This window comes from Bos indicus x Bos taurus, chromosome 10 (genome assembly GCF_003369695.1).
Source record: "Bos indicus x Bos taurus breed Angus x Brahman F1 hybrid chromosome 10, Bos_hybrid_MaternalHap_v2.0, whole genome shotgun sequence".
Classification (NCBI taxonomy): domain Eukaryota; kingdom Metazoa; phylum Chordata; class Mammalia; order Artiodactyla; family Bovidae; genus Bos; species Bos indicus x Bos taurus.
Window position 1 is genome coordinate 98692623 of NC_040085.1, and position 72089 is coordinate 98764711.

The window sequence follows — 72089 nt, forward strand, 5'->3', positions numbered from 1 at the left end:
TTATAAGCAATCACTTTAGGGTATTAAATTAGCTAATATCCTATTAGCTAATCTAAGTTAAATTAAATATAAATTAAATATTAAATTTAAATTAAATTAAATATAATTTAAATATCCTATTAGCTAATTTAAATTAACTAAATTAGCTAATATCCTATTAGCTAATATCCTAAAGCCTCCCAAATATTTCATTTGTTATACTTGACAGATCAGTTGTTTTATTTAGTCTTTTATGAGCTTAAGCTCCCCTATGATAGCGTGCCTTCTGCATTCATTTACTTTTACAAGCGCCAAATAAAAATTTATTGAAAAGCAACATTTTAACTTCCCCCTCCCTGCAGTGCATAAATCATGGTAGTGCTTAAAAGACATGCCAATTTGGGAAACAAAGGTGCTTTTGTGCTGAGGTTTACATTCCCGGCACGATCTAATGCTAATACCTGCTTGCATTTATATTCAGTTCCTGATGTTTGTGGGGGAGATTTTTATAGAACAAAACGGAAGATTTTGTTTCACCTTGGCTTCGGGAGAGAAAACATGGGGGAAAAAAACCCAAACCTGATCCCTGTGTTGGAAGATCCTCCCAAGAGAAGGGAATGGCTACCCACTCCAATATTCTTGACTGGAGAATTCCGAGGACAGAGGAGACGGGCGGGCTACAGTCCATGGGGTCACAAAGAGTCAGACACGACCGAGCAACTAACATGCTCACTTTCTAGCCAAACTGTAAGTTCCTCTGAAATTCACACTCTCTGCAAAGTGGAAAAAACCCTGAGATTTAAGTTACACTTTCCTTTCTCCTGCTCCATTAGCAATGATGTTCAAAAATCAATAACCTACGTTTGCCAGAAAGAGACCTCAGGAGTCCATCTTGGAATTGTAAGAAATTGTCCAACTCTTTCGTTTTTTGGGTGACAGGAAACAAAATTATCCCGTTAGGTATTCACAGAGTCTTCCCTCCTCTAGCTGCATTCCTGAGTCTTTTCGGGGCAGGGGGTATATGTTATGGGTAAGGAGAAAATTGGAGGTCCAGACAGTAAAAATGGCAGAAGTTTTCTCTTAGAAGATATACTTCTCAAGCTGTACAATATGTAGATTTGATAACCTAGACTTTTCAGGTGAATGTGTTGAGAGAAAAAGACACAGGTCAGTGTGGGATAGCTTGGAAAGAATTTAGGGAATTTTTCAAGCAAAGAAAAGAAAGCTTTGTGTGTGTGTGTGGTTGTTGTTGAGCAGCTGCTGAGCTTGAGAGAAAGAGGATATGAAGTGTGATGTGAAAGTCATTTCCCTCCAACGGAGGTTTTGGTTCATATTTAAATTTCAGTTCAAATACTTTTCAGCTGTTGAACTGTTGTTTCATTGAATGTGACGCCACTGGATATCAGACTGGTTGCCACTGGGCTCTGATCTAAAGAGCAGTGGGAAGTGCCAGGGTTATTGACTCTGGGAGGTTTGGACGCTGGGTGTATTTCTCAGGGGAATCACTAGAAATTTACACCTCACACTGGCCTTGTCCTGACCTCCAGGCCCTGTTACTTTTATCTTGTAGCGTGTTCTCATGGAGTTTCTTCTCAGATGAAAAATCCCGGGTCAACTCCTTCCTCCAGTTCAATCCTGTTCATGAGTGCTCAGTCACTACAATCTGCCTTTTATTCTCCAGAAAAGGATTCCCCGCTTCCTGCCTTTAAGGTTATTGCTGAATTTTCCCTACCTGTGTGTTTCTGGGTAATCGCAGTGGAAACACTCCAGGGTGGGTGGGCAGAATGTGGGGAGTTCATGGGTAGAATGTTCAGGCTGACATGGCTATCTTCAACCAGAAGCATATCCTTTTACTTGTTAGGAAAAGGAAGAGAAAGATGCAATACAGCCAGGAAGTTTGGGAAATGACTACTTTAAGGAAAATGGTCTGAAAGTATTATGCTAAGCATGGCTTTAAGACTCTGCAAGCATGTGGTTCTTTGGGCAGGTTTGTGGCAAAGCTTGCATCTGTGACCATGACTCATGCCCCATGTCCCACTGTGTGGGACAGTAAAGGTGAGGATGGGAGAACAGCTGGGTATGGGAGCGAAGGAGGGTCTGCCGTCTGTAATGCGGTTCTTTCATTGAAAACCAAGGTGCAGCTTGTACTGGCTAATTGAATGGAATTATTATTTAGAGTCAGGGTTTTTACCAAGAAAATTGTGGCTTTCAATGTGGGGTGAGGTTCTCAGCGAAATAAGACTATAGATTTTCTAATGAGCCCCCAGGGTTTCCTACCAGGAAAGGGAACTGACTGGGTCCTAGGCTCCGTGCCAAGCCCTCAACAAACATCATCTCCTTGAATATTTAGAACAAACCTTTTATGCCGTCACTATTTTATAGAGGAAGAAAGCAAGCTCGGAGAGGGGAGAGGGCATATATGACCGGCGGTGGCAGGGTAGGGACAGGAAGCCCGGCAGTCTGACATGGAAACTACTCGCTTATCTTCCCTACTCTTAGGAAGGCACAGCAAGGCACTGCAATGTCACCATTTACATAAAGGTAATTTCTGCCTTTTAGTTGTGAAGTCTGTTCCCTGAGATTTTGTCCAGGACAGCAGGGGAGGGGCTCAGAGGCAGTCATCTCCAGGCTCCCTTGCTTCCATCCTGTCCTTTCCTTAAATAAGCTTTGTGGGTAATTATGTAGTTCGTGGAATCCCAGACTAGACTCAGAGTTCCCAGAAGGCAGTGATGTGTAGGTGAAAATAACACGAAGGTGGGAGTCAGGCAGCTGGCACACCCTCAGCAACCCTGTAACTTTGGGTACATTTTTGAACCTGATTTTCCACTTGGGCAGAATGGAGATGAGGAAGTTTAAGAGGAGGGATATTTTTTTTTAAGGGGTGGGCGACATATGGCGTGTGTCTGGGACCCAGAGTCTGTTCAGTAAATGCCAGATCTCTCTGGTTTACTCTTTGGGAGAAGAGCTTGCATCTTGCTTATCCTGTTGCTCTTGGTACATGCAGTAAGCGCTCTGGAAAATATTGTACATTGGCTCAAGGAATGAAGTGCCAGCAAAAGAAAATTTTCACCCTTGTCAGTTTTTAGGGATTTAAAGCAGAGAACTCCACCCCCTTTCCCAGGTTCTGGCAGTCATGGTCGAGGAAGTGTGGGTCCAGGCGCGGCGAGGCTGGGGTCTGAGAGGGCGCAGTCGGGGCGCTGGAAGCCAAAACGGCCGGCAGAGGGCGCCCCGGGCCCGCTGAAAGCGTGGCGCTGGGCTTGCAGCGCTCGCCGAGCGCCGGGCAAAGGCTGCAGTCCGGCGTTGACCACAGCCGTGGACGCGCGCGCTACCCAAGCTGGGCGCCAGGTGAGCGCCCTCGGGGCGCAATGGAGCGCACCCGCCCAGGCGCGCTCCTGCGCGGAGCCCTCCCGGCGACCGGTGAGTACAGGCGCTCGCGGGGCACGTTTCATCCCAGTTGAGGGGCCCTTGGAGGCAGCGCCTGTCGGAGCCGGGCTGTTCTGGAGGTTGATGTGCGTGGAAGAGTGAGCCGGCTCCCAGCTTGCGTTTGGTCATGAGAAGGGCATGGGGTTGACCCCCGCAGGCGCTGGATGGCGCGCGGAGCTTTGCTTCTTGGAGACTCGGGCTTGCTTGAGGCTTTCACTTAGGGGTCTTTTCTCACGGGCCCCTGTCCCGGTGCCGTCCCGGGTTCCGGGGGCCCGGGGTTTGGCGGGGTAACCCGGGACGGGCAAGCACTCAGCTGGGCTCCCCCCACCCCTTTCGCCCGCGGCACCAGCCGGGCGAACCACGTGCGGCTGTCGCCCGCAACTCTTGCCTGTCAAGCGAGGCCCGCCTCCGGGGCAGGGGAGGGGACGCGGGGGCGGGGTGGGCTGTGCCCCGAGGGAATCCGGCCGGCCCGGGCGCCCTCCGGTACAAGCTCGGCTCTCTCTGCCTCGTGTGCCCACGGGCTCCCGGGAGGAAGCGGGCAGTTTCGCGGGAAGGCGCAGGGCTCATCCCCGAGGGGCCAGAGGCAGCTCGAGGGGTGCCCGGGCGCTCGGCCCCGGGAGAAAGGTAGCTGCCCAGGTGAGTAGTACTGGGGGTGCCCTCTCTCCGAGAGCCTGGAAGCCCTTTCCCGGGGTCTCGTCCGCTTTGAACCGCCTCCAGCCATTCGAGGCAGTGGGGGGCAACGCCAGCTCTCTGTAGACCTGGCCCGGGATCCTTGTCCCAAACCTGCTCCTGCGATTTTTGCGCATCGGTCACGGAACCCAAGCTGCGCGCGCAGGGCAGGACTCAGGCGCGCCTCCTGGGTGCCCTGGCGCGGCATCGCCTCCTAAGACTGCTCTCCGAGCTCCAGGAGCTCCCGGGGGCTTGGAGAGAGACAACCCCAAGGCAAGGTAGGTGGCTCAGAGGGAGCTGGGTTGGGCTTGACAGTGAAGATGCGATCTGCTCCTTTCGGCAAACGACCTTTGCTTTCTCTTTGCTTTCTAGGGCTTTAGGGGAGCTGCTGCAGAGCCCGGGGCTTGGAGGAGCGGGGCATGTATTTTAAGCTGCGCCTCAGAGGGGAGAATTATCTGTCACCACCAGAGAGGCCACAGACCCGGAATGTGACGACAGTTGACTAGCTCGGTAGAGGCCTGAGAGTCTCTGGCTTGACAGCTTAGAATATGCTAAATAACCAGGGCTTTCCAGGAGGCATTGAAGGGTCATCTTGTCCCCACGACAGTGACCTGGAGCAAGGAAGTCAGAAGACAGTTGTAGAGAGCAAGAGGGACCTTCCAAGGGGCTGACTCGGACTGCCATGGGCAGGCTCCTGCCACTCGGTTGTTGCAGCCGTCTGGTGGAATGCTGGTGAGGACCTCCACACAGGAGAGCAAGTGGGGCTGGGCAAGGGGCTGCGTGGCCCGTGAGGACTCCTGCAGGTCTGACCGATCCCCAATCCCTGCTTAGGAACTTGGGGGTGTCCGAGCCCCCTCTGTGCTCACCCTCAGGAAGATGAGGACTCTCAACACGTCTACCATGGAAGGCACCGGGCTGGTGGCGGAGAGGGACTTCTCCTTCCGCATTCTCACAGCCTGTTTCCTGTCGCTGCTTATCCTGTCCACCCTCCTGGGGAACACGCTGGTCTGTGCCGCCGTGATCAGGTTCCGCCACCTGCGATCCAAGGTGACCAACTTCTTCGTCATCTCCTTGGCTGTATCGGATCTCTTGGTGGCCGTCTTGGTCATGCCCTGGAAAGCAGTGGCCGAGATCGCTGGCTTCTGGCCCTTCGGGTCCTTCTGTAACATCTGGGTGGCCTTTGACATCATGTGCTCCACCGCATCCATCCTCAATCTCTGTGTGATCAGTGTGGACAGGTATTGGGCCATCTCTAGCCCCTTCCGGTATGAGAGGAAGATGACCCCCAAGGCAGCCTTCATTCTGATCAGTGTGGCATGGACTTTGTCGGTTCTTATCTCCTTCATCCCCGTGCAGCTCAGCTGGCACAAGGCGAAACCCACAGGTCCCTCTGAGGGGAATGCCACTTCCCTGGGCAAGACCATCAACAACTGTGACTCCAGCTTGAGCAGGACATATGCCATTTCATCCTCTCTAATAAGCTTTTACATCCCTGTGGCCATCATGATTGTCACCTACACCAGGATCTACAGGATCGCCCAGAAACAAATACGGCGTATCTCAGCCTTGGAGAGGGCAGCAGTCCATGCCAAGAACTGCCAGACCACTACAGGTAATGGAAACCCCATGGAGTGTTCTCAACCAGAAAGCTCCTTTAAGATGTCCTTCAAAAGAGAGACTAAAGTTCTGAAGACTCTGTCGGTGATCATGGGGGTGTTCGTGTGCTGCTGGCTCCCTTTCTTCATCTTGAACTGCATGGTGCCCTTCTGTGGGTCTGGAGAGACCAAGCCCTTCTGCATCGATTCCATCACCTTTGACGTGTTTGTGTGGTTTGGGTGGGCTAATTCCTCCTTGAACCCCATCATTTATGCCTTTAATGCTGATTTTCGGAAGGCATTTTCCACCCTCTTAGGATGCTACAGGCTTTGCCCGACGACGAATAATGCCATAGAGACGGTTAGCATCAATAACAATGGGGCTGTGGTGTTTTCCAGCCATCACGAGCCTCGGGGTTCCATCTCCAAGGACTGCAATGTGGTGTATCTGATCCCACACGCTGTGGGCTCCTCTGAGGGCCTGAAGAAGGAGGAGGCGGTGGGAATAGCCAAGCCCTTGGAGAAGCTGTCCCCAGCCCTGTCTGTCATTTTGGACTATGACACTGACGTCTCTCTTGAGAAGATCCAGCCCATCACACAAAACGGGCAGCACCCGACCTGAGCCCTGGGGCGAATCCTGCCAGTCACGCTCGTCCCAAAAGCTGCAAGAGTTTTCTCTGAGGCTCGTGGTGAGAAAACTAAGGCGTGCTGAGACTCGAGATGTCGGGCGAGCTCTCCCCTGCTGCTTCCCCTCAACACACAGCTATCTACACTTTAATCTGCGTTCCAGTGTGTTTTCTGTGGTGTTCATAGTGAATCAGGAGGGACACAGGTGAAGCGAATGTTCACAAGGGACCTGTCTTTGGCTCCAAAGTTATTTTTAGAAACTGATTCTTAGGACTTTAAAATAGGGCAAAGAATCAACAATGAACAGCTTCGCTTTAAAATTGAAGCTTTCCAGGAAGGAAATGAGAAGGGTTGAGTTTGCTGTGTACAAACAGGTGCTAACACTGGTCCAAGCAAAGTTTTCAGATTGTAAAGGTAGGTGCATGCCTTTATAAATTATTCCTAAAAAAAAAAAAAAAAAATTGAGCCTTACAGTAGGAATGGGACTTTTTTTCTCCCAGAATTGATGCTTAGTTGATATTGGTCTTATTTATTTATTGTATTATATGGATATTTTAAATTTATTATATTAAATCTATATTTATCATATTTAATAGAATGAGTTATCTGAGATCTTAAAATAGCATTTTGTTCATTTGACTAGCACTTTATAAGCCAATGAAACAAACACAGACTCTCTGAGAGCCTAAATGCTCATTTGTAACTTCCAGAAACGCAGCAAAGACAAATGGAAAATGAAGCTGTGACTGTTCCTTAAAATTTATTGGCACAGCTAAATAGGAGATGAGAATTTGACAAATGCTGTGATAGCTTTATTCTCCTAAAAAGATTTTGAAAGATTTTAAAAAAGCATAGCCACTCTTGTGTTCAAAATTTTTTATGTGACAAAGACTTTCCCAGCAGAATGATTTGCAGTTCTGTAAATATCTGAAATAAAAGTCAGCTGAAGAAGAATCCAACTCGAAATTTATATTAGGTGGCAATAAAAAGTATATGCCATTGTGTATTTATGTAAAATAATTGGCCCTCTTTGTCTTTGCTCATATCCTGTGTCAGATAGCTTTTCTGAACCAGATAAATGACTGCCCTGGTTAGAGATGTGCAGTGAAGACAGTGAGTGTCCTTAACTCGTGTGTCACAAGAGTCTCACCCAGGGGCAAAGGTCAAGTCCTTCCTCTCCGTCTTACCAGCCAAGCTGCTCAGTGGGGCTATTTTGGTAATGCTTTAATCTGAACTTAGAATTGATTTCTTTTAAAAACTCTAACTGTTAATGGTATAAAACTAGCAGATAGTGCCTCGTTATCATCCTTGAGTAAGACACTTCTGTTGGCGGAAAAAACAGGAGCCCCTTTCTCCTTTCGTGTTAAGCACCCTAAAGCCATCAGCATCTCTTTTGACAAATGCTAGCCCTTTCTCTGTGCTTTGGCATCAAGTTCCTGTGTCATCACCTGGATTGTAAAAAGTATTCTGAGTCTCTGTTGCCAGATACTAATTCGTGTGGGGCATTTCAAGAGAATTTTTTGGAAATGTTTACAAAGTATTCTTGTGGATAAGTAATTGACTCAACATTCAGATGTAGTGGGTAACAAGGAAGATATCTACTGAAAACTATCTCCTGCATCAGGTCTGTGTTATTTATGCATTGTGAATGTTTTCTTAATTTTACTGCCTGTATGCTTTCTTACATATAATAAAATTATTTTGTGAACTCAAAACCACCCTGAATGTTGCATTTGTGCTACAGTAGTTAAGTGAGTTTTAAACACTAGAATATTTCAGATCTACACGTAAGAAAACTTGGGCATTTTCAAGGATATGTTGCTTTTCTTTTTCTTTTTAGTGGTAGTCTCCTCTTATGTGTGGCATATGTTGCCTTTGGATACTTAAACAGAAAGTTGCTTTGGGCTATAAACTTTTCCTTCTGTCTCAAAAACATTCTCCCCCCTCCCCCCACCAAAAATTAAAAAAAAAAATACACTTCCTTCTTTGCTCAAGGAATTACTCTCCTTTTCATTTTACAGATTTAAAAGACTTTTAAAATCTCTATTTTTACTTTCTAAGAGTCTAGAGATTTTAAATAACATAAAAATTACAGAAAAGACTGGCTTGTTCTGTGTGGTCATGGACCTGTGACTTAATGGCAACCACTGTATGACTAGTATTTGTTTTAAGAGTACAATATAAGAATTTCTTTCTGGAGAAAATATACAGACTGTGATACTGGGCTTATTTAAAAGTCTTACACAAAACTTCCATTGATCCTGCTAAACCTGCTTAGATCATGTACTAACCTGGCTTTTTTTTTTTTTTTTTTCCTCTTAATCCCAAAGGAAAATGATTGAACAGCAGGTGATGTAAAAATTAAGGGTTAAGTTTATAATTTGAACATCACACAACAGATGGTGTCTTTTTAAATTCCATATTTGCCTTTCCTAGGCTTTGGCAGATAATGAACACATCTAGAATGAACTCACTCAAAGCATGATGCCTTTTCGTTCTGCTTCCTAACTTTCTGCACATCTTGATTCTTTGCAGCTTAATTTTGCTGTTTTGTAATTAGTAGTCCAGCAACATGAGCTGTGATGCCCGGGGTTGTTGTTGTCCAACCAATGAAACACGGCACAAAAGCTTTCACTGTGTATTTCATTGGCAGAATGAAAAATAAAGACTATTAAATACTCGTAAAATTTAGGACACTGTGGATGAGGCTGTACTTTGGGTTTCTGGCGTGTGGGATGAATGGAGGGTATCTTATGAAATGTTCATTTGACAGACAAAATATTTCAGAGAATTTAATTTACAACCATAAAAGCAAATTTAAAATACGTCATTTTATTTCATTTAACTATCCTGATGAGCCTTCATAATACTAGATACATGTAAGACACTTTAGCAAGACAGAGACAGTTTAAAGAGGTGTTCTTTTTCCTTTCCATCTAAGAAGATGCCTTTCCTGTTCAGATAAATACAGAGCTTTTCCTGGCAATAGAATAACAAGAAGTCTTAAGGAAGGGACACTGAGCCCTGGGCTCCAATTTGCAGATTTGGAGTTTATGCAGGAAAGTTGTTGATTTTCTTGGGATCTAAGCAAGTCATGGTCTCTGAGTCTCAGTTGTCTTGATCCATTAAATGGGAAGAACAAAACCTCTGCATTAACTTCTTCAGTGGAGGAGGTCATCTAAATAGCAAACCTGATAAATAGTCCAGTCTCAAGGACTTCCTGAACGCTGCACTCTCTGGCGGCTCCATCATGATTTCCCCCAGGCCTACACAGACAATCTCAGCTTGATTCTTCTACAGGCCAGGAGCCAGTCCACATGTGGGGGCCTGGAACGCAAAAAGCCCGGGCTTTGTTTTGGATAGACGTGGGTTCACATTGCAGCTGCCACTTTCAAACTGTGAGAGAGTAAGCAAAGGACTGTACCTCTCTGAGCCTGTTTGACTATTTGAGAAATGGAATTAAACACACAGATTCTTGTGAGGGTTGAAATGATGCTCGTGTTTTATAAGGGTCCTGAGGTCTGAAATCTTAGGCTCACCGCATCTTTGTAGGATCTCTGCTTGGAAGGGATTGATGACAATATTTATTGTATTCCTAATAATGGAGCTGCTATGCATTTGAATTTTTGCATGTTTGCTAAAGCAAATGGAAATACCTTTCAGAGTGCATGTGGTTTGGGATTCTCCCATTCTCTTTTGCTGTGGTTATCTGGTATTGCTGAAGCAAGTAGCTTTTTATATCAGCATGGTTAAGACAATTGCCTTAATTTTTTCCCACTAGATAGCTACTAAATAAACCTGTCCCTGGTGTTTTAGTTTATGAAATCTACTTAACCCTGCACAGTTTGCTTCAGGAATGATGACTTGATGGCTGGCCAGCTCTGGGCTGTTAAAACTGGGACGTATCGCACTGCTTGATCTGGTTACTGTGGTCATTTGAAGGAACTAACCCCGTGGATCATAAAACTGTAGCATTACGTGGATTAGGTGCACCTCTGTGGGTTTCTTTGCGATTTCCTGGATATAAACATGACATACTCAACCTGTCTCTTGTTTTGGAGGATTGAGGGGATGGCAAGCATTACCGCACCGAGAACCCCTCTAAGACCTTGTTACCAGGCCAATCTGGTCCTGTTGCCTTCTGTCATGTTAAGTAACCACCATGTAATGCACAGAATTAAAAAAAGCAGCATTTGGACTTGAGTCTGTTACATCATTCAAGATTTGGGAGTTGTAATTTAAATAGTATTAGAAGCTCAAAGAGTAATCTCTGGTTGAAAAGGGTTTAACTTTTTAATCACTAGGAGAAAATGGACAGAACCAGTTAAAATTTTTCTCATGCTCATAGAATATATATTCTACCAGCTCTCAGACCAGGTAAATGCTTTCAGTCGTTGAAGAGGCTCTTCCCTGAGCTATGTTCATAGAAAGGAGCCTATCTAGGAGCTATGCCAGCAAAGTGAGAACTAGAGGGACTGAATTGTAGGGCAGAGTTTTCAATTTCACTAAGTAATTTTTAAAAGATAAGTAGTTTTGATAAACTACCTTATAACCCTTGAAAGTAAGTTTTTTCATCTCTACAATATGTGGGTTAGAAGAGGTGATTTCTAAGATTTTTTTCTGGCTTGACAATATTAGATCTGTTACCGGTAAAATAGGAATATGATAGATTTTCCAAGTCTGTTCTCTTTGCTGCTGCTGCTAAGTCACTTCAGTCGTGTCCGACTCTGTGCGACCCCATAGACCGCAGCCCACCAGGCTCCCCCATCCTTGGGATTCTCCAGGCAAGAACACTGGAGTGGGGTGCCATTGCTTTCTCCAATGCATGAAAGTGAAAAGTCAAAGTAAAGTCGATCAGTGGTGTCTGACCCTCAGCGACCCCATGGACTGCAGCCCACCAGCCTCTTCCATCCATGGGATTTTCCAGGCAAGAGTACTGGAGTGGGGGTGCCATTGCCTTCTCTGGTTCTCTTTGCTGCTAGAAAGCTAACAAAGTGATAATTCCAAAATGCCAATATTAGCTCATGCCCTTCTTAACATTCTTCAGTGACTCCCAGTTACTTTCAGGAAAAACAGACAAACCCTGGTGGTCTCTGCCACTCCCACTAGTACTATCTCTACAGACATTCGGAACTTCTTACAGCTTGTGGAGTGTACAAAGTCCTTTCTTGTCTTTACGCTTTGCACACGCCGTGCCCTCTTGCCTGGAACACCCTTCCCTGTTTCCTTTGTTTGCCTGCTCCTACTTATCTTTTAAGATTCAGTAGGGCATAATTAGGGCTTCCTTGGTCTCTCAGTGGTAAAGAATCTGCCTGCTAATGCAGGAGATGTGGGCTCTATTCTTGGGTTGAGAAGATCCCCTGGAGAAGGAAACGGCAACCCCACTCCAGGGTTCTTGCCTGGGAAATTCCATGGACAGAGGAGCCTGGCAGGCTACAGTCCATGGAGTCGAAAAGGAGACACGACTTAGCACTAAACAACAACAGGACTTAATTGCAGAAGGCCTTCTTTCTTCCTTCTTCTATTCTCCTTCTTATTTCTTTTGAAGGGTTTGCCATACTGTAATGAAATAATCTCCTTACTTCTCTCTTTCCCTAGGTTATGTGTCTCTTGAGAGCAAAACCCGCCTTCGTTTCCCTTTCTCCATATATTCCTATGAAGAAGCAAATGGCAACCCACTCTAGTTTCTTGCCTGGAGAATCCCATGGACAGAGAAGCCTGGTGGGCTATAGTTCACAGGGTCACAAAGAATTGGACATGACTGAAGTGACTTTAGCACGCATATATTCCTGAGCATCCAGCACACTGCTTGTCTTACAGGAATTGCTCATTAACCTTTGTTGAATGAATGAAAGCATGAGCAAGTCAAAACAGGGGATGCTGGAACCATAGTTTCAGTGAAGTTTATTTCTGCAGTGCTTGGTGTATGTGTGCAGGTCTGCAAGGCTCGTTCTAGCATGTTTGGGTAGAACCCCGTGAGATCTCAGGGGCCTACAGTTCCCTGAGGTCTGACTCGTTGTATAGAGGTCATTGCATACACTGTCCACTGTCCCTCCATTTCTTTCTTTTTTTTTTTTTTAATTTGGCTGTGATGGGTCTTAGTTGCAGCATAAGGGATCAAATTCCCTGACCAGGGATCGAACCTGGGCTCCCTGCATTGGAAGCCTGGAGTCTTAACCACTGGACCATCAGGGAAGACCCCTCATTCTTATGTGTGCTGATGTATATAATCAGTGACGTTTGCAATCAATAAAGTTTGTGAGCACTTTCTGTGATTCAAGTCATGTGTCTGCTGCTGCGGCTGCTGCTAAGTCGCTTCAGTCGTGTCTGACTCTTAGCGGCCCCATGGACTGCAGCCCACCAGGCTCCTCCGTCCATGGGATTTTCCAGGCAAGAGTACTGCAGTGGGGTGCCATTGCCTTCTCCGGTGTTTGATGCTGGAAATAATCAGATAGCATCCCAGTGTTTGAGGAGCTTGAAGTAGAGATAGGTATGTAAATAAACCATCACCAAAGAATGTTTTAAAAATAAGATATAAGAAGAAGGAAAATGATGATGCTAACAGCAGGCGATGCCAGGTGATGTCAGTAGGACCATTCTTCTGAGCCCCTGGGCATTGTACCATGTGTATCCTTTTATTATCTGATTCCACCTTCACACTCACCCTGTGAGGGGGTGCCATCATCAACACCCCCATTTTACAGATGAAAATAATGAAGATTCAGAAAGGACCTGTGCTGTGTCCTGAGTCATACAGCTGGTAAATGATGCAGCAGGTTTAAATCTAGAGCTGTCGGACTTTAAAGCTTATTCTTTTGATCAGGAACCCATTCTGTTTACCAGGAACCAGGCCTAACCAAACAATTTCTTGTTAAGTGGGCTCCCACATCACCTCACATACTGGTGGATTAAAAAATACTTTTTATTATCATTCACATTTTAAATCATGTACAAAAAATAGAGAGGATTGTATATAAACCCTGGGTACCCATCTTCTTACCCACATTAGAACATGAGCAAGACTAAGGTTGGTGGTCTGAATAAAGCACAAGGTTGAAGTCAAGAGGCCCTTTCAATTTTAACACTGTCATCCTGTGGAGTTCAAAGATAACAGAATGAGGAGATGGCCTATTCAAAGGTCAAAGTGCTCCTCGTTTGGCCATCAGTTTGATCAGGGCACCCTTATGCAGTTTGGTTCAGCAAACATTCATCTATGCCTGGCTGGTCCTCCGTGCTGCTTTGGGAGAGGAGTGGCGGTGAGGGATGAGACAACAGGGCGGGGCGGGGAAAATGCTCGGCGAGGGAAGTGCTGCTGGGAGGGCATTGGGATGGGCAGAGTTGGAAAGGACATGGTGTTGGAGCTGGGCTAGAGGGATGGACAGAGCTTGGGCAGCCACAGGCAGGGAGTGAGAATGCCCGAGGCTGGAACTCCAGTACCTGCAAAACGTAGGTCTGAGGAGTGGGCACTGTGTGGTCTTCTAGATACAGGACTTGGAATAGAGATGAATTGAAACTCACTAGAAAATTTGATCCAAATGAGGCCCCTTAGGCTGTCAAAGTAATTGCTTTGGGACGCTCTCCATGTTCTGAGGGCACGTTCAGCACATGAGTGACTAGCCAGACCGTCAGATGAAAGTGGCTCGTCCCTCCCCTCCTCATACCCTCCCTGCAGCCTTGCTCACTTCTTGTGTGTTAGTCACGCAGTTGTGTCCAAATGTTTGCGACCCCGTGGACTGTAGTTCACCAGGCTCCTCTGTGCATGGGATTCTGCAGGCAAGAGTACTGCAGTGGGTTGCCATTACCTTCTCCAGGGGATCTTCCCGAATCCCAGTCTCCCGCACTGCAGGCAGATTCTTTACTGTCTGAGCCATCTGCTCTCAAATAGGCTCTGCTGACACCCCTTTTCTCTCTTTCCACCTGGGACTCCCTCCCTCCTGTCTTCATCTGTTTGGGCCTTATCTCAGGTGTCAGCCTCTGCGGAGCCTTTCTGTGGCCCTTCCTCCCCCAGGCTGGCAGCCCACTGCAGGGCATGCATCCTGTGGGTGCTGTCTGTGTCCCTGTTTCTCACGGGAGCTCCTGGAGGCACAGAATGGATCCTTTTCTACACTCTCCTTCCAGTGCCCAGCGTAGCCTGGCACACAGACGTACCCAAGTGGATATATTTTTAAATGAGTGGTTCAGTTCAGTTCAGTCACCCAGTCGTGTTCGACTGTTTGTGACCCCACGGACTGCAGCACTCCAGGCTTCCCTGTCCATCACCAACTCCCGGAGCTTACTCAAACTCATGTCCATCAAGTCAGTGATACCATCCAACCATCTCATCCTCTGTCGTCCCCTTCTCCTCCTGCCTTCAATCTTTCAGGGTCTTTTCCAATGAGTCAGCTGTTCGCATCCGGTGGCCAAAGTATCAGAGTTTCAGCTTCAGCATCAGTCCTTCCAATGAGTATTCAGGACTGATTTCCTTTAGGATGGACTGGTTGGATCTCCTTGCTGTCCAAGGGTGAATTAATCATTTTATGAAAATGAATACTGCTTACACACATACCTTAATTTTCACCGTGGGGTTGACTCTGCTGAAGTTGCAAAGGCTGATCTCTGCTAAGTTCAGTTTCTCCAGTACTGATACAATCGCAGGAAAGTAATTGGAAGGGGATTTAAATGGCAAGCTAGGGCTGTCTCTCTTATCGCTGGTGAGTGATCAACCCTTTCACACGAGAGAGAGAGGAAATGTCAACCAAATGTCACCAGCCCATTCTGAGATTATCTAGCCGCATGCATGCTGTTTTGAGGCTGAGTTTTTAGGTCAGATGTATTTAGCATTATAAACATGTTGACTGTAATTAAGATAATGTCCAACCCCATTTGTAGGATGCTGGTTTAACACACTCTGCTGTTGGTTGCTAAACTAGGGGGAAGGAGGGAGCTCCATTCTAATTCTGCCCAAAGAGCTGCTGGTTTTTTCCTTGTTTGATGGTGTGGTTGCCATAAAACAGCGTGTTCCTGACTGTTTTAAGGGAGGATTAAAGGCGGTCCACTCTGAGAGGGGATCCAGGGCAAGAAGGCAACAGTCTGTTTAAATAGCCTCGTTGTAATACTTTCAAGGCAAAAGTAAATTGTCATGCCATTTTTAGACAGCATCCATTGCACCCGTGTTGAAATTAAAGCTCATTTGCTTCTCATGGGATCATGCAACTTAGAATGTCATGCTTGGATGTGGCCGTGTCAAAGAATAGCAGCAGAACCTCTAGGTTAGGGGAGGGAAATAGCCAGTCTCCTGCCCTGCTCACAGGAATGTAACTGACATGACATTGAAGAGAAATTTGATAGAAACAGCCAGCTTTAAATGGTACATACAGTTTGACCCAGCAGTTCCACTTCTAGGAATCTGGCTTATGTATATCCTCACCTGTGTTCTCAGAGATGCCTGTGTAAAGGCTGCAGCCTTGCTTTAAAAGCCAGCTAAGTGAAACGAGTAACTCAAGTGTAGGAGGTCCATGGGAGGTGGTAGTGAAAAAGAAAGGTGAGCCCGTGTGCACTATTATGAAAAGATATTCATGAAGTCAAAAGGCAAGTTAAAAAAATCATATGGACCACATGATCTCTTTTGTTTAAAACAGTTTAAGGAGTATATATTTACATTTAAAAAAAGATGTAGAAAAATGCCTACCTACCTGGAAACAGCAGTGTCTCTGGGGAGAGCAAGGGGGAGGAGGGTTTCACTCTTTCCTTTTTTATGTTTCTTGGTTTTTACAAGAAGCTTGTGCTTATGTATATCACATATATAAGTAAAATATATTTTTTTTAAAAAGCATGCTGAACCAGGGGTGAGGAAAGTAGAATTTTAGTTGCAGCCGCTGGGTGTGTCCTTGGGAGAAGGAGCCGTCATTGAATACTGTGCTCACGTTCCACTGATGGTCAGTCGAAGCCTGGTCTGGTTGGCGCTGACAGGTCAGTGGGTGTGCCTCCCACAGAGCCCCTCTCCTTCCCTCAGGGCAGGCCCTTCCTCCACCCTATAGGGGTCTTAGTTTCGCACAACAAGGGTCCTTTCAGAGTCCATGCTTGAAATAATTTTGTTGGCCAAAATCATGCCATTTAGAGAATCATAGCCTGTGTGGTCTTTTGATGTCTCAAGCACTTTCTCTGTTCTGCTTTTGAGAAATGATGGAAAGTACTCATGGTGGGGTCCTTGGGGACCTCAGGATTGGGGGGGTCACTGGTGAGTGCCCCTCTGAAGTCCTCTTTTCAAGAAACAACTCCCTATCCCTAACCCTATCTGGGAGTTGTCTCTTGAGAAGAGGACTTCAGAGGGGCACTCACCAGTGACCCCCCAACCCTGAGGTCCCCAAGGACCCCACCATGAGTACTTTCCATCATCTGGCAGAGAAGGCAATGACACCCGACTTCAGTATTCTTGCCTGGAAAATCCCATGGATGGAGGAGCCTGGTGGGCTGTAGTCCATGGGTCGCTAAGAGTAGGACACGACTGAGCGGCTTCACTTTCCCTTTTCACTTTCATGCATTGGAGAAGGAAATGGCAACCCACTCCAGTGTTCTTGCCTGGAGAATCCCAGGGATGGGGGAGCCTGGTGGGCTGCTGTCTATGGGGTCGCACAGAGTCGGACACGACTGAAGCAACTTAGCAGCCACAGCAGCAGCAGGGATCTGGACTATTTTAAAATCTTTACGAATCCTACATACTCTTACTTGCTACCAAGGGAGCTCTTTCAGATATGTATGTCCCAATGCACATCATATCAAGCATATTAGAATGCTCTCACATCCTCCTTAAATATAATTTTATTGCTATAAAAATAGATTTTTAAAAGCCTTGAGATTGCCTGTAGTTTCAATTTTGCAGTTACTTGGTCATAATTTGGAACTGATGCACCATCCCCCTCTGGCCTCAAACATTTGGGGGTGTTTTTGAAAATCTCAGAGCCCTAGGGACCTCTAGTCCTCCACTCTGAACAAGCTACAGTCAGAATTTTCAAGTTTTGAGAGCAGAAATGCCATGTCTATTCGGCACAACAAGAGAGGAGGCTGCTGCCATTTGCTCTGTTGAAATCTCTCTTGTTCTCTAGCTAGGTGGTTACTGCTTAAATGTTTAAGGGCCTCTGCTACGACAGTGATACAAAGCACTTTGGATTATTTCGAAACTGAAAAACACCCTAGCATTTATTCTTAGGTTTAACCTTTTGGGAAGTTTTAAAATTCTATTTTTTCTCATCATTGACATAGATATTAAATGTTTTAGTGATAGATATCTTTATGTTAAATGCTCCCACAGGCTCATTTTAGATGTTCCCAGAGAATAGATCTGAAGGTTTCAGGTGGTAAATGCATAGTGTGAGGATAAAAGCATTGACAGCTGGACTGAAGGAAAAGACAGGCCTTCATATTTGATCTTTCATTCTATAAGGAAGAAGAAATTTGAGTGAAAAGGCTTGGATCCTACAACCTATAGGAAATTAGAACATAGAGTCAAGGCAGAAGGGAAGCTGATACCCTATACTGGTCAGGGAGAGTGGCTGAAGGTCCCATGAGGATTGAGGTTGTTAAATTAGGCCAGTAAGTTAATTCAGACACAACTTGTATAGGAAAGAGTCTTTGGGGATCTGATCAGACGATCAGTTTGTGTGAAAGGGTGATTGCTCTGGGAGAGACCAAAGTCATATCACATGACTTCCACTCAGCTTCCCTCTGGCTTCACAGTAAAGAGTAGTGAGGAGAAGGTAGTTAGCATTATTTCTCTGGTTTATCACCTTGACAGTTATTAAACTACAATGTGTATTTGACAGGGATTCCACATTCAATAGAGGAGAGAGGGGTGAAGGAGGGAGGGGAGATGGAGGAGGAGGGGCGAGCTGGAAGTTTATCTAGAAATTAAGTGCTGGCATCTCACTGTTTTAAAACAAAAGTTTTACTTTAGAAGAGTTTTAGATTTACAGAGAAATTCTAAAGATAGAACAGAGTTCTTATATCCCTGCACCCAGTTCCCTCTACCTATTACATTAGTATGATCACAATGAACCATGGTTAATGAACGCATGTTGGCATATTTGTACTTACTAGGAAAGTGATGAGAAACCAAGACAGTGCGTTGAAAGCAGAGACATTACTCTGCCGACAAAGGTCTGTATTGTCAAGGCTATGGTCTTCCCAGTGGTGACATATGGTTGTGAGAGCTGGACTGTAAAGAAGGCAGAACACAAAAGAATTGATGCTTTTGAACTATGGTGTTGGAGAAGACTCTGGAGAGTCCCTTGGACTGCAAGGAGATCCAACCAGTCCATTCTGAAGGAGATCAGCCCTGGGATTTCTTTGGAAGGACTGATGTTGAAGCTGAAACTCCAATACTTTGGCCACCTCATGTGAAGAGCTGACTCATTGGAAAAGACCCTGATGCTGGGAGGGATTGGGGGCAGGAGAAGAAGGGAATGACAGAGGATGAGATGGCTAGATGGCATCACTGACTCAATGGACATGAATTTGAGTGAACTCTGGGAGTTGGTGATGGACAGGGAGGCCTGGCGTGCTGCGATTCATGGGGTTGCAAAGAGTCGAACATGACTGAGCAACTGAACTGAACTGAACTATGGGACTTTGGGTGGAAGACTGCAGAGGCAAAGTGCCATTTTTTTCACAACATATCAAGGGTATATACCACCAACGTGACTTTACCACCCTGAACACCTGGCTTAAGCAGGGTTGTTGGTGCTCTCTACTTTTAAGTTCATCTTTTCCCCCTCTTTCACTCTGTACTCTTTGAAGAATGTCATCGTGTGCAAACTGCACCTAAGGAGGGGAGACATCTACATTCAGATCAGATCAGATCAGTCGCTCAGTCGTGTCCAACTCTTTGCAACCCCATGAATCACAGCACGCCAGGCCTCCCTGTCCATCACCAACTCCTGGAGTTCACTCAGACTCACATCCATCCAGTCAGTGATGCCATCCAGCCATCTCATCCTCTGTCGTCCCCTTCTCCTCTTGCCTCCAATCCCTCCCAGCATCAGAGTCTTTTCCAATGACTCAACTCTTTGCATGCGGTGGCCAAAGTACTGGAGTTTCAGCTTTAGCATCATTTCTTTCAAAGAAATCCCAGGGCTGATCTCCTTCAGAATGGACTGGTTGGGTCTCCTTGCAGTCCAAGGGACTCTCAAGAGTCTTCTCTAACACCACAGTTCAAAAGCATCAATTCTTTGGTGCTCAGCCTTCTTCACACTCCAACTCTCACATCCATACATGACCACAGGAAAAACCATAGCCTTGACTAGACGGACCTTTGTTGGCAAAGTCTCTGCTTTTGAATATGCTATCTAGGTTGGTCATAACTTTCCTTCCAAGGAGTAAGCGTCTTTCAATTTCATGGCTGCAGTCACCATCTGCAGTGATTTTGGAGCCCAAAAAATAAAGTCTGATACTATTTCCACTGTTTCCCCATCTATTTCCCATGAAGTGATGGGACCGGATGCCATGATCTTAGTTTTCTGAATGTTGAGCTTTAAGCCAACTTTTTCACTCTCCACTTTCACTTTCATCAAGAGGCTTTTGAGTTCCTCTTCACTTTCTGCCATAAGGGTGGTGTCATCTGCATATCTGAGGTTATTGATATTTCTCCTGGCAATCTTGATTCCAGCTTGTGTTTCTTCCAGTCCAGCGTTTCTCATGATGTACTCTGCATATAAGTTAAATAAACAGGGTGACAATATACAGCCTTGACGTACTCCTTTTCCTATTTGGAACCAGTCTGTTGTTCCATGTCCAGTTCTAACTGTTGCTTCCTGACCTGCATACAGATTTCTCAAGAGGCAGGTCAGGTGGTCTGGTATTCCCATTTCTTGAAGAATTTTCCACAGTTTATTGTGATCCACACAGTCAAAGGCTTTGGCATAGTCAATAAAGCAGAAATAGATGTTTTTCTGGAACTCTTTTGCTTTTTCCATGATCCAGCAGATGTTGGCAATTTGATCTCTGGTTCCTCTGCCTTTTCTAAAACCAGCTTGAACATCAGGAAGTTCACAGTTCACATATTGCTGAAGCCTGGCTTGGAGAATTTTGAGCATTACTTTACTAGTGTGTGAGATGAGTGCAATTGTGTGGTAGTTTGAGCATTCTTTGGCATTGCCTTTATTTGGGGTTGGAATGAAAACTGACCTTTTCCAGTCCTGTGGCCACTGCCAAGTTTTCCAAATTTGCTGGCATATTGAGTGCAGCACTTTCACAGCATCATCTTTCAGGATTTGGAATAGCTCAACTGGAATTCCATCACCTCCACTAGCTTTGTTTGTAGTGATGCTTTCTAAGGCCCACTTGACTTCACATTCCAGGATGTCTGGCTCTAGGTGAGTGATCACACCATCGTGATTATCTGGGTCATGAAGATCTTTTTTGTATAGTTCTTCTGTGTATTCTTGCCATCTCTTATTAATATCTTCTGCTTCTGTTAGGTCCATACCATTTCTGTCCTTTATCGAGCCCATCTTTGCAAGACATGTTCCTTTGGTATCTCTGACATCTACACCAATTGTTTGTAATTCTTCTGTATGGGAAACATGTCCATTCCCCCATGTTTGTTCGTTCATTCATTTACTTATTTATCTCAGTATGGTTTAGTTCAGTTCAGTCACTCAGTCATGTCCAACTCTTTGCAACCCCATAGACTGCAGCATGCCAGGCCTCCCTGTCCATCACCAACTCCCGGAGCTTGCTCAAACTCATGTCCGTCGAGTTGGTGATGCCATCCAACCATCTCATTCTCTGTCATCCCCTTCTCCTCCTGCCTTCAATCTTTCTCAGCATCAGGGTCTTTTCCAATGAGTCAGTTCTTCCATTCAGGTAGCCAAAGTATTTAATCTTCAGCTTCAGCATCAGTCCTTCCAATGAGTATTCAGGACTGATTTCCTTCAGGATAGATTGGTTGGATCTCCTTGCCATCCAAGGGACTCTCAAGAGTCTTCTTCAACACTACAGTTCAAAAGCATCAGTTCTTCAGTGCTCAGTTTTCTTTATGGTCCAACTCTCACATCCATACATGACCATTGGAAAAACCATAGCTTTGACTAAGACTTTGTTGGCAGAGTAGTGTCTCTGCTTTTTAACATACTGTCTAGGTTTGTCAGAGCTGTTCTTCCAAAGAGAAAGTGTCTTTTAATTTCATGACTGCGGTCACCATCTGCAGTGATTTTGGAGCCCAAGAAAATAAAATCTGTCACTTTTTCCATTGTTACCCCATCTATTTGCCATGAAATGTTGGGACTGGATGTCATGATCTTAGTTTTTTGAATGTTGAGTTTTAAACCAGCTTTTTCACTCTCCTCTTTCACTTTCATCAAGAGGCTCTTTAGTTCCTCTTCACTTTCTGCCATAAGGGTGGTGTCATCTGCATATATGAGGTTATTGATATTTCTCCTGGCAATCTTGATTCCAGCTCGTGCTTCATCCAGCCTGGCATTTTGCAGTAAAAGAAGTTGAGTAAGCAGGGTGACAATATACAGCCTTGATGTACTCCTTTCCCAACTTGGAACCAGTCTGTTGTTCTAACTGTTCCTTCTTGACCTGCATACATATTTCTCAGGAGGCAGGTAAGGTGTCTGGCAAATATGATGTTAGCTGGAGGATTTTTGAAAATATTCATTATCAAGTGGAGGAAGTTCTCTCTATTCCTAGTTTTTTATGAGTTTTTTTCTTTCTTTTTTAATTTAATTTAATTTTTAAACTTTACATAATTGTATTAGTTTTGCCAAATATCAAAATGAATCCACCACAGGTATACATGTGTTCCCCATCCTGAACCCTCCTCCCTCCTCCCTCCCCATACCATCCCTCTGGGTCGTCCCAGTGCACCAGCCCCAAGCATCCAGTATCGTGCATCGAACCTGGACTGGCATCTCGTTTCATCCATGGTATTTTACACATTTCAATGCCATTCTCCCAAATCTTCCCACCCTCTCCCTGTCCCATAGAGTCCATAAGACTGTTCTATACATCAGTGTCTCTTTTGCTGTCTCGTACACAGGGTTATTGTTACCATCTTTCTAAATTCCATATACATGCGTTATTATACTGTATTGGTGTTTTTCCTTCTGGCTTACTTCACTTTGTATAATAGGCTCCAGTTTCATCCACCTCATTAGAACTGATTCAAATGTTTTCTTTTTAATGGCTGAGTAATACTCCATTGTGTATATGTACCACAGCTTTCTTATCCATTCATCTGCTGATGGACATCTAGGTTGCTTCCATGTCCTGGCTATTATAAACAGTGCTGCAATGATATGGGGTGCGATGATATAACAGTGCGATGATGAACAGTGATGCTGTGAGGTACATGTGTCTCTTTCCCTTCTGGTTTCCTCAGTGTGTATGCCCAGCAGTGGGATTGCTGGATCATAAGGCAGTTCTATTTCCAGTTTTTTAAGGAATCTCCACACTGTTCTCCATAGTGGCTGTACTAGTTTGCATTCCCACCAACAGTGTAAGAGGGTTCCCTTTTCTCCACACCCTCTCCAGCATTTATTATTTGTAGACTTTTGAATCGAAGCCATTCTGACTGGTGTGAAATGGTACCTTGTAGTGGTTTTGATTTGCATTTCTCTGATAATGAGTGATGTTGAGCATCTTTTCATGTGTTTGTTAGCCATCTGCATGTCTTCTTTGGAGAAATGTCTATTTAGTTCTTTGGCCCATTTTTTGATTGGGTCATTTATTTTTCTGGAGTTGAGCTATAGAAGTTGCTTGTATATTTTTGAGATTAGTTGTTTGTCAGTTGCTTCGTTTGCTATTATTTTCTCCCATTCTGAAGGCTGTCTTTTCACCTTGCTAATAGTTTCCTTTGATGTGCAGAAGCTTTTAAGGTTAATTAGGTCCCATTTGTTTATTTTTGCTTTTATTTCCAATATTCTGGGAGGTGGGTCATAGAGGATCCTGCTGTGATGTATGTCAGAGAGTGTTTTGCCTATGTTCTCCTCTAGGAGTTTTATAGTTTCTGGTCTTACGTTTAGATCTTTAATCCATTTTTAGTTTATTTTTGTGTATGGTGTTAGAAAGTGTTAATTTAATTTATTTTAATTGGAGCATAATTACTTTACAATATTGTGATGGTTTTTGCTATACATCAACATGAATTGACCACAGGTATACACGTGTCCCCCCCCATCCTGAACCTCCCTCCCGCCTCCCTCCCTACCCGATCCCTGTGGGTTGTCCCAGAGCACTGACTCTGGGTGCCCTGCTTCATGCATTGAACTTGCCCTGGTCATCTATTTTACATATGGTAATATACGTTTCAATGCTGTTCCCTCAAATCATCCCACCCTTGCCTCCTTCCACTGAGTCCAAAAGTCTGTTTTTACATCTGTGTCTCCTCTGCTGCCCTGCATGTAGGATTGTCAGTACCATCTTTCTAAATTCCATATATGTGTGCATTAATATACAATATTTTATATATATGTATATACACAATATAAAAGTATACAATATAAAAGTCATTCACTTTCAAGCTTTAAAGCCATGAATGGCATCTAGATTTTATTAAATGTTTTTTATTGTGTTAACTGATGTGATTTTTCTTCTTTAGCCTGTTAATGTGGGGGATTACACTGATTTTTTAGTATTGAACTAGGGCTTCCCTGGTGGCTCAGACAGTAAAGAATCCACCTGCAATGCAGGAGACATGGGTTTGATCCCTGAGTTAGGAAGATCCCCTAGAAGAAGGCATGGCATCCCATTCCAGTATTCTTGCCTGGAGAATCCCTGTGGACAGAGGAGCCTGGCAGGCTACAGACCATGGGGGTCACAAAGAGTCAGACACGACTGAGTGACTAAGCACATACATCCTGGAATAAATCCCACATGGCCAGAGTGTAAACTTATTTTTGTGTAAATTATTGGATTTGATTTGCTGATACTTGTTGAGCATTTTCATTCTTATGTTCATGAGAGATATTGGTCTCAAGTTTTCCTTCACTTGTTGTTGATCAGTCACTCAGTTGTGTCTGAATCTTTGCAACATCATGGACTGCTGTACACTAGGCTTCCTTGTCCTTCACCATCTCCCGGAGATGTTCAAACTCATGTCCATTAAGTCAGTGATGCCATCCAACCATCTTGTCCTCTGTCGTCCCCTTCTCCTCCTGCCCTCAATCTTTCCCAGCATCAAGGTCTTTTCTAACATGTCAGCTCTTTGCATCAGGTGGCCAAAGTATTGGAGCTTCAACATCAGTCTTTCCAATGAATATTCAGCATTGATTTCCTTTAGGATTGACTGGTTTATTCCAGGGGACTCTCAAGAGTCTTCTCCAACACCACAGTTTAAAAACATCAGTTCTTTGGCACTCAGCCTTCTTTATGGTCCAACTCTCACACCTATACGTGACTACTGGAAAAACCATAGCTTTGACTAGATGGACTTTTGTTGGCATAATAACGTCTCTGCTTTTTTATACACTGTCTAAGTTTGTCATAGCTTTTCTTCCAAGGAGCAAGTGCCTTTTAATTTCATGGCTGAAATCACCATCTGCAGTGAAAAGGCCTCTCATATATTTTGATAATTATATTTTCATTTAGCTCAAAATATTTTCAACTGTGCCTTTCATCCTTGACCATTGCATTATTTAGAAATGTGCTATTTAAATACAAATATTTGGAAGTTCTCTTTCTGTGGTTGATTTCTAGTTTAATTCCGTTGTGGTCTGAGAACCGATTTTGTATGTTTTTATGCTTTAACATTTAAAAAAGTTGTGTGCTATGGCTCAGAATGTAGCCTAGATTGGTGAATGTTCTGTGTGAGCTTGCAAATGTGAATTCTGCTCTTGTCTGATGGAGTAATCTGTACACTCTATACAGAAAAACTGGCTCAGTGGCGAAGACCAGAACCAGGTGTGTCTGCTTAAGTGCAGTAAGTTCCTGTTCTGTTGCCCCTTGGAGATTCCTCTTAGGTTATTTGCAAATGTCTCAATAAGCTTATGAGTTAAGGTATCAGAGATGAGCAAATTGAAGCTTACAAGAGTAAAATCACTTGGCTCTTTCTGCTCTTAAACCTTATGTCTCAGTCTGACAGCAACATTACTGCTCTTTCTACCAAATATCAAGGCACTAAGTTGCTCTGGTTCTAGGATGATTGATTAATTAGTGTTTTATGGAGGAGGAGCTAGACCTCGTTTTCAATCTAGCTGAAGTAATCAGTGTAGGAGGTAGCAAGACTTAGGTGAAAAGAAAAGTCATCTTTAACATGAACAAAAGAAATGTAGGAGGAACTAGGCAAGAATGGATTAGTAATAGGGTATGGGCTAAAGAATGTGACATTTGAAGTCAAGGGCAATTAGAAGATAAGTTTTAGTTTCAAAGAAAATTAAGTAGTTTGAGGAAAGGGGAAGAGAGCTCAGGTTGATCGGTGCTTCTCAATTAGGCACTTTTGCGTCCATGTTCTCATTGAATACACAGAACAAGTCTGTGAAATGTCTCCACAGCTGGTAGAATCCCCTCTTCCCTGACCTGCCCTGGCCTACTGCATAATGATGCTTCCTAGGAAAGAAGAGAAGGACCCAGAAAATAAAGTGGTGGAAATTTAGAAAGGAATGTAGGGTGATGACTGGGTATCCCAGATGGAGGGAAATGTGCTATTATCAGTCTTTAAGAAGACATGCCAGAGAAGGCAATGGCACCCCACTCCAGTACTGTTGCCTGAAAAATCCATGGACAGAGGAGCCTGGTAGGCTGCCGTCCATGGGGTCGCTAAGAGTCGGGAATGACTGAGCGACTTCACTTTCACGCATTGGAGAAAGAAATGGCAACCCACTCCAGTGTTCTTGCCTGGAGAATCCCAGGGATGGGGAAGCCTGGTGGGCTGCTGTCTCTGGGGTTGCACGGAGTTGGACACGACTGAAGCGACTTAGCGGCAGCAGCAGCAGCAAGAAGACATGCGGTATGAGAATGGACATTCTGACTGCAGATCATTTGGGGGCAGGAAGTGGGTGGGTCCTGGAACTGGGGGCAGGAGGGGCTTCCTCTCAACTAGGCAGGAGTGTGTGCAGAGGCCAGGCCAGGGTTCTAGTGGTAGGAACCAGAATCCTAACCCTGACCCCAACTCTTGGCCTTGTGAGGCACCATTGAGGTCTCTGCTCTGACTCACCTATCTCTTTGTATAAACCTTCCAAGAATTTAGGGGAGGACTAATTCTAGGCAGAGCTGAATTCCTTCTAACAGAGACTCCCTGGATCATGGATAATTCAAAGAAGCATGCACACGTGTGATGTGTATTGAGAGAATGGAGTTGTCAAGGAGCTTCACTCTGGAAGGCAGAGATTTGATGCAGCAGCCATAGCTGAATGAAACGCTTGTGAATGGGGGATTTTTTTTTTATCCCCCAAAGCCCCTTGACCTCCTTATTCAACATCTGGAAAAATAGTACAGTACCAGCAGCGGGAACGCGCTTCCCAGGTAGAGATGGCTTTGATGTTATGAACCCTCAGAGATACATTAGTGGGGCCCATCAGTCACAAGAGCTAGAGAGCCCAAGTCACCTTGGCCAGCTGTTGAGCCAAACAGGGATATTTATGTTCTGACCTTTTTTTTTTTAATTTTTAATTTAATTTTATTTTTAAACTTTACATAATTGTATTAGTTTTGCCAAATATCAAAATGAATCCGCCACAGATATACATGTATTCCCCATCCTGAACCCTCCTCCCTCCTCCCTCCCCATACCATCCCTCTGGGTCGTCCCAGTGCACTAGCCCCAATCATCCAGTATCGTGCATCGAACCTGGACTAGTTCTGACCTCTTGATGCTGTTTAAACAGACCTGCCTCCTGAGATTGAATCAACACCGTGCAGGTCCAAGGATCACCCTGGGAGAGAAGAAAGACATTCCCTGATAGGTAGAAAAGAAGGTTAGGGGTGTTTCACTTGAAATATATATCTCAAGCTAGAGGGGTTGAATGTATCAGCTATACAAATAACTAGTCAATTTGCCTTGTGTGTGGATTGCAAAATGTCTCGTTGAGGGGTTGGGGTAAGCATAGACGGTAAATAGAAAATGTATTTTGGATACCAAAGATAAAGAATGTATATTTGTGTTAAGATCTGCCAGATAACCCTTTTATGTCCCTCTAGCACCTGGTACTGCATTCAGTCTGCAATTTAATGTGGTACTATTCTGAAGGTTTTGGCAGCTTCTCCAGGAAGAGGCAGAGAGAATGATCTCTGTAAATATTTGCCAGTGGGTGAGTGAATGGGTGAATAAATGGCTATAGGGGTGGGTGGGTGGATGTGTGGGTAAGTGGGTGGGTGGGGGGGTGGGTGAGTGAATAACGAATGAGTGAGTGGCTAGAATGATGGATGGAGCAGTATAACTGGAATTTCTGAGACTCAGTGTTGGTCGCATAATGGATCATGACTGGGCTGTCGTGTGTCTGGTTGTCAGTAGGCTGTCGATACTGTCCTATGTTAATGGGCATGTCTGAGTTTCTAATGTGGGACATTATTCAACTACACTGTGAGTCTTGAAGACAAATGTGGGCACAGAACCCGCCAGCTGGAAGAGAATGTGGCTGGGCTAAATTCACCTTTTCCTGCACGTTCCCAGCCACTCTGAGTTGCCATTTCTTCATCTTCGAGAAGAGGGTGAGAGCTTCAATCTCACAGGATGGGTGTGAGGATTAAATAAGACCACACTAATATTCCTGGTTGATACTTATAAAAAGACCTCTTACAGTAACCTACAGGTTACTATAGCCAGTAACCTACAGTTACTACAGGAACTGTTTTTAGTCATCAACATATACCAACTCACAGCAATCCAATGAGGTAGGTGCTATTACAGCTCTCATGTTAAAGAGGAGAGACTGAGGCAGAGAGGCTGAGAGATTTGAACAAGACCTTCAGCTAATAAGGCAGATCTGGACTTCAAATCCAGCCAGGCTGGTTCTAGGGCATGTACGTTTAGCCCTTTGCTCTGCATCCTTCTGAACGTGTAGAGTGCTGAGCAGAGCCCTTGGGTGGTGGGTCTTCCGTAAAGGGGTAATTCCTTCCCTCTTGGTTCATTAGTTGCTCTGAGATGGTGACGGTGGCCTGTCCCCTGTGGCCAGAGCTGACAGGAGACGAGGAAGACAGCTAGTGAGTTCGGTCTTGGCCGGGCATGCAAAGTCTCTTTTCTTTTTATGCTTTTAGTCTGATTCTTAAAATGTGAAAGACATAGATGTCAGGATCCTTAAGAATAAAATCAATATTCCTTACCTCAGCCCAGGCCTTGTTAAGGAAAAGAAACACATCTCTTTTCAAATGCATTTGGAGACAGTTTTGTGAACTGCTTTGCAATTTTGGTGCTCAGGCACTTTAGAACAAAGTAATAAGAAAATTGCTCTTTTAAAAGCATGCCTCGGGCAATGTTCACCGTTATGATTATTATGACTATTGTTATTATTGTTATCTTCTGTGTGTGTATGGGAGAGATACACAGGGTGGTGATCAACTTTATATTCTTTTCTACTATAATTTAAGCTGATATGTTATCATGAGAAGATCGATGTGACCTACACACAGTCTCTCTGCTGGCTCAGTTGGTAAGGAGGCTGCCTGCAGTGCAGAAGACCTGGGTTCGATCCCTGGGTTGGGACGATCGCCTGGAGAAGGGAATGGCAACCCACTCCAGTATTCTTGCCTGGAGAATCCCCTGGACAGAGAAGCCTAGCAGGCTACAGTCCATGGGGTCACAAGAGTCGGACACGACTGAGAGACTAAACCGCATGAGAAGATTGCTCAGTCAATGAGAATCAGAAAATAGGAAATGTATGTTAATATATGCAGTATGTTTCAATAGTTAGGACTATTGTCTTGGGAGGCTGGGTGCAAATCTTGCTTCCACTCCTTGTCGTGTGACCCTAGGTTCCTCTACAAGCCTCAGCCAAAAATGGAAATGGTTTTGTGGAGAGTTGCTGTCATGATCAAGTAAGATAATGTTAGTAATTATGTTACTGTAAATCTGAAAGACTAGATAAATGTACGGGAGAACACTCATTTGTGGAAGGCATGGTGTCCAGAAGGCAAGCAGAGCTGGTGTAAGTCTCTTCTCATGCGCTTTGTTACTAATCCTTGGTTATCTCATCTTTAAAAGTGGGGTCGTAATACTCACATAACAGGATTTTCTTTTTAGAATTCAAGAAGATTAATGTACATAAAATGTTTGGCATAGTATCTGGTACATGGTAACCGCTCAACAGTGTTAGCAATTATAATTGATTATGACCCGTGGCTCAGAAGTGATGCCACAAAGGATAGGACATGAAAAAGGAAGAAATGATTCAAACCAGTGATTTCTCAGTAAGCATTCTTTATATCTCTTGTATGTGTGTGTTTACATGTGTGTGTGTACTTTAGCATGTTTAATGATGAATTTCCATGGTAAGAATGGGATGAATCACAGAATTAATTTAGTCTTTACAACAGTTGAAAGCAGCATAAAACGTTTTTCCCTTCTGGAGGCCGTGCCCTGTTCTCAGCTGACTCTGGCCAGATTCTCTGCTGTCCAATCACTCTAAGTGCCTGCTGGGTAGCTCAGCATGCCCCCTAGAGCGTGGCTGTCCCTCTCGGTCAGAGGAACATGACCCCCGTGTGGTGGGGCACTTTTCTAACTTGGATGGGCTGCCAACACCTACTGTTTACGTGGGCTGTGCATCCTGTGCAGCATGCGGGGCTCACAGGGGGATCTAGGAAGAGCACCTTACCCTCCTCTTGCCCCCCTTCAAGGGACAGTCCTGTGACTGCTCCTCACCAGGAGGCCTCACACCTTCCTCCTAGTCTGCTTGACTCCAGTCTCCTTTCGGTTAATCATCTTCCCATCACTGTCCCATCCATGGTTTGCACACCCCTATCTGATCACATTGTTCCCCTGATGAAATCCTTTTACTAGCAGAGTGGAGACTAGGCTGCTTTGCACAATGGACAGACTTTTCCTGAGCTGGCCTTGACTTGACTCTTTAGCTCCCACGTCTGCCTGCCCCGCTATGCACACATTTATGTAGCCTACTATAGACCATGTGCGACTCATGAGCGAAAACTAATCCTCTGTACCTCTTGTAACTGGCATATAGATGGTGCCCAATAAATGTTTTGTTTTGTTTTCCTTTTAACAGGCAGTTTAAATGTTTAAAAATTTGACTCTGGGTCAGGGAGCTCTGCCCTGGACTCTTGGACTCTCCGTTTTATTGATCTGTAATGCAGGTCAAGTAGATAAGATGGCTAAGTCTTAGTTTCACCCTCCATATGGTAGAGGCAGTGGTGCTTACCCATAGGGTTGTTTTGAGGATGGCAAAAGGCCTGGTGTGCAGTAAGAACTTAAAAGATGATAGCTTTTATTATTATTAAATCTTTGTTGAACACAAACCATAGCATGGTTTATGGAAAAGAAGACTCATAAAAGGGACACTGATAGTCTTTTGATTCCAGAAACCACCAGAGACACATGACAGAGGACAGTTTCATCTGAGAGTTTATGCTGACGATGGTGATGGCAACTGCTGGGGACCTTTGACATCTGAGAGTGTGGTAGGGGGTCTTCAGTTGCAAGTAACTGAAAACCTAACCCAAGTGGGCTTAGCTAGTATTTTTTCTTTCTAAATTAAATTTTTTTTAAGTTAAAGTGTAGTTACTTTGCAATGTTTTGTAACTTTCTTCTGCTGCTGCTGCTGTGTCGCTTCAGTCATGTCCGACTCTGTGCGACCCCGTAGACGGCAGCCCACCAGGCTCCGCTGTCCTTGGGATTCTCCAGGCAAGAACACGGGAGTGGGTTGCCATTTCCTTCTCCAATGCATGAAAGTGAAAAGTGAAAGTGAAGTTGCTCAGTCGTGTCCGACTCTTAGTGACCCCATGGACTGCAGCCTTCCAGGCTCCTCCGTCCATGGGATTTTCCAGGCAAGAGTACTGGAGTGGGGTGCCATTGAGCAAAATGCATCCTCCCTTTTGGACTTCTTTCCCATCAGGTCCCCACAGTGCATTAAGTCGGGTTTCCTGTGCTATGCAGTAGTTTCTCACTAGTTATTTCACCCAGAGTATCAATATGTGTATGTGTCAATCCCAATCTCCCAATTCTACCCTCCTGCCAATGTTCATAGCAGCACTATTTACAACAGCCAGGACACAGAAGTAACCTAAATGTCCGTTAACTTTTTAAAAACGGTTAATTGCTTATATTACTAGACAGCAACAAGGGGGAGTGAGCTTCAGTGTTGATTTGATTGAAGTACTCAATGATGTATCAAAGATCCAGGGTCTTTTATCTATGTCATACCAGCCATATCCTAAGGCCATCTTCTTTGTTGGTATATCTTGTTTGTCAAAACCTTCTGGAACATGATGACAATATTCAGGGAGAGGAACAGGGTTGCTTCTAGAAACTCTCTTAGATGGTGGAAACTTTGCTTTCCTGAAATGACTACACTTCTTGGCCCTGAATGAACCTCATATCTGTCAGTGAACCACTGGATGGTGTTCAGGCAGTGAGGTTGTGCTAACTGCTTTGGCTTGAGTCACCTGCTCCATCCTCAGAACCAAGGCATGTGCTTTGTGGTGACAGGGTAAGGAAATCTAAGTATTGAGAAAGGGGACAGGGTGCTAGGAAAGAAACTGTTTTCTGAGCTTCTGAAAGAATCAGCAGCTCTCACGGCAGATATACCAGTTTCAGAGAATGGGAGGCATATCTCCATATCTTTATTGCCTCATCTCAGCACCTAAGAGGTGCTTTTAAAAGTGCTTTTCTATATCGTTCTTTTGACAACCACTAACAATACCCCCACCAGCCCCGCAAAATACACGAAAGACATTTCTCACTTTTTGTAGTGTCTACTATTTGCACTACTGTCTTTTAACTTTGAGTCTTGGTTCTCTTAAGATGTTTATTATCCAAATAACTCTCTGAGGTGTTGCTAGGTTGTCTCTATAAATAAGAAAACAAACTAAACTCAGGGAGGTTGATGTAAGTTTTTCAAATTCAGAAACAAAATTAACAACAGAGCCAGGATTTGATCCAGATCTCTCTGGTTGCAAAGTTCATGTTCTTTCCAAGACTCCATGCTACTTTCTTATTCTAGAAACAAGGCAGAGACTTCCATTTGAAAATAAATTTGCCAACTTGATATTCTTTCCATCTCCTCCTGGGCACCATCCAAAGCAACAAGGAGGATAGAAAACAAAATTCCAACTCTTTTTTCACTGAAAATAGGAGACAGACTGAAAAATATTATGTAGGAGCTGTCAACAGTACGCAATAGCTGTGAGAGAGGAAGTCACCAAAAGCGGAGACTAGAACTCAGTAAAGTATTTGACCAAAAAAAAAAAAAAAAATACAAAAACAAAACTTGATTCTGAGAGAACTATTCTAGAGGAGAAAAATCTCTATCCTTTGATTGAAAATGAGGATGAGGACATAGGATAACCTGAGAGGCAGATATTCCCCAAACTTGGTTAGATTTAGAGAAATGAGGGGGCTGAAAGTATCAGTCAGTTTCAGAAAGGTCAAACCATTCTTAAGGACAAAATTTGAAAGAGCATAGGGCTAATAAATACTACAAAAATACAAGAAAGGACATAGAAAATAGAAATGAGAAGAGTAAACAAAGTGAAATGTAGATATAAAAATTAGCTAAAGAGAACTTGTTCAGTTGCTATTTGTGTCTGACTCTCTGTGACCTCTGGACTGCCGCACGTCAGGCTTCCCTGTCCTTCAGTATTCCCTGGAGTTTGCTCAAACTCATGTCCATTGAGTCGGATGGTGATGCCATCCAACCATCTCATCCTCTGTTGCCTCCTTCTCTTCCTGCCCTCAGTCTTTCCCAGAATCAGGATCTTTTTCAGTGAGCCGGCTCTTCATATCAAGTGACCAAAGTACTGGAGCTTCAGCATTAGTCCTTCCAATGAATATTCAGGACTGGTTTCCTTTAGGATTGACTGGTTTGGTCTCCTTGCATTGCCAGGGACTCTCAAGAATCTTCTCCAGCACCACAGTTCAAAACCATGGATTCTTCAGTGCTCAACCTTCTTTTTGGTCCACCTCTTACCTCTGTACACGACCCCTGGAAAAACCTTTGTTGGCAAAGTGATGCCTCTACTTTTTAATATGCCGTCTAGGTTTGTCATCGCTTTTCTTCTGAGGAGCAAGCGTCTTTTCCTATAAGGACACTAAGGCTCCTGCCAATGCAGGAGACATGAGTTCGATCCCTGGTCCAGGAAGATCCCACATACTTTGGAGCAACTAAGCCCATGTGCCACATCTATTGAGCTTATGCTGTAGAGCCTGGGAACTGCAGCTATCGAACCCATGAACTGCAGCTACCGAAACCTGTACTCTGGAACCTGTGCTCCACAACAAAAGAAGCTGCCACCAGGAGAAACCCCGCACTGCAGTGAAGACCCAGCACAGCCATAAATAAATTGATTAATTAAATAAAATAAAAAAGAGTACAAATACGAAAAAGGGTGTTATTGATGAAAACTTGATGATAGGGAGCTAATAGATAAATAAAAAATTAATGGCTAAGAGTATCACGTACAATTAAAAATTTAAAAGGAGTCACTAGAATAAAGTACAGACCCTTCTAAATATCAAAAGAACTGAATGAAACAAAACTGGTTACAAAGCAAAGAAAGCACAATAATATGGTAGAACTTGAACCAGAGTATTAGTCATATGGTCAAATGTAAAAGAGCTAAACTCACTGTGGTAGGAAGAACACTGCTCCTCCTCCAGGCCCCCAGAGATGTTTGCATCTTAGTCCCTGGAACCTGTGATTAAGTTATATTACTTGGCGAGGGTTGTGGATGGAATTAAGGTTGCAGATCAGTTAACTTTAAGATTATTTTAAGTAATCTGAATTATCTGGGTGTGTCTGATACAGTCACAGGTGTTCTTTAAAGAGGGAGAGGGAAACAACTATAATGAGAAGTGGTGCAATCTGAAGGGGACTCAGTCTACCAGTTTGGTTTAGAATACGGGGAAGGCGCCATAAACCAAGGGGTGCACATTAGTTTCTCATTGCCGCTGTAACAGAATTATCACAAATTTGGTAGCCCCAAACAACACAAATTTATTGTCTTATAATTGTCAAGATCAGAAGTCTAAAATGGGTCCCACTGGACTAAAAGCAAGGTGCTGACCTGGCTGCATTTCTCCTGGGAGTTCCAGGAGAGAATTCTTTCCTTCTTCCAGGTTCCAGAGGTGGCCTGCGCTCCTTGGTCTCAAAGAGTAGGACATGATTGAGTGACTAAGCAAGCATGCAAGCAAGCAAGCAACAAGCAAGGGGAAGGGCTGAGGGGAGGAACTGGGAGGCAGAGATAGATATGAATACACTACGGATACTGTGTGCAAAACAGGTAACTGATGAGAACATAGCGTATGGCGCATGAACTCTCCTTAATGTGCTGTGGTGGCCTGAGTGGAAAGGAGGTCCGGAGGGGAGAGGGGATATGTATGTGTGTATGTATGGCTGACTCATTCTGTTGTGCAGTAGAAACTAACAACCTTGTAGAGCCACTATTATCCAAAAAAAAAAAAAAATTTAATTAAACAAATGAAACCAAAAGCAAATTCTTGGAAATACATACATATATATATATAAAATATACATATATATAAATATGCATACATATATATAATATACACACATATAAATATGCATACATATATAAACAAATATTTATAACATATATTATGTATTTATATGTATATTGTATATTATTATATATAGTTATAATTATAATTAGAACTATAATTATATATTATATATAAACATATTATATATATTATATATAATAAATTATATATAATATATAATATAATAAATTATATATATATATAATTCAGGAGCGCAGGCCACCTTTGGAACCTGGAAGAAACAAGGAAAGAATTCTCTCCTGAGACTCCCAGAAGAAATGCAGCCAGGTTAGCACTTTGGTTTTAGTCCAGTGGGACCCATTTTAGACTTCTGATCTCAAGAATCGTAAGACAACAAATTTGTGTATGTATATATGTATATATATTATTTATATATGTGTGTGTGTATGTTATATATAATATTATATTATGCTATATTATAATAATATACAATGCTGCTGCTGCTGCTAAGTCACTTCAGTCGTGTCCGACTCTGTGTGACCCCATAGACGGCAGCCCACCAGGCTCCCCCATCCCTGGGATTCTCCAGGCAAGAACACTGGAGTGGGTTGCCATTTCCTCCTCCAATGCAGGAAAGTGAAAAGTGAAAAGTGAAAGTGAAGTCGCTCAGTCGTGTCCGACTCTCTGCGACCCCATGGATTGCGGCCCACAAGGCTCCTCTGTCCATGGGATTTTCCAGGCAAGAGCACTGGAGTGGGTTGCCACTGCCTTCTCCTAATATATAATACATAATAATATAATAAATAATAAAATATATAATAATATAATATAAAAATATATAATATAATTATATATAATATAGTATATATAAACTATATATTATTATATAGTTATAATTATAAATACATTTATATATTATATAGTATATTAATATTAATATTATATTATTATATATAATATATATTATAATGTACAATATTATAATATTATACAGTACAATATTATAATATATACTATTATATAATGATATTATTATATACATAAATATACATACATTTATATATATATAAACACTAGCCATCTATCCACTGTCAAATGGAAATCTAAAAAATGAGATGACTTCCTACAACTCCCTGAAAATAACCTTTAAAATCTAGATGAAATAAGCAAAACAATTTTCTAGGAAAATATAATTTATCAAGCCTGATCATAGAGGAGATTAAAGTTTAAACATATCAATTATAAAGAAAGTCTTGAAAGAGCTATCATCTCCTCCATGAAGAAAAAAATGCTATATAGTTTCTAGGGGAATTTTAACCAAACTATTAAAACACAGCTATTCCTTACAGCAGAGAATCTGGCAGCTACACACTATGCAAATGATTAAAGCGAACATCATTTGTAGCAGGACAAACATATGTGTAAGGGCGGCAGTGAGGAGATACCCCTCGTCCAAGGTAAGGAGCAATGGCTGTGCCTTGCTGGAGCAGCCATGAAGAGAATACCCCACACCCAAGGTAAGAGAAACCCAAGTAAGACGGTAAGTGTTGCAAGAGGGCATCAGAGGGCAAACACACAGAAAACTAGTCAATCTAATCACACTAGGATCACAGCCTTGTCTAACTCAATGAAACTAAGCCATGCCCGTGGGGCAACCCAAGATGGGCGGGTCATGGTGTAGAGATTTGACAGAATGTGGTCCACTGGAGAAGGGAATGGCAAACCACTTCAGTATTCTTGCCTTGAGAACCCCATGAACAGTATGAAAAGGCAAAATGATAGGACTCTGAAAGAGAAACTCCCCAGGTCAGTACGTGCCCAATATGCTACTGGAGATCAGTGGAGAAATAACTCCAGAAAGAATGAAGGGATGGAGACAAAGCAAAAAGAATACCCAGCTGTGGATGTGACTGGTGATAGAAGCAAGGTCCGATGCTGTAAAGAGCAATATTGCATAGGAACCTGGATTGTCAGGTCCATGAATCAAGGCAAATTGGAAGTGGTCAAACAAGAGATGGCAAGAGTGAACATCAACATTCTAGGAATCAGTGAACTAAAATGGACTGGAATGGGTGAATTTAACTCAGATGACCATTATATCTACTACTGCGGGCAGGAATCCCTTAGAAGAAATGGAGTAGCCATCATGGTCAACAAAAGAGTCCGAAATGCAGTACTTGGATGCAATCTCAAAAACGACAGAATGATCTCTGTTCATTTCCAAGGCAAACCATTCAATATCACAGTAATCCAAGTCTATGCCCCAACCAGTAACGTTGAAGAAGCTGAAGTTGAACAGTTCTATGAAGACCTACAAGACCTTTTAGAACTAACACCCAAAAAAGATGTCCTTTTCATTATAGGGGACTGGAATGCAAAAGTAGGAAGTCAAGAAACACCTGGAGTAACAGGCAAATTTGGCCTTGGAATACGGAATGAAGCAGGGCAAAGGCTAATAGAGTTTTGCCAAGAAAATGCACTGGTCAAACCAAACACCCTCTTCGAACAACACAAGAGAAGACTCTATACATGGACATCACCAGATGGTCAACACCGAAATCAGATTGATTATATTCTTTGCAGCCAAAGATGGAGAAGCTCTATACCGTCAGCAAAAACAAGACCAGGAGCTGACTGTGGCTCAGACCATGAACTCCTTATTGCCAAATTCAGACTGAAATTGAAGAAAGTAGGGAAAACCACTAGACCATTCAGGTATGACCTAAATCAAATCCCTTATGATTATACAGTGGAAGTAAGAAATAGATTTAAGGGCCTAGATCTGATAGATAGAGTGCCTGATGAACTATGGAATGAGGTTCGTGACATTGTACAGGAGACAGGGATCAAGACCATTCTCATAGAAAAGAAATGCAAAAAAGCAAAATGGCTGTCTGAGGAGGCCTTACAAATAGCTGTGAAAAAAAGAGAAGCGAAAAGCAAAGGAGAAAAGGAAAAATATAAACATCTGAATGCAGAGTTCCAAAGAATAGCAAGAAGAGATAAGAAAGCCTTCTTCAGCGATCAATGCAAAGAAATAGAGGAAAACCACAGAATGGGAAAGACTAGGGATCTCTTCAAGAAAATCAGAGATACCAAAGGAACATTTCATGCAAAGATGGGCTCAATAAAGGCCAGAAATGGTATGGACCTAACAGAAGCAGAAGATATTAAGAAGAGATGGCAAGAATACACAGAAGAACTGTACAAAAAAGATCTTCACGACCCAGATAATCACAATGGTGTGATCACTGACCTAGAGCCAGACATCCTGGAATGTGAAGTCAAGTGGGCCTTAGAAAGCATCACTATGAACAAAGCTAGTGGAGGTGATGGAATTCCAGTTGAGCTATTTGAAATCCTGAAAGATGATGCTGTGAAAGTGCTGCACTCAATATGCCAGCAAATTTGGAAAACTCAGCAGTGGCCACAGGACTGGAAAAGGTCAGTTTTCATTCCAATCCCAAAGAAAGGCAATGCCAAAGAATGCTCAAACTACCGCACAATTGCACTCATCTCACACGCTAGTAAAGTAATGCTCAAAATTCTCCCGGCCAGGCTTCAGCAGTGCGTGAACCGTGAACTTCCTGATGTTGAAGCTGGTTTTAGAAAAGGCAGAGGAACCAGAGATCAAATTGCCAACATCTGCTGGATCATGGAAAAAGCAAGAGAGTTCCAGAAAAACATCTATTTCTGCTTTATTGACTATGCCAAAGCCTTTGACTGTGTGGATCACAATAAACTGTGGAAAATTCTTCAAGAAATGGGAATACCAGACCACCTGATCTGCCTCTTGAGAAATTTGTATGCAGGTCAGGAAGCAACAGTTAGAACTGGACATGGAACAACAGACTGGTTCCAAATAGGAAAAGGAGTCCGTCAAGGCTGTATATTGTCACCCTGTTTATTTAACTTACATGCAGAGTACATCATGAGAAATGCTTGACTGGAGGAAGCACAAGCTGGAGTCAAGATTGCAGCGAGAAATATCAATAACCTCAGATATGCAGATGACACCACCCTTGTGGCAGAAAGTGAAGAGGAACTAAAAAGCCTCTTGATGAAAGTGAAGGTGGAGAGTGAAAAAGTTGGCTTAAAGCTCAACATTCAGAAAACTAAGATCATGGCATCCGGTCCCATCACTTCATGGGAAATAGATGGGGAAACAGTGGAAACAGTGGCAGACTTTATTTTTCTGGGCTCCAAAATCACTGCAGATGGTGACTGCAGCCGTGAAATTGAAAGACACTTACTCCTTGGAAGGAAAGTTATGACCAACCTAGATAGCATATTCAAAAGCAGAGACATTACTTTGCCAACAAAGGTTCGTCTAGTCAAGGCTATGGTTTTTCCAGTGGTCAGGTATGGATGTGAGAGTTGGACTGTGAAGAAGGCTGAGCACCGAAGAATGGATGCTTTTGAACTGTGGTGTTGGAGAAGACTCTTGAGAGTCCCTTGGACTGCAAGGAGATCCAACCAGTCCATTCTGAAGGAGATCAGCCCTGGGATTTCTTTGGAAAGAATGATGCTAAAGCTGAAACTCCAGTACTTTGGCCACCTCATGAGAAGAGTTGACTCATTGGAAAAGACTCTGATGCTGGGAGGGATTGGAGGCAGGAGGAGAAAGGGACGACAGAGGATGAGATGGCTGGATGGCATCACTGACTCGATGGACGTGAGTCTGAGTGAACTTCAGGAGTTGGTGATGGACAGGGAGGCCTGGCATGCTGCGATTCATGGGGTCGCAAAGAGTTGGACACAATTGAGCGACTGATCTGATCTGATCTGAATGCACTAAGAAGGATATGACCTCATTTTTCATGCTATTTCTGACAAAATAATCATAACTTGAATCTAGTCATGAAGAAATACCAGGAAACTCAAGTTGAGGGATATGACACCACATAAATAACCCATACTCTTTGAAAATATAAAGATTTTTAAAGACAGAGACTAAAGATTAAAAGAGACTGGAGAGACATGACAAATACCATGTGATGTCAGATTGGGCCAACTAGAGAAAACTAGGAGAAACATTTTTGGGAAAACTGGTAAAATTTAATAAAGGTCTATAGATTAGATGATGATAGTATTGTATCAATGTTAATTTACTGATTTTGATAGTTGTCTTGTAGTTATATAAGAATACGTCCTTGTGTTCAGAAAATACACAGCAAGTTTTTAGGGTTAAAGGGATATATCTATAACTTACTCTTAACTGACTCAGAAAAAATTACATATAAATTTAGGGACCCTGAGGTTTGGTAAATTGCCCGTTTTTAAAAATAACTTTTCTGTAAATCGGTAATTCTTCAAAACAAAATGCTAAATAACTGATAATTCCATGATATTTAAACTAACCTAGAACAAAGGAGGAGAAGGCAATGGCAACCCACTCCAGTACTTTTGCCTGGAAAATCCCATGGACCGAGGAGCCTGGTAGGCTGCAGTCCATGCGGTCGCTAGGAGTCAGCCACGACTGAGCGACTTCACTTTCACTTTTCACTTTCATGCATTGGAGAAGGAAATGGCAACCCACTCCAGTGTTCTTGCCTGGAGAATCCCAGGGACGGCGGAGCCTGGTGGGCTGCCGTCTGTCGGGTCGCACAGAGTCAGACAAGACTGAAGAGACTTAGCAGCAGCAGCAGAACAAAGAAAAAGAAACATTTTTCTAAAATAGTGCCATTAATATTGTTAAAGCCTGATGAAGATTGAGATGAAAAGAAAACTGAAAAACCAAAGTTACTTGCGAATATCAGTACAAAATTCTAAATAAAGTATGAGAGACTATAGTGCAGTATGAAAAGTAAAAGACTTGAACTCTCACACATTAGAGGGCCAAGTATTACTTCAGGAAATTAATGATGATTTCATATTAGGAAACTGATTAACAATGTAAAGAGAAAAATCACCAGATTACCTCTATGATTGTTGAAAAGGCATTTATACAATTCCGTGCTTATTAATAAAATAGAAATCAATGGATTCTTCATTAACATGACAAAGTGTATTTCTCTCAGCTTCAGAGCCAGTGTTATGCCCAATGCGGAAACACTAGTAGCGTTCCAGCTAAAGAGAAAGACGGTTACTCATTCCTTATAGGTTGTTACACACTAGATGGTTTCCGTGTAAGGCTTCATTTAAGTCTCCATCTTGTTTAAGTTCTAGTCTCTGTAATTTCCTTTATTCTACTTCATGTGAGCTTAATTTTATCCTCTTTTTGTAACTTCTTGTGATGAATTCTTAGATTATTCATTTTCACAGTTTCTTATCTCTAAATGTATGCAGTTCAAGTGTATATATATATTTCCTTCTAGGCACAGTTTTAGCTGTGGCCCACGACCATGTAATATTTTCCTTAATGTTTAGCTCAAGGTGTTTTATTATTTCTGTGTTTTATTTCTTCATTGACCAATGGGTTGTTAAGAAACATGTTGCTTAAACTCCAAATGTTTTATGGTTAAAAATATTTTGATTATTGGTAACCAAATTAATCCCTACACAGTCAGAGAACATATCAGTATAATTTCAAGTCCTTTGGAATTTGTGGGCATTTGCTTCATGACCCAGCAACATGGCTAGTTTTTGTAAATCCATATGCACTTAAAATGTACTTTTTAAAGGGTGGATGCAGTGTTCTATATATGTAATTGGATCAGCTTTGCTAATCATGTTGTTTAGGTAGTCTACATCATTATAGTTTTTTTGGCTGTTGCTTGTTCTATCAGTTACTGAGAGAGAGGTGTTTGGTAATTTAAACAGGTAATCGGTCATTTAAAACAAGATTATACAAACATATCTTAAGCATTTTATTTTTCTTTATAGAATACCAGTATACGTGTAGTTGTTAATCTTTATAGATGTGGGGCAAAGGTCTTTCCTTCAAAATTTTGTGCCATCTTGTCTTTGGCAAGATGCTTAAGCCCACGTACTTTCACGGGTCCACTTGTTCCATGAGGAATTCACTCATCTTGGCCCTGCAAAGTGGTGAGACCACAGGCTCTCCACCCAACTGACTCTCTCCAGTTAGACTCTCTCATGCTCAGGCAGCCACCCACAAGACAGGCAAATCCACAGGGATGCTTGTTTATTAGTTTAAACCAGGTGGTTGATTCCTAAACTTCAGGGTGCATCTGAATCAGCGGGAGGGCTCGATAAATCACAGACTGCTGGGTCCCACCCCCAGAGTTTCTGATTCAGTTGGCCTGGACTGGGGTTGGTAATTTGCATTTCTAACCAGCTCCCAGTTAATGCTGATGTTGCCGATCTAGGGACTGCACTCTGAGAATCACTGGTTTGGCTGATCATGTTAACTCCATTCTTCTTGTCTGGGCTACTGTGGACAAGGATCTATGATAAATCCATTCTGAAAAATGTGTTCAGGACTGGAGGTTCAGGTCAGGGGAAGTTTTATTCACTCTTAAAAACTTTTGCACAACAGCCACTCATACTTCTTCTGCCTCTAGAGTGTGGGTGTAACTGTGGTACCTGGGAACCCCGGAAGGGAGACATGGTCCACATGACAAAGACAGCAGAGGAATAATGGAAGATGCCTTAGTGACAATGTTAGGATTGAATGAACCAATGCTAGGGTGTCTTCCCTTTGAAGCTTTTATTCCTGAGATAATACTCCCTGATTGCTTAGCTTTTTGCTGTCTTATGTGGCTTGCCTGCTTATGGGAGCTGATACAGAAAGCAATACTTGGCCATCTTCCTGGGCCTGGAAATTTGAGTGGGATCATTTCATGCTCCCAGGTATGTTGCCTTGGAAACGAGACACCTCCAGAGCTTTTCTGTTCCTGGTCTCACCTGCTTGGGGTCTGCCTGCTGCTCCCTCATGCATTCACCTTCCTTTCCCTTCCTCTCTGGTGCAAAGCTTGGCCTCTTCAATTCTTCCCACAAGAAATGTCCTCATGTGGGATAGCTTGGATATGCTTGTTGAATTCTTTGATGTTTGCAGGTTGAGGGGAAGGGTCAATGTGTTCCAGGTGGCCATCCCATCCTGATGGGTTCCCTCTAGCTCCTCTTTCCACCCCATTCTTTTCAGTAAATACTTTCTATATCCCTCTCCACTAATACCAACACCAAGCGTCCCATTCTATCCAAAGCACTTCTTTAGGTCTTTTGGCGGTAGTGGTCCCAAGAGACTTTAATCCCTAAGTCAGGTCTGATGCTGTGCAACCCCATGAACTGTCGCCTGCCAGGCTCCTCTGTCCATGGGAATTCTCCAGGCAAGAATACTGGAGTGGGTAGCTATTCCCTTCTCTAGGGGATCTTCCTGACCCAGGGATTGAATCTGCATCTCCTGCAGTGCAGGCAGATTCTTTACTGGCTGAGCCACCAGGGAAGCCCTTAGGTATTTTTCCCACACCCAATTCGAATCCCTTTCCTAAGTAGAGTTCTGGTACCCATTGTGAATATCCTTTTTTTTTTTTTTAATCACCTTGTGACTGCAGGTCGAAAGAAAGAAAGTTTAGTCAGTTGTGTCCAACTCTTTGTGACCCCATGGACTGTAGCCTACCAGGCTCCTCCGTCCATGAGATTTTCCAGGCAAGAGTACTGGAGTGGGTTGCCATTTCCTTCTCCAGAAGTCTCTCCAGAAGATGAAGAAGTCATTCTTCCGGGTCTCCCACATTGTAGGCAGATGCTTTACCGTCTGAGCCACCAGGGAAGTGGGTCAAAAGCTGTGTGAAAATCTGGGGCAAAGCAATCCCAGAAGGTTCAGAAGGTATAGAAGTCCAGGGATGTGGCATTGCCCTGCTGGGTCCACCATGGTTTCCTCTGGATGTTCTGGCCATCCCAGGAGGCCTTCTGTTCTATCCTAGAAGGCCTTGGCCAGATAGGAGATGGAGTCACCCCTCCTAGATCCAGACCATGCATTCTCATCAGGGACAAACTTGCTCCCAAGGGAATGAAAATTGGTTCTTGAGGGGCAAGGGAAAGCCTCTTGCTCTTTTTATGTATAAAGCAAGATATACGTCAGCGCACAAATATATGTAGTACTCTGGTGGTATTAGAATTTATGGGGTGGAGTGGTTAAGAAGATAATGTCTAAAAAGTCTCCAGTTGAGGGGTGATAATTTTTTTAAAAAGATTGCAAGACATTGATTGGATGACTGTCCCCTTGGGGCAGCTTCAGTAAGTGGCAGCACCCAGTCATCCAGGCCAGAAATCTAGGCGTCACCCTTGATGACTTTTCTCCCGTAAGTCTTAAAGTTCCTCAAATATTTAATCATCTCTCCTAGTTTCATGCCCAAACTCCAGTCCAAGCTACTCTCTGCTCTTGCCTTGGGACAATTAAAGGACTTGTATTTATTTGCCTATCGCTTGCTCTGCCTCTAGAGCAGAGGTGGGAATACCCGGGCTGCTTGTCAAGGGTTATTGGTACATAGTCCCACTCATTAATTTCCTTGGTGTCTCTAGGTACTTTCATGCTACAATGGATGGAATGAGTAGTTGCAACTGATACCGTGTGACCTGCAAAGTCTAAACAGTTTGCTCTCTGGCCTCTTATTGAAACAGTTCATGGATGCCTGTTTTGGATGGTGAGCTACTTAGGGTAAAGGTTGGGTCTCATTTAACACTGTTCCTGGTGTCCAACTGCAAGCCTGGTGAAAGGCAGTTAGTGAGTGTTAGGAGATGAATAAGTGGATGGGTGACTAAACGGAAGTAGCAGAGCTGTGCTGTGGTCAAGGGTGGGCGCACCCCTACCCCCAGCCCCACCCGGTGTGAAAACCAGCAGGTTACTCTTTCCTCCCTGAGTGCAGGCCATGGCTCAAGTTCAAACCCAGCAAAACTCCCTTCCCCTCCTGTTCCTGCCCTCATTTCTGCTATTCCGTCTTTTGATAAGAAGGAAGCAATTCTTGCGCAGTGCAGAAGATTGAAGATGAATTATCTAAGTACTGCTCCCCTCTGGGAATGCTGAGCAGAGTCTAACGGTGGTGTGGGGGTGGGGGTGGGGGCGGAGAAATCCCTGGGTTAATATCGATCTTCAGAAAGTGAAAGCATTTGCTCCTTAATGAAAAATTCCTCAGGCTTTGGACACATCTGCGGCCTGATCCACCGGCTTCAGTTATGAGCTCGTTATGAGGAACTTATGGCTGGGCTCTTTTAGACTTGTAAACTTCACAGCACCACGAGTCGCAGAGATTCCAGCTCACCGCAGTTGAGCACTTGCTGTATTTTGGAACTTGATTAGTGAGTTATTTCTAGTTGTGAGATAGTTTTGATTGGCCCCGCTTTACAGCTCTGGAAACTGAGACTTCGAGAGGGAAGTGACTTGTTCAAGTTCATACAGTTGCCAAGTGGCAAAGCAGGGATTTGACTAGTTTGACTGCGAATCCCATGATCTTTGTCTTCAATCAGGAGATGAAGAATGCTAATAATAATAAAATCAACTTGTATGTTAGAAATCATACCAAAAACCTGGCTCCTTATATATATTACTGAAGTATAGGGTTTCCCAGGTGGTGTAGTGGTAAAGAATCCCCCTAAGAATGCAAGAGACGCAGGTTCAATCCCTGGGTGGGGACGATCCCTGGAGTAGGAAACGGCAACCCACTCCAGTATTCTTGCCTGGAGAACCCATGGACAGAGGAGCTAGTGGGCTACAATCAGTAGGACTGCAAAGAGTCAGATATGACTGAGCACGTATGCATATAGTTGAATTATAGTGTTGTAATTTAATTTTTGCTGCAGCAAAGTATATATATATACACACACACTATTTTTCATATTCTTTCCCATAATGGCTGATCACTGGATATTGAATCTGGTTCCCTGTGCTCTACAGTGAGAGTGAAAGTGAAGTCGCTCAGTCGTGTCCGACTCTTTGCGACCCCGTGGATTCTAGCCTATCAGGCTCCTCCGTCCATGGAATTTCCCAAGCAAGAGTGCTGGAGTGGATTGCCATTTCCTTCTTCAGGGGATCTTCCCGACCCAGGAATCGAACCCGGGTCTCCCGCATTGCAGGCAGACGCTTTACCGTCTGAGCCACCAAGGAAGCCCCTAAGAAAGGCTTCCCTGACCAGGAAACGAACCCGGGCCACGGCAGTGAGAGCGCCGGATCCTAACCACTAGACTCATCCAGTCTCCATATAATAGTTTGCATCCGCTAACCCCAAATTCCCACTCCATCTTTCCCCCAGCCTCCTCCCTTTGACAACCACAAATCTGTTCTCTATGTCTGAGTCTGGCTCATAGATAAGTTCATTTGTGTCGTATTTTACATTCCATATATAAATGATATCCTATGGCGTTTGTCTTTCTCTTTCTGACCTACTTTGCTTAGTATGATAATCTCCAGGTCCATCCACGTTGCTGCAGATGGCAATATTTCATGCTTTTTATGGCTGACTAGTATTGCATTATATATATGCACCACATCTTCTTTACCCATTCATCTGCTGATGGACATTTAGATTGCTTCCATGTCTCGAGGTTTCCTTCTTCTTTTGCTCCTACTCTTCCTCCACTGGGTGTCCACCATATGCCAAGCTCTGTGTCAGGTAGACTTAGCCAGATAAGTGCGGACAATTCTATTCACCAGGAGCCCTCTCTCCAGTGTAATAGAGAACAGAAAATCAGCAGGTACTCAGCAATAGAGCCTAATAGATGCTGTGGTGGAGTAGGGCAGAGGACAGGAGTCTGAACCAAACTGGAAGGGAGTGGACAGCTGCCTAGAGGAGATTTTGTTTTAAGGATGAGGAAGAGAAATCTGGTTTGTGGAAACAGCATGTACTAAAGTAAGGCACAAGTGGGCAGTTTCCTCTGTGTGACTTGAGCCACCACCTCAGTTACAGTTACCACGTGCCCCTTCCCCTGCCAACACTGCCCCCAGACCTACTACATGGGCTGCAAAAAGACCAATGGATTTGCTTTAACAATTTACTATTATCAAAATGATGTTCTTGCCACATTGGATTCTAAAAATGCCTACCTCCAACAGCATCAGTTCAGTCAGTTCAGTCGCTCAGTCTGGTCTGACTCTTTGCGACCCCATGAATCGCAGCACACCAGGCCTCCCTGTCCAGCACCAACTCCCGGAGTTCACTCAGACTCATGTCCATCGAGTCAGTGATGCCATCCATCTCAGCCTCTGTCGTCCCCTTCTCCTCCTGCCCCCAATCCCTCCCAGCGTCAGAGTCTTTTCCAGTGAGTCAACTCTTCGCATGAGGTGGCCAAAGTACTGGAGTTTCAGCTTTAGCATCAGTCCTTCCAAAGAAATCCCAGGGCTGATCTCCTTCAGAACGGACTGGTTGGATCTCCTTGCAGTCCAAGGGACTCTCAAGAGTCTTCTCCAACACCACAGTTCAAAAGCATCAATTCTTATGGACTCTGTGGGAGAGGGAGAGGGTGGGAAGATTTGGGAGAATGGCATTGAAACATGTAAAATATCATGTATGAAACGAGATGCCAGTCCAGGTTCAATGCACCATACTGGATGCTTGGGGCTAGTGCACTGGGACAACCCACAGGGATGGTATGGGGAGGGAGGAGGGGGAGGGTTCAGGATGGGGAGCACATGTATACCTGTGATGGATTCATTTTGATATTTGGCAAAACTAATACAATTATGTAAAGTTTAAAAATAAAATAAAATTTAAAAAATTAAAAAAAAAAAGCATCAATTCTTCAGTGCTCAGCTTTCTTCACAGTCCAACTCTCACATCCATACATGACCACTGGAAAAACCATAGCCTTGACTAGACAGACCTTTGTTGGCAAAGTAATGTCTCTGCTTTTCAATACGCTATCTAGGTTGGTTATAACTTTCCTTCCAAGGAGTAAGCGTCTTTTAATTTCAGGGCTGCAGTCACCATCTGCAGTGATTTTGGAGCCCAGAAAAATAAAGTCTGACACGGTTTCCACTGTTTCCCCATCTATTTCCCATGAAGTGGTGGGACCGGATGCCATGATCTTCATTTTCTGAATGTTGAGCTTTAAGCCAACTTTTTCACTCTCCACTTTCACTTTCATCAAGAGGCTTTTGAGTTCCTCTTCACTTTCTGCCACAAGGGTGGTGTCATCTGCATATCTGAGGTTATTGATATTTCTCGCTGCAATCTTGATTCCAGCTTGTGGTTCCTCCAGTCCAGCGTTTCTCATGACATTCTCTGCATATAAGTTAAATAAGCAGGGTGACAATATACAGCCTTGGTGTACTCCTTTGCCTACTTGGAACCAGTCTGTTGTTCCATGTCCAGTTCTAACTGTTGCTTCCTGACCTGCATACAAATTTCTCAAGAGGCAGGTCAGATGGTCTGGTGTTCCCATCTCTTTCAGAATTTTCCACAGTTTCTTGTGATCCACACAGTCAAAGGCTTTGGCAAAGTCAATAAAGCAGAAATAGATGTTTTTCTGGAAAAAGCAAGAGAGTTCTCTTGCTTTTTCCATGATCCAGCGGATGTTGGTAATTTGATCTCTGGTTCCTCTGCCTTTTCTAAAACCAGCTTGAACATCTGGAAGTTCACGGTTCACATATTGCTGTAGCCTGGCTTGGAGAATTTTGAGCATTACTTTACTAGCGTGTGAGATGACCAAAACACAGCCTATAAATCTATGCCTGACACATGGATGCTTCACAAATATTTGTTGAGTGATGAAAAGTTAAGAATATGTTCAGAAAACTGTTCTAAAATTAAACTTCATTAAAATTCATACTGTGTAGCTAATCGCTCCTTTACAGGATTCCCATATTTCCTTTGACCCCAAATGTACACATCTATGAGATTTTAAAGGGATAGTGAATAGTTTTTCAGGTCTTAAAAGTCCTCCCATGAACATCTAACTGTTAGAGCAGATGAAGAATATTGGATAAAATAAGAAGGAAAAGGAAGAAATCTTAACCTTATGGGGCATTTCTGTGAGTCAATCCAGGGATATGATTTTATTTAATTATCATGACAGTCCTGGATGTCGGGATTTCTCTTGAGTTTATAGATTGAGAAATGAAGGGACTCAGGGTCACAGCTGGAAAGGGGCAGGGCTTGTGTTTAAACTCTGACTCATCTGACTCCAAAGCTCTTTCCCCCTAACCCTTGGGAATTAAACTCTCACCTCAAACTCTTCAAATAGGTGTTTACGGATTTGACTCAGATTTGATCAGCATTTGACTCTGATCACCTTTTCTCAGTATTTTTCTGTTTTTTTTTTTTTTTTTCACTCCATGAAGTCGATGTGTCTTGGGATAGAAACTTCAGTTTTCTCAGATGCCCTCCTCTGCTTCTTTCCTTCTCTCCGGTTGATACCTCGCCCTTGTCACCACTCCCTTGTGAATATGGATGTGACATCATAAAGAAGGGTGTGGGACCTTGGGACCCAGCTTCCTGAGCAGCCACCAAGGAGCCAGATGATGCATCAGGAAGTGTGTGTTTAAGGTTATCTCTTTATGGAGTCAGTCTTGGCCAATGCGAAGTGGGAGAAGGGATGAGTCAGACAGATGGATATTTCCTTCTCATTTTCCAGTACTACTTTGAGGCAGTCTCTCTTCTTGACCCATCTGGGTATTAGGTGAGCAAGCCTTCTGAGTGACGTGCTGGATTTCTTAGCTGGCTGCGAAGCGAGAACTTGCAGGGTAATACACTGCCCCACAGAGCACTGGATTACCCCTTTCCTCTCTTCCCGTTATCCTTCATCGTGAGAGCCCTGGGCTTGCCTACCATGTAAGTTGTAATCATCTAAAGTCTGCCCCGGGCTGCTTTCTAGAAAGCCTGGGAGACTAAGAGAGAAGGAAAGAAAGAATCTCGAACTCATGTATGACGAAAATGTTGGGAAATTGCTTTGCCTTCCTCTAGTCCAGGAGTGCTGGGTAGAGGCATATTTATCCCATAATGTGCTATATTCTTGAATATAAGGTAAATCTTTTACCCTATTTTGGTCAATTTTACATGTCAACTTAGATAGGCCATGTTGCCCAGTTGTTGGATAAAACTCCAGTTTAGATACTACTATAAATACATTTTTTTTAAAGATGAGATGAACATTTACTAAGACTTCCCTGGTGGCTCAGAAGGTAAAGAGTCTACCTGCAATGCAGGAGACCCAGGTTCTGTTCCTGGTTTGGGAAGATTATTGATAAATCAGTAGAGCAGATTATTTTCCACAATTTGGGTGAAACTGAACCAATCAGTTCAAAGTCTTAAGAGAAAAAAAAGACTGAGATCTTCTGAAGAAGAGGGAATGCTCCTCAAGACTACAAAGAATTCCAAACTGCTGCCTTATGAAATTTGGACTTAACATCATCAACTATTCCCTGGATTTCCATAATGCCTTATGGATTTTGGACTTGCCAGCTGCCTTCAAATGAGCCGATTGCTTAAAATCTATCTATCTATCTTTCCACTTGGTTTTGTTTCTCTTGTATGCCCTCTAGAAACATCAGAGAAAACTTAATACAAAATATTTAATGTGACTGCTCCGAAAATTATTTTAAACAACAACAAAATACTATCTGGGAAAACGAATGCCCTGAAATGACCTCAGTCAATGCTATTTTGGATGCTAAAGATGTCATTGCCAGGCTTTAGTAAAAAAGAAACCAGATAAGTTATTTCCCAATGTTTCGCAAGATGTGAGAGATTCAGACAAGTTAATGAAGGTATCAGATGGAAATATGATGATCTTCCTTGCTCATCCACCATTTCCTTGGATAATGTGATCAGTTGTTCAGTCCCTCAGTTTTGCCGACTGTTTGCGATCTCATAGACTGCATTAGCCAGGCCTCCCTGTCCATCACCAACTCCCAGAGCTTGCTCAAACTCATGTCCATTGAGTCGGTGATGACAGCCAGCCATCTCATCCTCTGTCGTCCCCCTTCTCCTCCTGCCTTCAATCTTTCCCATCATCAGGGTCTTTTCCAATGAGTTGGCTCTTCACATCAGGTGGCCAAAGTACTGGAGTTTCAGTTTCAGCATCAGTCCTTCCAATGAATATTCAGAGTTGATTTCCTTTAGGATGGACGGGTTTAATCTCCTTGCAGTCCAAGATACTCTCGAGTCTTCTCCAACACCACAGTTCAAAAGCATCAGTTCTTTGGTGCTCAACCTTATTTATGGTCCACCTGCCACATCCATACATGACTGCTGGAAACACCATAGCTTTGACTAGATGGGACTTTTGTTGGCAAAGTGATGTCTCTGCTTTTTACTATGCTGTCTAGGTTTGTCATAGCTTTCCTTCCAAGGAGCAAGCATCTTTTCATTTCAAGGCTGTAGTCATCACCTGCAGTTATTTTGGAGCCCAAGAAAATAAAATCTGTCCCTGTTTCCATTGTTTCCCCATCTATTTGCCATGAAGTGATAGGACTGGATGCCATGATCTTGACTTTTTGACTGCTGAATTGTTTTTATTTTTTAATTATTTTAATTTGAGGCTAATTACTTTACAATATTGTGCTGGTTTTTGCCATACATTGACATGAATCAGCCATGGATGTACATGTGTCCTCCATTCTGAACCCCCCCTCCCACCTCCCTCCCCATCCCATCCCTCTGGGTCATCCCAGTGCACTGGCTTTGAGTGCCCTGTTTCATGCATCAAACTTAATACATGTTTCAATGCTGCTATTCTCTCAAATCATCCCACCCTTGCCTTCTCCCACAGAGTCCAAAAGTCTGTTCTTTATATCTGTGTGTCTCTTGCTGTGTCACATATAGGGTCATCTTTACCATCTTTCTAAATTCCATATATATGTATTAACGTACTGTATTGGTATTTTTCTTTCTGACTTACTTCACTCTGTATAATAGGCTCCAGTTTCATCCACCTCATTAGAACTGATTCAAATGCATTCTTTTTAATAGCTGAGTAAAATTCCATTGTGTATATGTACCACAGCTTTCTTATCCATTCATCTGCGAATGGTCATCTAGATTGCTTCCATTTGACTGCTGAGTTTTAAGCCAGTGTTTTCACTGTCCACTTTTATCTTCATCAAGAGGCTCTTTAGTTCCTCTTCACTTTCTACCATTAGGGTGGTTTCATCTGCATATCTGGGGTTATTGATATTTCTCCCAGTGTGATCAGTGGAGAGGGCATTTGATAAACTCTTACTATGTGCCAAGTGTTGTATTTTAAATTGAGAACATTATGGAGACAAACCATAGGCCCTGTCCTAGAGCAGAGTCCTAGTCAGCCAGATGTCCATAAATAAAACCAATGTGTTCAACCAGTATGTTGAACAAGGGCAGCTCATGACTTAAAAAATGCTTTTGCCCCCTTGAGTGTTTTATTCAGTGGAAATTATTTTCCTTGTTTCTGTATGGGAATGCTGGCAGGTGCCATGACTTTTCTGCTCATTCCTAGTACGAGACAATGTTACTGAACCAAACTTAGATCTGCTCGCCCACACACAGTAAAATCAATCTACTGACAAGGGATTGTGGTGAAAGAAAGTACAGGATTTATTGCAGGACACCAAGCAAGGAGAATGGGCAGCTCACGCTCAGAAGACCCAAACTCCCTGATAGCTTCAGGGAAGGAAAGGATTTAAAGATGGTATGAGGGAGGGGGCTGAGGACAGGGTAAGTGATCAGCTTTGGCACAGCTCTTGGATTGGTTGACATCAAGGTGAAGTTTCAAGCATCATCAACCTTCTGGTTTCAACCAGTCTAGGGTTTTTATTCTTTTGGTCAGGAGTTTTCATCTGGTTGGGGTCTGCTTCCTATACAAACAACTTAGGCCTTTATTTGTATCTTTCAAGTAACTGTGAGTTTGGTAATTCTGCTATTTGGCAGATTTATAGTCTAACTCGTTACCCAGTTCTCCAGCCCAACAGCCACTCTGTGTTTCTATATCATCACATTTCCCAATTAATAACTCTTGAGTCAGCCTTTTACTTTAAAAAACTTACAAATGGTAAACGCTGGAGAGGTGTGGCAGAGAAGGCAACGGCACCCCACTCCAGGACTCTTGCCTGGAGAATCCCATGGATGGGGGAGCCTGGTGGGCTGCAGTCCATGGGATCGAGAAGAGTTGGACACGACTGAGCGACTTTACTTTCACTTTTCACTTTCATGCACTGGAGAAGGAAATGGCAACCCACTCCAGTGATCTTGCCTGGAGAATCCCAGGGATGGGGGAGCCTGGTGGGCTGCCGTCCATGGGGTCGCACAGAGTTGGACACGACTGAAGTGACTTAGCAGGAGAGGTGTGGAAAAAAAAGGGAACACTCTTACTTTGTTGATGGGCATGTAAATTGATTCCGCCATTATAGAGAAAAGCATGGAGGTTCCTTAAGAAACTAAAAATAGAACTACCCTATGACCCAGCAATCACACTACTGGGCATATACTCTGAGAAAGTCATAACTGACAAAGACACATGCATCCCAATGTTCATTGCAGCACTATTTGTAGTTGGGACATGGAAGCAATTTAAGTCTCCCTGAACAGAGGAATGGATAAAGAAGAAGTGGTACATATATAAAATGGAATATTACTCAGCCATTAAAAGGAACAGATTGGATCACTCATAGAGACATGGATGGACCTAGAGTCTGTTACAAACAGTGAAGTCAGAAAGAGAAAAATAAATATATATCAGCACATATATGGGGAATCTAAAAAACTGGTACAGAAGAACCTATTTGCAGGGCAGGAATAGAGATGCAGACATAGGGAAGAAATGTATGGACACAAAGGGTGGGATGAATTAGGAGACGGGATTAACAAATGTGCACTGCCACGTGTGAAACAGATGGCTAATGGAAACCTACCCTATAGTGCAGGGAGCTCAACTTAATGCTCTGCGGTGACCTAGAAGGGTGTGATGGGAGTAGGGTGGAAGAGAAGTTCAAGAGGGTGGGGATATAGGTATACATATAGCTGATTCACTTCACTGTACAGCAGAAACTAACGTAAAAGAACTTTACCCCAATTAAAAAAGAAAGGCCACAGGGGCTTGTACACAGTTTAACAGTTTGACAGTCACTATTAGTTGAAAAACGTGTTCCTAATGGAGTAATCGCAGTAATGTAGAGGATGAGATGGTTAGATAGCGTCACTGGTTTAATGGACATGAATTTGAGCCAACGCAAAAGATAGTGAAGGACAGGGAAGCCTGGCATGCTGCAGTCCATGGAGTCCCAAAGAATCGGACATGACTTCACAACTGAACAACAGCAAAGCAGTGATTTGAAAGCTCATTTCAAGATAAAACCTGGAGCTGGATTTGGCTTTAAATCTTCCTTCTTTGATGCCAACAGGGAGCATGCTGTGGGGAAGATGGGCTTCACTGGAAACTTCTGTCTCCTTTACTTTGCTCTTCTCTTGTTCCTGGCCCCCGCCCCCAGATGCCCTATGTCTAACCCCTCCATTGTCCCAATGGGAGAAGGACACTAGGGGAGCTGAGAGATGCTGTCTCGTGTGTGGCACGTGGATTCCCTAGTCCTGGTGGATACTTAAAGCTGTCTCTTTTACTTATGACTCTTTCTTTTGTGTACTTTTCAGAAGTTTCCTATTGGGCTCTCCTTCCCTTGAAGTCCTTGGTGACTCCTCTATAAGTCTCCTTGGGTGGTGACTTTTGACTCTTTTCTGCAGTCACTAGGAGTTCCATCCAGCTACTTGCTGCTGGGTGCCTTGCACCTTATTTTGTCTCGAGGAAGCAGTCAGCATCCCTGGCCCAGATAGCCCATCTCCCCTTGTGTTGATTTCCTGGCAGGAAATGGACCCCAGTCCCTCAGCTGAGCTCCTACACGTAGGGGTCACATCTGAGTAGCTCTATGAAAGAAACCCTCTAACTTGCTAAGAGAAGAAATGGAACTTCCAGCACAGCTCTTTCCCAAATGAACCCACTCACAGAATTCTCCTTCCTCTAATTTTCCTACCCTTTTATGTCATCTAAGTGGGTGAGGGGTCCGGGAAATGGTTCTCAAGAATTTATGTTGAAAGTCTACAATGATTCCTCAATTAGAAATATCATACCTATTGAATATTAGTATCTGGATGAAAATTCAGTTTTGATACCTTGTTTCATATATATATATATATATAATTGTGCTATAGAACACATGTGATACATGATACTAATCATATTCTGTCTCTGTCACTTATCATGGAGACTTCAGCTGCTACAATCTCTCAGCTTCAATTTGTTTTCCTGAAAATTGGGAGCAATATTATTGACCTCATAGGATTGTTCTAAGGATTAGAGATGATGTAAAGTTCCAGTTTGGTGCCCAGATAATCCTAAGTACTCAAGAATCTGAGGAGTGGTATCCATTAATACGGCAAAAGACAGTTAAGTAATGAGCCAATGGGAGTACTCAAGCCCCATTGTAAAGACAGACAGTGACAACGATAAAGGGCCAAAGTGTTTGCATCTGTTTCTTTTCCTATTTAAAAACCCCAACAAACATAAACCTTAGCTTTTCTATGTTTTGAAAAGAAGACAGTTCAATTAGTAAAATGTAAAAATTTGAAAAAAATACCCAAACATAATCCCAACCATATTATTATTTTGAAGTTTTTCTGTGCCTATTTTACATAGTTGTAATTATACTGCATGGAAGGTTTTGCCCCCTGACTTTTTTTACACACAGATATTGTATTATACACATCACTACTGTATGATATATCCTAATAACTGACATTTTTAATGACATTTTAATTTTTATTTCCTTGAGTGGATAAATGATATATTTATTTATTTATGATATATATGATTTATTTATATATTTTAATATATTATTTCTTAAATTATTATATTATTTATTTATTTTAAATATATATGATATATATTTTTATTTCTGATTTTTTGACATTTAGATGATTCTTATATTTTTCTACTTTATAAATCAAGTCTGTTAGGGCTCTTTGTTGGCAACTAACAACTGATTCTGGATAACTTAGGCACAAAAGGAATTTCTTTGAAGGGTATAGCTGCTGCTGCTGCTGCTAAGTCGCTTCAGTCGTGTCCGACTCTGTGCGACCCCTTAGACCGAAGCCCACCAGGCTCCCCCGTCCCTGGGATTCTCCAGGCAAGAACACTGGAGTGGGTTGCCATTTCCTTCTCCAATGCATGAAAGTGAAAAGTGAAAGTGAAGTTGCTCAGTCGTGCCCGACTCTTAGTAACCCCATGGGCTGCAGCCCACCAGGCTCCTCCATCCATGGGATTCTCCAGGCAAGAGTACTGGAGTGGGGTGCCATTGCCTTCTCCATGAAAGGTATAGAGGAGCTCACAAAGTTCACAAGGAGGTTGAAGAAACTTGTGAACAAAAAAGCTGAGGGCTGGGGAAATTCTGGTGATCAGGATGGTGGGGACTAATTGATTATCTGGTTACAATTTTGCTGTTAGAGTGAATATATGTTATCTGTAGTTTCCTCTGCTTGAGTTATTCCACTAGAGAGAGAGAGAGAGAGAGAGAGAGAGAATGTGATTGGCCGAGCCTGGGTCACATGCACAGACCTAGGGGAAGTGAAGCCTGAATTCCTAGACGCAAAGTATCGCTGAAACTGTACACAATGGAGGTGGGGTATAAACCCCTCAAAGAAAATAAGGGCAGTGGAATTAGGCGACTCATAAACCAAGTTTTTACTACAACAATATTCCTTCTCTGCACATATCTCTTTGTCTAGAGTTTTGAATTATTTTCTTAGAAAAAACTTCCACAAAGGGGGACAAGTGGATGAGAGAGTAGAACTTCTGGGGTGATTCTTGATTGTCAAATATGTGTATGGCAGTACAGGGGGAACCTTATTAGAAGTAACAGGAAGTGGTAGATAAATGGAGAGCCAAGGATTATACAAACACACCTGAGGCATTTTACTTTACCTATGTCTATATCCAATTTTGGGGGGCTCCAAAATCACTGAAGATGGTGACTGCAGCCATGAAATCAAAAGATGCTTGCTCCTTGGAAGAAAAACTATGACCAAACTAGACAGCATATTAAAAAGCAGAGGCATTACTGTACCAACAAAGGTCTGAATAGCTAACTAGATGGTTTTTCCAGTAGCCATGTATGGATGTGAGAGTTGGACTATAAAGAAAGCTGAGTGCCAAAGAACTGATGCTTTTAAACTGTGGTGTTGGAGAAGACTCTTGAGAATCTCTCCGACTGCAAGCAGATCCAACCAGTCAATCCTAGAGGAAATCAGTCCTGAATATTCATTGGGAGGACTGATGCTGAAGCAGAAACTCCAATACTTTGGCCACCTGATGCGAAGAGCTGACTCATTGGAAAAGACCCTGATGCTGGGAAAAATTGAAGGCAGGAGGAGAAGGGGATGACAGAGGATGAGATGGTTGGATGGCATCACTGACATGATGGACATGAGTTTGAGTAAGCTTTGGGAGTTGGTGATGGACAGGGAGGCCTGGTGTGCTGCAGTCCATGGGGCTGCAAAGAGTCAGACATGACTGAGTGACTGAACTGAACTGAACTGGTATCCAAATCTATTACATTATTTACCTTTTGATGTAGAGCCAAGATTATGGTGTGTGTGTCCCCTGTTTGGACTTTTGTGTTGTCTTTCCTACATAAGCATTGCTCTCAAGACATCATCTGAAATTTCCTCTGTAGGGTCCTATGAAAGAGAGCAGACTAGAGATCTTCATGAGGCCACCTGAATGCAGCATCCTTCTGAATTTTTAAGATTCTTACCCCCTCTGAGTCTTTTACAGTTGGCTCACCCACGCCTAATTCAGCATCCATAATTTGGCTCTTTTTTGAGTCTTTCCAAAGCCTTCAATTTTGTTTTCACTGAAACAGCCACTCTCTTACTTATCCCACTCATATTTAATTGGTTTTTATTATGTGTAGTTTAATTAAGTAATTAGAAAAAAACAGTTCAAGTGGTCCCAACAGGCTTGAGAACAAATACAACTCACTCTCGTTAAACAGACAGCTCAGTTGGTGGGAGCATTAGAACACAGAGTTCTGGAGAGCAGGCTACAGTGGGGAGTGACGATTTCTCAGTGGGCCTCAGTCTATTTGCTTATAGGAGGAATGACGAATTGGCCAAGTGCAGTCGTTTAGAAGAAGTTCCACTGTGCCAGCTGAAATGAACCCTCTCCGTATCTTACATAACAATAATACAATATCAGCACTATGCTTGTGACACTGGCACAGTATGTGTGTTGTTATATGTCACGTGTATTTATAGAACCATGCTTGAAGTCAAGTTCAGAACTGTTCTATCACAAGCCGTCTCTCTAATGCTGTCCCTTTACAGTCACAAGCACATTCTTCCTCTCTACGATCGCTGAACCATGGTACCCATCCCTCTATGGCATATACCTTTGTCATTTGGGAATGTTATTTCAATGGAAGTATACAGTATTTGCCCTTTTGATATTGCGCTTTTTCACTCAGCATAATGCCTTTTAGATCCATCCAAGTTGCTGCATGTCACGTTTCTTTTATTGCTCTATAGTATTGCCTGGTATGGATAAACCACAGTTTAACCACTTACCTATTAAAGGACATTTTAGTTGTTAGTTTGGGTTTTTGCAAATAAAGCTTCTATAAACAATCATGTGCATGGTTTTATGTGGACATACCTTCACTTTTGGGGGATAAATGTCTAAGAGCATAATTTCTTGGGTCATTAGGTATGTGTGTGCCAGACTACTTTCCTCAGTGGTTGTACATTTTACATTTTTACCAGTAATAAATCAGAGATCCAGCTTCTCTGCATTCTTACCAGCATTTAAGGTTGTTATTATTTTAAATTTCAACTGTTCTAATAGGTATATAGAGATATTTCATCGTAGTCTTCATTTGCATTCCCTAAAGGTTAGGGCTTCCCTGGTGGCTCAGACAGCAAAGAATCTGCCTGCAATGCAGTAGACACAGGTTTGGTCCCTGGGTTAGGAAGATGCCCTGGAGAAGGGAATGGCTACCCACTTCAGTATTCTTCCCTGGAGAATCCCATGAACAGAAGAGCCTGGCCAGCTACAGTCCTTGGGGTCGCACAGAGAGTCTGACATGACTGAGCGACTAACACTTTTACTTTCACCTTCAAAGGCTAGTGCTGCACAACACCTTTCCATGTGTTTATTGGTGTCTGGGATTTGAGGACGTTTGGACAGGTCAGGGAAAAAGATAGGGCAAGAAGATCTAGTAACACATGACAGATTTAACCGGGTGGTGCTTGGACAGGGTTGCCAAGGGAAGGACAACCTTCCCTTGGACAGGGAAGGCCTCTCCTAGTAGGAGTCTGCTCAGAAGCCATGGCTTGAGGGCTTCCACTCAGAGTGGGGAGGTCAAGGGAAAGGAGGATCAGAAAGGAAGTTTATCTATTTAGGTAATGTCGTTCAGCAGCACAGCAGGGAGTCTCTAGATCACAGCCCTCCTAAGGGCCATATTAACTCAGGATTTTATAATGATAAGGCTCTAGCTTATCAATAGTCAGCAGATAGGGAATGAGTTTTTTTCAGAGAATGTAAAGCAGGCAAGCCCTAAATGTCAAAAATCTGCTTAGTTGGGCTATCTTTAAAACAGCTAGATGTGTAAAAATTTGCTTTTGGTGCCAGCAGGCTTTTAGGTTAATGCATTTCAGCCGCAGTGGAGAAGTAAGCAACCCAGGGGCCAAAACACAAAGGCTGTTTTTGGCTCATTTATGTAACAGTTTGCCATCTGTTTATTCTTGTCTATGTAATGTCTCTTCATGTCTTGCCCATTTTCTAATTGAACTGATTTACAACAAATCTTGAATTGGGGAGTTCTTTATATGTTCTAGGTGTGAGTGCTTGTCAGATTAAGTGGTTTGCAAATATTTTCTCCAAGTTTGGAGCTTGCCTTCTCATTGTCTTAACAGGGGGTCTTTCAAAAAGAAAAGTTTTTAATTTTGATAATGTCCAATTTATTGAGGGTTTTTTTTTTTTTTTTTTTAATGGATCATGCTTTTGGTGTTAGATCTAAGAATCTAAGATCTAATCACCCATTCCCAGGTCCCAAAGGTTTTTCTCCTATGTGTGTATGTGTGTGGGGGTGTTTTCTGAAAGTGTTATCGTTTTATATTTAACATTTCAGTCTATAGCCAATTTTGAGTTACTTTTTGTGTAAGAAGTGTCACTTAGATTGAGGTTTATTTTTGTTACGCGTATCTAGTTGTTTGGATATGATGTTTTGAAAAACTGCCTTCTCCATTGAGTTGCTTTTCGCCTTTGTCAAAATCAGTTGTCTGCACTTGTGTCAGACTATTTCTCGTTGCCTACTCTGCTCCACTGACCCACGTGTCCTTCATCAACACGACCAGTCTTGAGTCCTGTAACTACAGGGTAAGTCTGGAAATCGGGTAGAGTTGAGGCAGGAGGCAGATGGGCCCCTCCAGGGTAAAGCAATGGGAGATTCGCTCCCTGTGGACTGAAACGCCAAGAGAGAATGGTGAGACAGTTACGGGAGGAGGCTGGGCCCTTCCCAGATCACTTATTCCTTGTTCTGGAAGTCAGGAGGGGCTTCCTAGGTGGCGCTAGTGGTGAAGAACCCGCCTGCCAGTGCAGGAGACATAAGAGACATGGATTCGATCCCTGGGTAGGAGGGCGTGGCAACCCACTCTGGCATTCTTGCCTGGAGAGTCCCATGGACAGAGAAGCCTGGTGGGCTACAGTCCACAAGGTTGCAAAGAGTCTGACACGACTGAAGTAACTTAGCATGCACACAGAAGTCAGGAGACTTCCCCGACCACACAAGTGCAGAAAGGCTCCTTGGAGTTCAAAGGGAAGTGATGCTAACTAATGCTAGGCTACCCAGACTCTTGGGTAAAATCCATCTTGGCTAAGAGATTCATGCATACACGTGGGAGGATCCTGAGATATACCAAATATGGACTGTGAACAAGGCAAATCAAAACGATCGGCCAAAGGGAACGTGGAAGAAATGCCCCATAAAAGTAATTGAAACAGCTATGAGGATGAAACTCAGAAACTTTCCCTCTGAGTCTGCCCATCTGTCTATCCACACGGACTGTACTCTTTTTCCTCCTAATAAATACTTTACTTGCTTCACTACTTTCCTTCTTTGTGGAATTTCTCTTCTGCAAAGTCAAAGGGCCAGTGCCCTTGTCACTGACCACTGGTCTAGTGGCTAGATCTGTGCCTTCACCACCCCCACACAGCCTCAGTCTTTGGCTGGGAACCCAAACCCCATGCCAAGCCATTACAGGCTGAGGTCACCCCAGATCAGAATTCCTTTTACTTTATTCTTTTTCAGAATCATGTTAGTTACGTAGTCCTTTAAAAATTTTAGAATAATCCTGAATAGAATAAAACATAAATAGAACAAAAAATAAAATAATCCTTTATTTACAAAATCTTCATAAGAATTGCATTAAACTTATATATTAATTTAAGAAGAATTTATATCTTTACCACATTGAGTCTTTAAATCCATAACAAAGCATGCCTTTGCATTTATTTAGATATTTGTCTTTTTCTGATCATTTTTTTGTAGTTTTCAAAGTAGAAGTCTTGTACATGTTTGGGAAGATTCATGTGCTATGTGCTAAGTCACTCAGTCATGTCTGACTCTGTGACCCTATGGACTGTAGCCCGCCAGGCTCCTCCATCCGTGGGACTCTCCAGGCAAGAACACTGGAGTAGGTTGCCATTTCCTTGGAAAATTCATATTTGGTTATTATTATTTTAAATGACTATAAATGGTATTGTGTTTTAAAATTTTACTGTCAAAAAAATAAATAAATAAATAAAATTTTACTGTCTACATGTTCACTGGTAATATGTGTAAGATGTAATTGATTTTTGTATTTTTACCTTGTTTCCTGTTCATTGGTATTATGTATATCATTTGCAAAGAGTAATAGTTTTATTCTGCTTGTGTGCCTTTTATTTTCTTTTCCTGTGTTATTGTGCTGGCTAAAACTTCCAGTACTATGTTGAATAACCATGGTGGAAGTGGACATCTTTGCTTTGTTTTTAGTCTTAAGGAAAAAGCATTCAGTCTTTCATTATTAAATATGATGTTAGCTATAGGTCTTATGTTTTGTTTTTATAGATATTCTTTATCAAGTTGAGGAAAAGGATATATAGATAGAATAGATGGATGAAGATCTATCCCTAATTTTCTGGAAATCTATATTGGATTTTGTTGAAAGTTTTTTTCTTTCTGTCTTTGATATGGTTGTGTGATTTTTCTTTCGTTTGTTAATATGGTGTATTACACTGATAGGTTTCCAGATACCGAACTAGACTTGCATCGCTGGAATAAACCCCACATGATCTAGATGTACAATTATTTAATGTATTGATAAATTCTCGTTACTAACATTTTGTTAATTTTTGCATCCATTTTCTTGGGAGATATTGATCTATAGCTTTGTTTTCTTTCTTTATATTGTCTTAGTCTGATTTTGGAATTCTTGGTAAGATTGGTTTGATAGAATAAGTCAGGAAACATTCCTTCTCTTCTATTTTCTGGGAAAAAAAAGTAAACAGAATTTGTATTAATTCTTCTTAAACACTAATCTAGGCCTGGATATTTCTTTTTTGGGGAAAGATTTTTAACTTCTTTAATAGTTGTAGGTCTTGTTCAGATCAGATTGGATAAGTTGGAATAGTTTGTGCTTGTTGAGAACTGGTTCATTTCATCTAAGTTGTCAAATTTACTTGTATAAAATTGTTTATAGTATATTTTATTATCTTCTTTTATGTCTTCAAGGTCTGCAGTGATATCTCTTGCTTTATTCCTGATATTAGTAATTTACTCTTACCCGAGATTTGAGATTTTAATTGATCCATTCAAAGAACCAGCTCTTTATCTCATTGATGTTTCTCTACGGCTCTTCTGCTCTCAGTGTCGTTGGTTTCTGTTCTTACCTGTATGATTCCCTTCCTTCTGCTGGCTTTGGATTTATTTGCTCTCCTTTTTCTAATTCTTTGAGTGGCTCTTACAGAATTAATTTGAGACTTTTAATCTTTACTAATGTAGGCATTTAGTGCCATAAATCTCTCAATACTGCTTTAGCTCTCTGTCATAAAAATATTGATATCTCATTTTTATTCAGTTTAATGTGTTTAAACACTTTTTTGAGACTTCCTTTTGGACCCATAGATTATTTAGAAGTGTGTTGTGTAGTTTTCAGTGTTTAGAGGTTTCTTTTTCCTTTTTTTTTTTGTTATTGATTCCACTGTGGTCAGAGAACACACAGTATATGATTTAATTACTTTAAATCTACTGAACCTTTTTATGACCTGGATAATTGTCTCTCTTTATGTATGTTCCATAGATGCTTGAAAAAAGGTGCATTCTATTACTGTTGGCTGGAATGTTGTATAAGTGTTGATTAGATTTTCGTGGTTGGTGGCAGTGTTGAGTTTTCCTATATCCTTGCTGATTTTTTGTCTAATTGTTTCATCAGTTGTTGAGAGAGAAATGTTGGAGTCTGCAACTGTATTTGTATCACCAGTATTTTTGTTTGTCACTAACTTAATAGGTGAGATATAGAACACTATTGTTTGAATTTGCACTTGAGGCTTTAGGAAAGAGTAAAGCTGTTTATCAATTTTAGCTCCTCTTTTGTGAATTAGCTGTCACATCTTTTACCCATTTATATGTTGGCATCTTATGTGTTGTTATTGGTTTTTTTTTTTCAATTTCTGCTTCACCTATTAGTTCTAGTTCTGTGTATAATAAATATATTAATTCATTAATTTCCAAGGGGTGAGATTATGAGTTGTTTTAATTTTCTTATTATTCTGACATTAAGGCAATTGATTTTCTGAAAAATCAATAAAGTAATGCACAAAAAGTAACTGGGTCTTATTTTCTTGGAAGTAGTCTTGTCAGGGGGGAAAACACATGTTTCCTTCTCCTTATTAGTAGGACTTTGTGTCTTTGAGAACTGGGCTTTTTTTTTTCCTTCCAGAGAGTGAACAGATCTTTGTTCATGAAATCTTGGCCTGTGGAAGAGATTAGGCTACACTGCCAGAGAAGATGGGGTTGGGGATGTGTGACTTAGTGGAGTGGATGAAGGTATGGAGCGGTCCAGTTGTAAAGGAGCCTTCTTAAATACTGAGAAAGGGCAGCAGGTTTCTTGGCATGGTAGAAATTAGGATTTCATCAAGAGTGTTCTCAGAAGTTGTAAAAACATGCTATGGTTACTTTTCTGTGTTCCTGTTCCAGCATTGAATAGCAGTAAACAACCAAGCAACCAATAAGGGATTTGGAGACAGTTAAGAAGGTTGAATGCTTGAATGAGAAATGATTGATTATTCCTCTTGCTGAAGGCTTATGAAACCGTGAGATGTAGACTCCTGCCTCTAAATTGTATCTCCAGCTCCAACCCTGTCTTCTTGGACAGTGCAGCTGAATGTCTTCCTCATTGTGTTACTTGGGCTCTGTTTCCAAAAATCAGTCAACCATATATGTGTGGGTCTATTTCTAGACTCTATTATGATCCATTGACATGTATATCTATCCTTACATCATTCCCGCACTGTTTTGTCATATAGCCAATTATAGTCTCTAAGCTTAACCCAGCCCATATTGTGTTTCATACAGCCTATAAGCTAAAAATGGCTTTTTTATCTTTAAAGAGTTGTATATGGTGCACAAAGCCTTAAATATTTACTCTCTGGCCTTTTACAGAAAAAGTTGATAATTTTGTGGCAAGTCTTGAAATAAGCTGTTACAATGTTGTTCTTCCATATCAGATTTCCTCTGGATATTCTGGGTATATTATATTCATATACATTTTAAAATCATATTGATTTCTAAAGAAAAAATTGCTGAGATTTTGAATGATATTACATTGACTTTCTGGTCAGTTTGGGGATAATTGACATTTTAAAAATATTGAATCTTCTAGTCTGTAAACATGAATTATCTATTTACTTAGAAACTCTTTAATTACTCTCAAAAGTGTTTTATAGTTCTCTGTATCCTGGTCTTACACATATTTTGTTAAATTTATCCCTAAGTATTTTGTGTTGTTGATATTATCACATATGGCATTTAAAATTTTTATTTATATATTGTTTGCTACTATTAAATATAATTGCAATTGGGTTTTACTTATTACAATTTTTCCTAAATTTGCTAATTCTGGAAAATTTTTTGAGTATTTGTTATGATTTTCTATGTATGTAATAATATCATCTGAGAATAAAAACAGTTTTACTTCTTCCTTTTCAGTCTGTATTTCTTTTATTATCTTGTTGTATTTACTAGAATCTTCAATAGACTGTTAAATAGAATTGATGAGATTATCCCAGTCTTGAGAAAAGCACTCAGTCTCATATCACTGAATAGGGAACTAATTGAAGGGTTTTGTTTGTTCATTTATTAGTTGCAGATTACCCTGATATGTTAAAGATGTTTCTTTTAATTTCTAGTGTTCTGAGAGATAGATGTTATATTTTCTCAAACACTTTCTCTAGCTCAAAAAAATACTTGCATTGTTTTCTAATTTTTTTCTCTGTATATACTGTGAATTATATTGCCTGATCTTCTAGTGATAAACCAATCTTACATTTCTGAGATGAACCCTGTTTTTTTTTTTAACTATATTTTCCAAGAGTCAATTCATTCAGGTTTATTGCTTTCATTTAAAATTTCTACTGCTTTATCATTCTCTATCTCATTGATTTCCATTCTCATTTTTATTATTTTCTTTCTGCTTCTTACTTTGGGTTTAATTTGCTCTTCCCCCCCGCCACCCCCCCATTATTCTTAAAGTGAAATCTTAGATAATTGATTTTAGGCCTTTCTCTTTTTAAAAACTGTGAGAATATATAGGCATACGTTTCTCTCTAAGCATTGATTCAGCTGCATCCCACAAATTTTCTTATGTTTTACTTTTATTTCATTCCATTAAATTTTTCTAATTTGTTTTATGATTTATTCTTTGACTCTTGGAATATTTACATGTTTGTTGCTTAGTCTACAAATATTAGGTTTTTCAGATATCTTTTTGTTATCTCTTAGTTTCATTACGTCAGAGCATATATCCATGTGATTGCTGTCCTTTTAAATTTATTTAGTCTTGTTATAGCCCAGCATATCATCTGAGAGTGTTTCCATGTGCACTTGACAAGAATATATATTCTGCAATTATTGGGTATTGTCTAGGGTCTCTACTGAAGGTCATCAGTTTTCAGTATGTTCTCTCCACTCTGGCTGGTAGAAACTCAAATGCCTCCCAGCTATGTGTGAACTATGGGAATTGTTCCGTTTAGAGCTCTCTAGCAGCTGTTCTTTGCACAGTCTTATAGAATTTAACCCTGTGCATACACAAATTACTTTCATCCAAAGACAGAAAGGGGAACCTTATACAGATTCGGGGAGGATTTTCTCTGCTTAGCTCTCTCCTTTCTGGTATTCTTCCCCTCAAATTCCAGTTACCTCTGTCTTCTAATGTTCTTATCCTAGTCTCTTCCACTTAGCCAGATTTTAGTTTTAGTTTGGGCTTTTTCTGCCTCTTCCCAAGTTCTAGAAATTAACCCCAAACAGCCAATGCACTCATAGTAAAAAGTAAAGTAAAAAGTCACTCAGTCGTGTCCGACTCTTTGTGATCCCGTGGACTATAGCCTATCAGGCTCCTCTGTCCATGGGATTCTCCAGGCAAGGATATTGGAGTGGGTTGCCATTTCCTTCTCCAGGGGAGAAGTTACTGCTGCTGCTAAGTCACTTCAGTCGTGTCCAACTCTGTGTGACCCCACAGACGGCAGCCCACCAGGCTCCGCCGTCCCTGGGATTCTCCAGGTAAGAACACTGGAGTGGGTTGCCATTTCCTTCTCCAATGCATGAAAGTGAAAAGTGAAAGTGCAGTCACTCAGTTGTGTCCGACTCTTAGCAACCCCATGGACTGCAGCCTACTAGGCTCCTCCATCCATGGGATTCTCCAGGCAAGAGTACTGGAGTGGGGTGCCATTGCCTTCTCCAATGCATTCATAAAGTTCATATAATTTTATTTAAACTCAGCAGAAAGCCAGTGCCTTCATAAAGCTCATCCTTATTATTTCCTACTCTCAGTAACTTTTCTGCTTATTGTCCAATGTCTAAAATAAGTTTGTCTTGCTTTTTAGGTATTTATGGTATAGACATGGGATAATTCTTATCTGTGTGCTTTGGACAAAAACTTTAGGGAAATGAACAAGCAAGCCATGTAGATACCTATCTACAGGAAAAAGCATTATTTTTTTGAAATTTAAATTTATTTATTTTAATTGGAGGCTAATTACTTTACAATATTGTATTGGTTTTGCCATACATCAACATGAATCCGCCACGGGTATACACGTGCTCCCCATCCTGAACCCCCCTCCCACCTCCCTCCCCGTACCATCCCTCTGGGTCATCCCAGTGCACCAGCCCCAAGCATCCTGTATCCTGCATCAAACCTGGACTGGCGATTCGTAGGAAAAAGCATTCTTGAAAGCAGGAAGACTGGGTTAAAATCTCTGAGGCTGACCCGTGTGTGACTTAGGTTCTACTATTCCTACTTCATAGTTAGGAGCCCAAGAATCAAATAGGTTAGCCATTTATCTAATCCCTTTTACAGGTAGAAAATGGCAAATTCAGCCCACATTTGAAAACAGTAGCTGAACTCCTTCTTTTGGGTCTTATTGCCTTCCCTGAAGGCTGTCGTGTAAGTGAAGGGGAGATTTATGGACTATGACTAACAGGTGGAACTTGTTATCCCACTAGATTTTATGAGCTGAGAAATATAAATTGCTTAAAAATGTGCTTAGATGAACTCAAGGTTGGTAGATTTGTAATGGCTTATGGGCACCAAGGGACTTCCCCGTGAGTGTTTGTTAGTTCTGGTAATGGCACTATGTCAATACATTTTGCCTTTGCAGTGCTTTCAGTTTGCTCTCCTGGGTGGAGGCAGAGTGCTTCTCCGACTCAGTATAGATGGGAGCCATGAATGAGGTCTGTGTGGTAACAACAGCTCCAGAACTTGGAAGTCCAGTGTGTTCCAGGTGCTTTGCATATATTATCTTGAGTCTGCCAACAACTCTGTGCAGTAGGCATTATTACACCAGTTTGTAGAGCAATAAAGGAGAGCTCTGGAGAAGGCAATGGCAACCCACTCCAGTACTCTTGCCTGGCAAATCCCACGGATGGAGGAGCCTGGTGGGCTGCAGTCCGTGGGGTCGCCAGGAGTTGGACACGACTGAGCGACTTCACTTTTACTTTTCACTTTCATGCATTGGAGAAGGCAATGGCAACCCACTCCAGGGTTCTTGCCTGGAGAATCCCAGGGACAGGGGAGCCTGGTGGGCTGCTGTCTCTGGGGTTGCACAGAGTCGGACACGACTGAAGCGACTTAGTAAAGGAGAGCTCTGAGAAATAACTTGTCAAGTCCATTCCGTTTGCAAGTGGTAGAATCAGGGCTAAATTTTGCTTACCCTGCTTTTGCTACATTTTGTTCTAGTGTTTACTAAACACTAGACAGAAGGATGTTGGGCCAGAAGAATACAGCGGGATTATATTTTGAGTCACTTTATCAGGTACGAGACTCTACTTTTTTTCTCTTATTTTTTCTGTGATTTCTGTGAGAAGGTTAATAAAGAGAAAAGTAAATGGCAAATTCAAGGAAAGTTGAAGAGAGGTGTTTTTCCCCTCTTCTAAGACTGTGGATTTTTGTTGTTGTTTATTTTGTGGGGAGAGATTGCAGGTTTAGGATTATGAATCAGGAGGAGCACAGAGTCTAGGTTACATCGTGTGGGAGAAGGGTTAGTGTAGACTCTCAGATGTGCGAGGTGGCATAGGTGCCACAATCCAGGAAAAGAGAGGCCAGATCCCTGCCAGTCGCACGTTCACCCACTGCAGAGAGCTTGGGGGACAGAAAGAACCCGCTACTGCCCCTGGCAGATAGAGGAGGACTGTGTGGGTGACTCTCAGCTTCCATAGATAATTTGATCACTGCGAAGTTTTTCCCTGTTTCTTCTGAAGCATAGTATTAGGACTGCTTTCAATGCTTGGGTACAGACTGAATAAGGAAGAGGATGCTGTTTGTTCAAGCTACTAGACATTTCTAGGTATACCGTATGTGCAAGCAATGTGAGAAATCTCTAGATGTAATAATACTTTTACAAACCAAAGGAAGACATCAAGGTCACTTTTTTTTCTTTTCCCACTTAGCATTTATGAGAGTAAGGAACTTTCTCTCATTTTATGGCATTTCTTCTCTCCTTTTCTTCCTCCCTCCCTCCACCCCTCCCTCCCTTCCTACCTTTCTTTCTCCTCCTTTCCTCCTCCCTTCCATAATATTTATTGAATTACCTGTTATGTGCCAGGCCATGTCCAAAACATAATTACCTTTCAATGTTCATAGATGTATATTGCATTCTTGACTACACTACAGTACCACCACTGAGTCCAACATCCCTTTCATCATGATAACAATCCACAGGCCATGCTAAGTACCTGGGAAGTAACTGAAAAAGATGAGAAGAGGAAACTCACAAGACCAGTTGAAGCAATTTTCAGCTAGTCTATGGGCTATGAGCAGTTTGCAGATGGATCTGGGATCTTTGCTGCCATGGTCCTCCATCATTAATAGATAAGATCAACATCAAAACAACAAAAACCTTACGCATCAACCAGGGGAAAGGTGGGACAAGTTCTTTGACAATGGGATATTGGTGCAGGCTTATTGCTTAATGGCTTTTTTTTTTTAATGTAAGAAAATGCAAAAACTGAGAGGAGAGAATATGCTGCCATCACCTGGCAATTGGCCAAAGATAATTTAACTCTAGGCTACTGTCATTTAAACCATGGATTTTGATTGCATCTTCTCAACATTACCACTTATTAAAAAAAAAGATACAAAGTAATTTACAGTAAAATAAAATTAAAAATAAGGTAATATTTTTAACAATAACAGGATAAAGAACCTAGTGAAAAGTGTCCCCCCAAAATATGAAGAAAGTGTCTCTATTTATAAAGTCTGTAGCATTGGCATGCAAAACTTAGTTTTGAGCTTCCTGACAACTTTGGAAAAGAAGGAAACATTGAGGCTGACATAGCTCTGATAGTCTGGTGGAAGGATGGCTGCAAATTATTCAGAATCACAGCCCTGAGCTGTGGGAGAATTTTTCACATGACCCTCTATACTGGGGTATCGAACTCTATAATCTTGTGGAAAGACTTATTTGCAAAGATACTCTATGCAACTAGTAATCTCAATACTGGTATGCAATTAAAATACTAGGATTTCTATATTCATTTCATTTAATGCCAAGCTATATTTTATATTTATTTGAATTAGCTAATTAATTTAATTATTAATATAATGATTGAAATTCAATTGAAGTAAAAATGAATAAATGCATTACATAGACATTTACTGTAATTCACATAAAATTTATTCACGTTTCAAAGCATGAAGCCAAAACATCTATAAAAATGCTACATCCACTATAGGCTTCCCAAGTGGTACTAGTGATAAAGAACCTGCCTGCCAGTGCAGGAGATGTAAGAGATGTGGGTTCCATCTCTGGATTGGAAAGATCTCCTGGAGAAGGGAATGGCAACCCACTCCAGTATTCTTTCTTGGAGAATCCCATGAACAGAGGAGCCTGGCAGGCTACTGTCCCTGGTGTCACAAAGAGTCAGACATGACTGAAGCGACTTAGCATGCAGGCATGTAGTGAGTATCAAGCATAGGAGAAGGGATGAAGGAGAGAAGAATTATAGACAGAACAAATGGTGAACAGAATTCAAACATGTGGCCCAGAAACATTTCTTTGCCCATAAAAATGTCATGGTTTAGTAGAGTCAAAAATATTCAAATTTGCATTGCAATCACTAATTACACCATTATCTTTAAAGAGAAGTAATGTATAATCTTGCCTAGATTAGTATGTGTCCAGATGATGACATATCTAATGACCATTGGCATATAATATCAATTTTTTATGGCCTGAAAAATGTTCACAATACAAGTTTAAGTTAAAAAAAGTCAGAGTTGAAAATTCTATATTCATTATGGTCAAACTAAGAGGACCCTGGAAAAGACTGGGAAAAGTAAACCAAACGTTACCATGGAAAGCAAAAAGGGGAAAATTGAGCTAAAGAATTCGAGCTAAAAAAAAAAAAAAAAAGAGCTGAAAAAGAATTTAAGCCCAAGAATTGCCATCAGGGGCTGGGCTAGGACCTTGCCCACAACCCAGAACCATATCTGGGACAAAACATGTTGGGCAAGTTTCTATGGCCTAGAGCAAGAAGCCAAGTATGGATTTCTGCTCCTCCATTCCTAAGAAGATAAAAAGAAGACCACATCTCCATCATCTGGACACCACTCTAATGGGTGTCAAGCACCGTTTGTTCATCATCTCAGGGGTAATGCAACTTTTTTGGCTGTCATTTAAACCATGGATTTTGATTGCATCTTCTCAATATTACCACTTATTAAAAAAAAAAGATACAAGGTAATTTACAGTAAAATCAAATTAAAAATAAGGTAAAATACAATAAAAGGATAAAGAACCTAGTGAAACTTGACTTGCGTGGGTTGAGTCTGAAGGTGGAAAACTTATAATACATTTTTGTCCCTGACTTTCTCTGTTCTAAGAATGTAGCGTCCTAGACAAATGAAATCATCTTAACAAAAACATGTTCAAAGTTCTGATCATTTAACATGACTATGTAGGCAGTGTCACATCCTTGACTCCTACTCAGACAAGCATTACTTACACCTGGTCCCAGAAACACCCCCAAGATTTGTTTTATCATCGTAGCTCTGGTTAAGACTTGTTTTTCTGACTTTGGCCACTAGAAAAATTCAATCCTGTGGGACATGGTTGAGGATTTAAAACAAGTTCTTGGCTTTTAGGACCAGAAGGTCTACATTGTATTCTTCTCTTTTAGCATAAGTGCCTCCCATGGTTCTTGGCACCTATCAGATGTTCAGTGGAATCGGTTATTTCTGTAGTTACCATGAGGGCTCATCAGAGTTCATATGCTATTGCCTGCTCAATTGCTCAACCTAGCTTGTTCAAAACGAACTCTAGACTTTCACCCCAATGAATTCGTCCTCCTCAAATTTTCCCTACTTCCATTCAACCAACGGCTCACACCTGATTCTAAGAGTCACCCCTGACCATGACTCTTCTCTCCTTCATGGCCAGTCTATCCGCAAATTTTGTTGGCTCTGCTTCCAATAGATCCTAAATCTTACCACTTCTCTTTGCAACACCATCGTCACTCAAATAGACCATGAACTACTTGTATTAGTTTGCTGGACTGCCATAACAAAAGACCAGAAATTGGGTGTCTGTAG

General features: G+C 42.2%; 1 protein-coding gene and 1 non-coding gene across 4 annotated transcripts; one reads left to right on the plus strand and one right to left on the minus strand.

Annotated features, from left to right (window-relative positions):
* The first annotated feature begins 2906 nt into the window (after positions 1 to 2906).
* DRD1 (dopamine receptor D1) lies at positions 2907 to 8008 on the plus strand. 3 transcript variants are annotated; one of them, XM_027552660.1, is made up of 2 exons: positions 2907 to 3396; positions 4444 to 8008. In XM_027552660.1, the coding sequence occupies exon 2, from the start codon at positions 4948 to 4950 to the stop codon at positions 6286 to 6288; it is 1341 nt and encodes a 446-aa protein (XP_027408461.1). In that variant the 5' UTR covers positions 2907 to 3396; positions 4444 to 4947; the 3' UTR covers positions 6289 to 8008. The 3 variants fall into 3 exon arrangements, with proteins under 3 accessions (XP_027408461.1, XP_027408459.1, XP_027408460.1); XM_027552658.1 differs by lacking the exon at positions 2907 to 3396 and adding an exon at positions 3841 to 4349; XM_027552659.1 differs by lacking the exon at positions 2907 to 3396 and adding an exon at positions 3950 to 4038.
* A 4407-nt stretch (positions 8009 to 12415) lies between these two features.
* Positions 12416 to 12488, minus strand: TRNAW-CCA. Its single transcript has one exon. It is a non-coding gene; the product is annotated as a tRNA-Trp (tRNA).
* Between the last annotated feature and the right edge of the window lie 59601 nt (positions 12489 to 72089).

Bases quoted from the DNA above. Each gene is read 5' to 3' on its own strand.
- DRD1 (XM_027552660.1), top strand. From the start codon at position 4,948: ATGAGGACTCTCAACACGTCTACCATGGAAGGCACCGGGCTGGTGGCG.